Source organism: Cyprinus carpio, chromosome B19 (assembly GCF_018340385.1).
Source record: "Cyprinus carpio isolate SPL01 chromosome B19, ASM1834038v1, whole genome shotgun sequence".
NCBI lineage: Eukaryota > Metazoa > Chordata > Actinopteri > Cypriniformes > Cyprinidae > Cyprinus > Cyprinus carpio.
In genome coordinates, this window is record NC_056615.1 from 12,455,804 (window position 1) to 12,527,892 (window position 72,089).

The following is a 72,089-nucleotide window of genomic DNA, read 5'->3' on the forward strand; positions in this document are numbered from 1 at the left end:
CAATAGCAAAGCCCCTACAGTAAAGCTGAAGGATAAATGAGGTTTCATTTCAGTTTAATACTTGCATATGGTTTCGTTTGACGTAGGTGAGTCTAGTCATAGAAGTGATCTGGCACAACCTTCCAGCAAAATCAAGTCAGTCTAGATTCTCAAACGAAGGGAGGGCTTTTCCTTGTGGTTCCAGTGAAGTACAAACAGCACACATTGTACCTCTGAAACATAAAAAGGTAAGGACATATATGATTTATACCTGTTCAAACTAAAAAGGATGTTTTTAAATAATTGTTACTATGATAGGGATCGAGACTTAGTACAGTAAATATATGTAATTTATTGTTTAAAAAAAAAACTGATGTTGATTTTTTTTGATCTGTACACTTTAACTGTAAGATACATTTTGTGCATTATATGCACATATCTACTAAATGTAAATTGTGAGATTCCTGGCTACGGGATTTCCTGTAAAAGTTCATCCGTCAAGAGAACAAGAAGAAATTGAAACAATGAGAACTATTTTAATGTCTATAACAACCTTGATAATGTTTTGAACACATTGCTGTTGCAAGCAAACAAGGACACATTCAATGGTAAATCTATTCATTCACTATTGTGAATACTGCATGCAGACCTATAATTAAAAATAATGACATTTAACTAAAGTACACACAATGGCTCAGCATCATTCAATATACCAATATATCCTCAGACCAGATGGATTCATAGATTGAAGCTAAAAATCAAAGTTTGTGAGCATAACACACTATGAGATTTTCTAAATCGGTCAACACAAATCTGCAGACTGGCTCTGACATTCGGCAACTAGTGTCAACTTCTCCAGACTGTAAATCGGGGGGAAAATCATGTAGCATATTCCAGACTTAAGTAGCAAATTTATTTTATGGGCCACTGTAAAAGAATCTGAACAGACAATGAAAGTCCCCTAAAATAGATAAGCACTTACTGCTAGACTTACAATTTATTTAGCAATTTCTTGACACGACAATCAACATATGCCATAAAAATCTGTTTTAAAAGGAAAAAGAAAGTCTCTCTAAGAAGAAGAAGACACCCACTCACACTCACAATAGCTTTAACTATTGTTATTTGAAGCAGCCTAATTTATACTGTAGCTCCTTGATCCTCAAAAAGCTGAACAACAGTGTTGCCAAGAAGCCATTCTGATTCTGCACAAAAGAGGCCTCATAGTGAAACCAGTAGAACAAGAAACCAAACATACATGGCAAGGGAGTTCTGGAATTTTAAGTTAGAGCTCATATTTATATACACACACAGTGGTGTGAAAGGTTTTGCCTCCTTGCTGTTTTTTTTTTTTTTTTTTTTTTTTTTTTGTGCATGTCACACTTGAATGATTCAGATCAAACACATTTTATTATTACACAAAGGTAACCCAAGTAAATTAAAAAAAAAAAATGCAGTTTTGAAATATTGATTAAATTTATTAAGAAAAAAAGCAGTCCAAACCTGCCTGGCCCTACATGAAAAAAGTAATTTCCCCCTAAATCTAATAACTGGTTGTGTCACCCTTTGCAGCAACAACTGCAATCAAACGTTTGCAATAACTCGCAATGAGTCTTTCACAGCGCTGGAGGAATTTTGGTCTACTATTATTTGCAGAATTGTTTTAATTCAGCCACATTGGAAGGTTTTCAAGCATGAAAGTACTGTTAAAGGTCATGCCACAGCATCTTAACCGGATTTAAGTCCGGACTTTGACTTGCACACTCCAGAACCTTAATTTTGTTTTTCTTGAGCCATTCAGAGGTGGACTTGCTGGTGTGTTTGGGATCATTGTCCTGCTGCATAACCCAAGTGCACTTGAGCTTGAGGTCACTAACTGATGGCCGGACATTCTCCTTCAGGATTTTCTGATAGAGTACAGAATTCATGGTTCCATCAATTATGGCAAGTCAACCAGGTCCTGAAGCTGCAAAGCAGCCCCAGACCATCACACTACCACCACCATGTTTGACTGTTGGTATGATGCTCTTTTTATGAAATACTGTGTTGGTTTTATTTCAGTTGTAATGGGATACACACACCTTCTGTCTCATCAGTCCACAGACTATTTGCCCAAAAGTCTAATAATATTCAAAAAAATTTTGGCAAATGTGAGACAAGCCTTTGTGTTCTTTTTGGTCAGCAATGGCTTTCGTCTTGGAAATCTCCCATGGATGCTGTTTTTGCCCAGTCTCTTTCTTATTGTTGAATCGTGAACACTGACCTTAATTTAGGCAAGTGAGGCATGCAGTTCTTTAGATGTTGTTCTTTTATGACCTCCTGGATGAGTCGTCAGTGCTAATTTTGGTAGGTCAGCCACTCCTGGGAAGGTTCAACACTGTTCCAAGTTTTCTCCATTTGTGGATAATGGCTCAGACTGTGGTTCGCTGGAGTCCCAAAGCCTTAGAAATGGCTTTATAACCCTTTGCCGACTGATACATGCCAACTATTTTGTTTCTCATCTGTTCTTGAATTACTTTAGATTGTGGCATGATGTGTTGCTCTTTAAACAGGCTTCACTTTGTCAGACAGGTTCTTTTTAAGTGATTTCTGATTCAGCAGGTCTGGCAGTAATCAGGCCTGGGTGTGGCTAGTGAAATTTAACTCAGCTTTCTAAAATAATGTGGTTAATCACAGTTCTTTCATGATTTAACAGGAGGGGGCAATTAATTTTTTTACATAGGGCCAGGTAGGTTTGGACAGCTTTTTTTCCCTTAATAAATGAAATCATCATTTAAAAACTGCATTTTGTATTTACTCGCATTATCTTTGTGTAGTATTACAATTTATTTGATGATCTGAATCTTTTAAGTGAGACAAATATGCAAAAAAAGAAAATAAAAAAAACAGGAGGGGGCAAAAACTTTGCTTTCATTAAATTATAAATCTGCATTAAATCAGTCAAACCTGGTTTGAGATTAGGGATGCAACGATATTAAAATATATTAATATGAAAGATTGCATAACTTATTATTTGTAAAACACTATTAAAATATAAATATAAAATTATTATTGTTTATAAAGATTACCTTTGAGATTACATACCCTTACCTTTACCTTTTGATTTTGTTAGATGATGGCAAAGCTAATCTACAGGTAAATGTTATGAGGAATTCAATGTCAAAGGAATAAACACATCTAAATCTGTTAACCGATATGATTATTGCACATTTTCAGATACTGCCACTGAACTAATGTTTTTTTTTTTTTTTTTTTTTTTTTTTTGTAGGATTAACATCCTGGTATGAGTAAGACGTCTGTTTGTGGTGGCAGACATGAACTGGTTGTCCCTACAGGTCTTGCTTGGCGGCTACTATCAAATTCTCCACACTAATCCTACTTTTCTTGCTATCTGTTCAGTATGTCTTCAGTAACCAACTGTTAATGGATTCTTGTACTAATGTCTGCAACGATAAAAACAGAAAGACTTCATCTGCAACACCGCCCAGCCGGGTTGTACTAATGTCTGCTATGACAATTTTTTCCCCATCTCCCACATCCGTCTATGGGCTCTCCAGATCATTTTTGTCACTTGCCCGTCTCTCATGGTGGTCGCTCACGTCAAGTATCGTGAAATGAAGGATCAAAAGTACACCAATGTCCACAAGGGTGAACACATGTACGCCAACCCAGGGAAGAAGCGTGGAGGGCTGTGGTACACCTACATACTCAGCCTGGTTTTCAAAGCCGGCTTTGATGCAGGCTTCCTCTATATTTTATACATAATTTATCAATTCGACATGCCAAATGTCACAAAATGTTCTGTGGAACCTTGTCCAAATACAGTTGACTGCTACATCTCCCGTCCTACAGAAAAGAAAATATTTACCCTCTTTATGGTGGTCACCTCTTCGGTGTGCATCTTCATGTGTATCTGTGAGATTTTCTATCTGATTACAAAAAAAGTTCGCAAGTGCCTGCTGAGAAAGCAAGAGCAGAATACCGTCACAAAGCCCAATTACATAAGGGTGGATCCTACAGCCTCATCAAACCAGAATCTCAGCAATTTTGAAAAGGCAAAGGTTGCAGCTGGGCAGAGGGATTCAGCATAAATATGTTCTGAACTGACTGTGACACAATCAAGCACAATAAACACCAATAAGACACACTTGAACTTGGTTATAATGTAGATAATCATGTCATGTTTTTTCCTTGTAGATAACCATTTAAATGGAAAATGAGAAGGTGATTAGGGGATTCTTGAGTCTCATTCACTAAAGGAGCACACTGCCCCCTAGTGTACAGTAAAAAAAAAAAAAACCCTTTCAGAGAACAACATGGTGAGGAGACCAGGGTTGCCAGGTTTTCACAACAAAACCCGCCCAATTGCTACCAAAACTAGCCCAAAACTAGCCCAATCACATTTCAAGGGGGTCCCTTGGTAAAAATTGCATTCCGGGGGTAAAATACAAGTTTTTTGGCTGAGTTCCCCTTGTAAAATTCGAACTAAATATCATTTTATTGGGGCTGCTTCAACCCACAGCAACAGTGGTAAAGTAGCCCAATTCCGTGGGAAAACTATGGACTCGGCAACACTGGATGACACCGTAGTTAGCATCCTACCCCAACCCCTGGCCTAATATAATAAATTAATGTGTATCCCACTGCAAGAGTTTCATATATTTGTCCTGTATAGTGTATTTGTCCTTGTTTAATTTGCACATATGTACTTCTAAGTAAAGCAGTACTATGTAATACTAAATAAAGCATTAATAACTACTCCATATCTGAATATAAAAATATGTTTCTATTTCAAAATGATCTATTACAATTCATAAGAAAATGGCAAAATGTAAATTTCTTAAACATATGTAATTAAGTTAATTGGCCAATTTTGCGTAAATAAAGAGCTGTAATCTATACCCTTAATTAAATTTAAATTACATTAGTATGTCCTCCATAACAAAGGTTTATTGTTCTGACCTTTTATAGTTTTAAATGCACAAATTCCTAACAAATTGTCACTTCTTTCACTTTAAGTGATGACCTCCTTGAGTACCCTGATCTTTAATGTTGCTCAACTTGTCTTTTGCCAAAATCCCCCACATGCGCTTGAAAGCGTCACATGAAATACTTGTCCAGTGCAGGATTTTCACTTTGAGAGAATGTATACCCTCAAGTTTACAGTTATTATACTTCAAGTTTATTTTATTAAGTATACTTAAGTAAAGTTCAAGTATATTTTTAAAGTATACTTTATGTAGCAAGTAAACAAATATCAGTGTTCTAGTAGTATACTTGTGTGTACCTTTTCAATACTCCTTGGGACTAAATTGGCCCACTTTCTAGTATATAAAAGTATACTTTTAAGTATACTTTAAGTATAACAGTAGCAAACTTTGGGTACACAACTAGTTTACTTCTATGTTTGTAGTTTGTACTGCAATTTTACTAAAAGTGAACTTATAGGTATACTGATAGCTTAATAATTAAATACTTTATTCACTTTGAAGTATACTCTCCGTAAACTACTAGTTTAGTTGCTTTATAGTTGCTTTATTAAGTTTCTCTTTAAGTGAACATTACATTATACGTTAAGTATATTACTATGTCCCTATTTAGGTTTTAATTTGTATATATTTTGCTATACGAATATCTGAACATACAAAACATCCAAAGAAAGAACAGGGTATCTGCTTGTAAACAAAAAAAGTGAAAAAAAGTGAAAAAAGTGAAAGTGAAAGTGTACTTTAAAAACCTTTTATTATAGCTTCATGCATTATCTTTTAAACACTTTAATGTGGTTAAGTTTGTAAAAAAAAAAAAAAGAAAGAAAGAAAGAAAGAAATAACATTTTGAACAAAAAAGCTGAAAAAGGACTATGGATTGGATTCAGAATGATAATCAAAACGTAGATGGAGTTGATCAACACCCCAAAGCTCGACAGTCATTATTACCTCTTCATCTTGTCGACATTTTATTCCATAACGTTACAGTTTTGATGCTGTTTCATGTCAGATGATTGTGTTAGATTACATGTGTTAGAATCTATTGTTTCTTTTCCTTCACTTGTATTTTCTTGGAAATTCTGTACAGAAGATGTGTACTAGCGGCCTCTACCATATAACAATGAAAACACAGATTCTAGGAAAACAAGTATAGCTCAAATATATTTAGACTTTTTGTAAGTATAAGTAAAGTATACTTAAATGTCATTTTAAGTATATTTCTGAGGGGTACATAAAGGCCATTTCTGATAAGTACATTAAAAATAAACTAAAAGCATACTTTCCTGTTTTTATTTAAAAGAAGTATACTAATAGCACACTTGAATAAACTTCTTTTTCGTAAGGGTAGTCATTGCAATGTTGAAAGAAAAAAAATGTCCAACAACGCAAGGAACGAGGAAAGGATACATCTGCTGTTTCAAAATATACATGTGTGAATTCATGACAGCATAAAAACTCCCTCACGCCTTCAGAATTAATGCATTCATATTTAATCTAAGAATTTTACTGCGGGACCAGGTACTTCTCAATGTACCCCTTGGGGCACTATTTTAAAAATTTACTTGGTCTCATCAGACCAGAGTGTGGATTTCATTTGCAAAGGCTAAATTAATATCTTGTGTTTGGCTACAGTAGGAACTTCTTATTGACAAAAACCATGCATTTCAGGGCTGCAAGTTGCATCTTACCAAAAATCACTCATCACAAAATGAAAGTGAAGGCTCGATTATTTATTTATTTTTATGTTGTTTGTTTATTTTTGGTAAGGTGTACTCATTTTTGCACTTTTCAATGTATTACATTGTTATGAATCTTATTTTCCTGATTAATATTGACGTGCTTTTCTGGTAATTAATCAACCAAACTTGCTTTAAGGTAGACTAACTTGTCTTCTGTATAAGCTTTCACTTTCAGTTTGACTCCTTTAGATTTGAACTTTTTAGTTTTGATTTTGATCCCTCTTTCCAATTCTGATTATCTTTTTTTTTTTTTTTTTTACATTATAGTGCAACAGATGACAACATTCATGGTTCAGATCACATTCCAGATTTTGTCACAGATCAGATATTTATTAATTTATGTATGTATGTAAGTAGGTAGGCAGGTAGTTAGATACGTAAAATTGTTGTTGATATTGGACACTGCAGAAAGAATCATAACAGAAAATGAAAGCCTCCAAAAATGGCTTAGCATCTTAAAGCTGCTTTTATATAGTAATAGTATTCATGTGATGCCATAAAAAAAAAAAAGACAACAGCTTTAGCCATTGTTATTTTTAGGTGCCTTATAAAGAAAAGCTTAACAACAGCGTTGCCTTAAAGCCATTGCTTCTGAACAAATATTCATTCAAAAACAAACATCACAGTGAAACTGTGAAGAAACCAAAAGTGGATTTGCAGCTGGGGAATTCTTTGGATTAAATCTCATATAATCTTATTACACATAATCGAAATGAAAGTATTAAATTCATGTAATAATGTTTAAACAATATGCAAAAAACGTCACACATTTTAACATTGATTTTACTTATTGTTTTATGTACACATCGGTGTGTATGAATGCATGACAAGTCATCCTGGTCTCAAATTAGAGATGCACCAATATTAAAATTCTGCCAAATAACAATAAATCAATAATTATTACTTGTACCTGTGATACCACATCTGCTACGATCAATTCTTCTCAGTTGTTGTAAATCCACATACTGTTCAGAGTTTATATTTTGTCCACAAATATGTGGTTTTGTTTCATAATTATAAGTTTTTCTTTATTTACCCCAAAAGAATGGAAGTGAATTGTGATAACATGGCCCATAGGTGGCACATTGTGGGGGGTACGTTGTAACATGACCATACAACAGATTAAAATAATATCTAATCTAATATACAAAAGCAAACTAAAATATTTTGTCAATAAAATAAAATTATTAACTTTTTCAAATGAAATAATAGTCTTTGTAAGAATTTTAAATAAACTAGTTTTGGAGTTTAACAGTGAAGACCAAGGGTCCTTGCTTGGGACGGCCCTATCACAACACACAGCTATTATACAGCATAGTTCAAAACAATGTGGGCAAACAGATGAAGAAGCATATACAGAAAAACAGAGCATACCCTCACACTGGGTCTATATTATTAAATGTAAGGTCTGAGCAAATCTTAAAATTTTATTAGAGTATTTTTTTTACATATGTTTTAAATGGAGACAAATAAGTATATATACATAATTAATTGCAATGTTTGTTGGCAAACAGCGGTTTCATGTTTTGTATGATGCCTTTTTAGTATTGCTGCTACATCAGTTGTTTTGTGTTATAGTCTATGGTTTAAAATAATGGAGGGAAGCATCAACAGGGTAATTAATGTCTGTGACAATAATAGCCATTGGTATATTGTCACAAAAGCTCAGTTTTTCTCTCTCTCTTTCCTTTCCAGTAACGATGGAAATGTTCAATTTGTGTAGCCTTTTCAGTATGTATCTGTTCAGAAACTGACAACAATAAAGTAAAAAAACAAAATGTGACTACTAGCCCCGGTCTCCCATTTATATGAGGAGAGATATCTTTTTAGGAGATATATTTTTACATCTCCCTCCTCCTCCAAATATGGTTTCTAACTTCCCACATCAACAGAGTGACTCACAGTTTCTGCGATTTTCCATGTTTTAACCAATCAGATGAAAAAAACAAGGCTGCCTTTTGACAAACGTAAAAACGCACCAATCAGCTTTAGGAGGCGGGCCTTAATAAAAACAGCCAAATCACTCCATTTGCTAAAGATCCACCGCGGAATGAGTTATCAATACGGACAGGTAAACTCTGTCTTCCGGGTTTAGATATTTTACATTTAAATGTATTTTGTATGTCTGTATGATTCTTGCATGTTTGTATTGCGGTCTAAACTTTTAGTGTTGGTGTACAGGGAAATTGTGCATATTTATGCTGATTCCGATCGCGTAAACTGTGTAGAAATCCTTTTAAGGCTAGTCGGTTAGCTCTGTAGCTAAAATGAAACGTTTAATGGTATTTGTGTGTGTGATGAGAGAGTGCTGTTCAGTCAAGTATCATAATGTATAAAATGATCATATGCTTTACATCTTTATCTTACATAATGGCATACAACAAAGACACAAAATAGAGGCTTTTCTCTTAGATGTAAGTTACCCTATCCTTTACCAAATATATATCGATATCGTTGTTTTAACCGGTTTCTACTGGTGTAACAGTACAACAATAATAATAAAAGTATGAGTTTGCAAGTAAGTATCATGTTATTGTATAAACCTCCGTAAAACAAAAGAGAAGACGTTACACAGTCTCCAATCACTTCATTGAATGAAAAAAAAAATGCAGTCAAAGTGAATGTTGATTAAATATTTCATTCTTTCTATATGAAAGTCATTAAATAGTAAAAGTAATACTATATAAATGTTTATTCCACTGAAGAGTTATTGTTTTGGTGATATATTTGCCTTTGCTAATGCCATTTAACCACATCTGCTTCTCTGTTGGTGTTTCACTGCAGTTCAGCATTTCAGGTTACTCATGTTTATTGCAATCCAAACTTTTCATTATTTGTTTTTAAAGGGTTATCCGGGACCAGGTGGTAACGCTCCCCAACACCACCTGCCTCCAGGGGCACCATACGGAGGTGGTCCCGTTGGTGGACAGTATGGTTCACCTTATGGCGGTGCCCCTCCAGGGCAACAGTATGGTGGAGGGGCTCCATACGGGTCTTATGGTCAGCCTGGTCCAAGAGCACCGTACGGTGGGGGCCAAGCTCCAGGAGGTCCTTACGGAGGCTATGGACAACCCCAGGGAGGACCATATAGTCAGCAGGCACCTGCAGGTTAGAGACGTGTAACTCTGTTTTGTTTTAATTTGGCTGAGTATCATATTGAGTATATATAACTAAATTATTTATAAGAGTGTGTGTGTTTACAGTGGTACCAAAAAGTATTATTTTTAGACACTTATGCCAGACTTGTATGGATGTCATTACATTTAATCACTAAATGGGATTTGTTTTAAAGAAAGTTAGCATAAGCTGCATTACATCAGGTGTTTGAAAAAATTGTAGAAATTTCTAGATATGATTTTACGTATCAAAATACATTTTAGGGCCACTATGTACACTACTGTTAACATGTTTGGGGTCAGTAAGAATTTTTTTTTTTTTTTTATTAAATACTTATTCATCAAGGACACTTTTACATTTGGCCACAGGTTCTTGAAATCCTTGAAAGTTTGTGAATCTAAAAAAAAATTCAAGGCCCTGGAATTGGCTTGATTGGTTTATGTTAGTTACACGCATTTCCGTGTTACGTTACGTGTTTCCCGCGTGAGGTACTTTGTGTTGTACGTTGCCATGACGTTAGAGTGACCATATATCCTCTTTTTCCAGGACATGTCCTCTCTTTGGACCTAAAAAAATGTATTTTGGACCTAAAAAAATTGGTTTTGCTTTCTACAGTGGCCAATCATTGTGTGTGTTTTTGCATTAGAGCCCTGTGAGGGACTGTTTTCTTAATTCCGCTCCCACTAAATTTCTGACCATTGCACCCTGCTCCCATGATTTTTGTGTCCAGTGCTCCCGCAAACATTCTAATATTGCATAATTTTTGTGCATCAGTGAGCTGCTATCAATTTGCAGAGTATTTAATCTCTTTTAAATGAGCGCTCGCTGTTCACTTTCACTTTTGATTTCACAATCACGCGCACTCTGTGTAAAGGAAGATCATATATTTGTCTATGAGCTCAGGATCTGTTGAGCAGCAAATCCTCCAGCATAGTCTATGCTCCTCTCAACCCATGATCAGTTAAATCTGACTCCTGCTGCTCGTGTTGAATGCAGGGTTGTCAAGTCTGCATTTTTTTCCTATGGAATTTGTCTACTTTTAAACTGTAAATGGGTTGATTTTCCCCTGTGGGTTAAAGGTTTGAAATGTTGCTTTAATTACATTTGACTGAAATGCATGTATTGAAACATGATGCATTCTACCTATGATGAAACAGATGTTAAGTTTTGTGAAGGACGGCCACTGGTAGGAAGCTTTTTAGTTGTGTTTATGATCAATATGCATAACAGTGACTGTAAAATATGTATTTTAGGTATGGAAATTACACATCTTCAGTTTTGATATTTAGGATATGGTCATTTCGCTACTTTGGCCACTAATTTAACCACCAACCAACCACACCCCAGCCTCCCGACCTCTTTTTGTAAAACTAAAATATGGTCACAATACATGACGTTCACTCGCACACGAAACTACTAGGATTGTACCTCAAAGTTTCACAGACACACCGTGAAATTAATGTTGAATCGCTTTGCTTAAGATAATTGTAAACCCATGAGGCAAGAAAAACTTAGTATATTCATATATCTTAAAACTTCCAGTTACATGAGCCTAAGCTATTTTCAATAAAATCCATGCAAAAGATAATATCAGATCATTTTAGAATACAGAATAGGATGTACTGAATATTCTTCAGTTTCATGCAAAACAGCAATACGACAAATAGAATATCAGATCTCTGTCATATGGCCAAAAATAAATGCACAAAAAAAGTTTTTTTGCATAGTTGTGTTTGATACATGAAAACTGAAACAATGTATCTTACAAGATAACACGATGTAACTTTGCTCTCACTTGAAATGTGCCCCCACATTAAGTCCTTGAATTTGAGGGTATTGGACCTGGAAAGTCCTTGAATTTGAAGTTAACCAAGGTGTGGGAACCCTGATTTTCTATTTGAAATAAATGTAGTTCTTTTGAACTTTCTGTTCATGAAAGAATCCTGAAAAAATAACCATGATTTCCACAAAAAATAAGCAGCACAGCTGTTTTCAGCATTAATAATAATAATAATAATAAGAAGAAGAACTGTTTCTTGAGCAGCAAATCAGCATATTAGAATGATTTCTGAAGGATCATGTGACACTGAAGACTGGAGTAATGATGCTGAAAATTCAGCTTTGTCATCACAGGAATAAATGACATTTAAAAATATTAATAATAATAATAATCCTAAATTTTTAATTCTAAATAATAATAATAATAATATTCACAATCTTACCGACCCCAAACAATAATTATCACGTTACAGTATATCATGTTAGTTTCTCACCTTTTGGTTAATAGACGGCACACTTAAGTGGTTTTCAATTATGACTGAATTATATGTAATAATGATTGCAAATAGCATTTATGTAATTTCATGAGAATGTGATTATGGATTTGGAATGTAGAGGAACAGGAATGTGGTTTGATATATATAACTTTTTTTTTTTTTTTAATCAGAATGCATAGCTTCATACATCTGCAAATGCACAGTAATAGATGTTTGTCCAGCAGGTGAATTTTTCCACATGGTCTCAGGAGTGGTAGTCAGCAGCTTCAGGCTGGTTTGACTGATGATGTCTGAGTGTCAGGGTTGGCAGCTAAGACAGCCGGAGCCACTGCCGTTCCATCAGGCGTGCAGTGGCCGAGGGCTATGAATAAAATACGAAAGATAGAAATTTATGAAGGTACTGCAGACAAGGTCCTTGATCCTCCTGCACTGCAGCTGTGTCACATGCCCCTCACTGAATGACTGATGCTGATACACTGCAGGATGGCAGAAGCAGCTTGTACTGATCTGGCACAGAATGTGCCCACGGGAGAATTAGAGTGATGAGTCTGGTAATTCTGAGCGAAGGGGTTCGTGTGTATGTGTCCTTCCACATTTATGTCGGTAAGTATTCTGTAATGTCCTGTGGGAAAGGCTGTCAGATTCAAAGACTGTCCTCTGAACAGTACTTATCCCTCCCGAGGGATACAGTGACCGTCTGCGCTTCACCAAATTGCACAACTTATTCTTGTCCCTCTTGGGATCGAGACGACACATCACTGACAACCCATGCTTGTTCACACTGAACCCATTTCCAATATGTTCTTTAAATCTGACCTGTAGGACTGCTTGTCCTCATCATCTCGCTGTCATTTGGCACGTAATGAACTACTTTTTGCAGACTTATGCATACGCTGCATCAGAAACTGATCCATTCAGTACATAGAGGAAGCCACATGTGAATATAAATTAGCTAATTTAATCCCAGCTGTATATACCAGGGATATTATCGTTAACCAGATATTTTAAATAAACATTAATTGAAATTGCTTTTCTTTAAGAATTTTTTTTTTAGCTTGTTGCAATGCAAACACAATCATAAAACTAAAAGCTAAAACATAAAAAAACTATATAGACCAAAAAAAAAAAAAACTAATAAAAATGACATAAACAGCAAAGTTGCCAAAGCTTTAACTGTGTATTAAAAATTTTAATGAATAAAAAACTTAAAGTATTAATAAAAACACAGTAATATTATATTAGTGATCAGTGTTGGGTGTAATACTATTTTTTAGTAAAGTAATTTATTAAAATAATTTAATTGCTTTTTCTTTGAAAAAGTAAAGTAAGGGATTACTAATTTATATCTATAATTTAATTACAGTTACTTCTGATGTTATTGCATTAAATACTGTATAGATTGTAGAACAATTCTTTATAAAACAATAGTGAATTTAACTTTATTTACTTTTTTCATGTTTTAATATAACCATCTCCCTTTAAATACTTTGGTCTGTTCAAGAATAATTTAGTTTAGTTAGTTTGGTTTTATATTATTTCTTTGAAAGAATTATAAGTGAGGTTTCATGTCTATCCTTGTATTGTTGAGGTTGATATGGGAATAAGTAAATAGTAATATTTTTTGACATGGTTTCTACTATTTTAGTCCTGTGCATAACAATGCTTTAATGATTTCATTTGAGCTGAATGAATTATCTCATATCAACAGACCATGAAGAAATTCATTTGATTAGCATCTAACTCACTAATGTAGTCTGTTTTCATGTTGTAGGTAACATTCCTCCTGGTGTGAACCCTGAGGCGTACCAGTGGTTTTGTTCTGTGGATACAGATCGTAGTGGCTACATTAACGCAAAAGAACTGAAGCAAGCACTCATGAATTCCAACAACTCCTCTTTCAATGACGAAACCTGCATGATGATGCTCAGTGAGTGTTACCATTGTTAACATATAACCCTCCTGACATCAGCTAAATTAATGAATAGATGCTTATATCACCATATAACTAAATAACAGAATGCTGCAGTGTCACATAAACAATACAAACATAGAAGTCATCTGATGACACCTCCAGTGCCAAAGGAAACTGAAGTAAAAATCAGTGCTTTGTCTTCATTTCCAGATATGTTTGACAAGACCAAAACCGGACGTGTAGATGTATTTGGTTTCTCTGCACTGTGGACGTTTCTGCAGCAGTGGAGGGCATTATTCCAACAGTTCGACCGCGACCGATCCGGATCAATTAACAGCACTGAGATGCACCAGGGTGAGTAAATTACAGGTCAGGAGAGAGACCCCAGATAACACGTTTGCAGGAAAGGCCACATGTTCACACTGTTATAACAGCAGTCACAGTCACTAAGGACAGATTCCAGCATTCCCTTGATGTATTCGGGTTCCAAAATGTACTTGTTTGACATACCTGCCAGTGATGGGTCAAATTCGCTGGCCATAAATATCTCTTACCAGTCCATAAACTGTATTTTGCATTTCTTGTAATATACAATGTGTATATAAATATAAATTGCATATTTCTGACAAACAAAAAACTACAACATAAGACAGTCACAAAAATAATAAGAAATTTTGAACTGTGAATATTTTCATTTTTGTGGTTTAATTTGAGGAATATTCCACATATGTCCACTATACAATTCAAAAGTCTGAATGGTAGTGTAGATTTTTGACTGTTGTTGAAAAGTCTCTTATGCTCATCAAAGCTGTGTTCATCAAAACAGTAAAAACAGTAATAGTGTAAAGTATTATTTATATTTTACAGTGTATTTTTTCTGTGGTGGGTGGCAAAGCTGAATTTTCAGCAGTCATTACTCTAGTTCTCAGTGTTGCATGATTCTTCAGAAATCATTTCTGAAATATGCTGATTTTGTGCTCAAGAAATATTTCTGTTGGAAACAGTTGTGCTGCTTTATATTTTTGTGGAGGCTGTGATGATTTTTTGAGGATTCTTTGATGAATAGAAAATTCAGGAGAACAGCATTCATTTGGAATTATTATTATTATTATTTTATTTATATATTTATTTATCTATTTTTTGTGACAGTGTAAAACTCCAAACTTTTGAACAGTAGTGTATCTCCACATAAATTCTGGATTACAAAAAAAAAAAAAACCTGCATAATTTGAATCTGCTTTTGTAACATATACTGTACAAGTGAGGGTCAGATTGTCATTCTTATAATTTGATAGATACGACACATATTGTTGTAGTTCCTGAAAAAAATAAAAGTTTTATTTGCCTGCGAAAGTTTATTGTTTTCACATTTGTCGCTTAGTACCAGTGTTACTTTTGTGCTCTTGCTGTGCTATAGCAAAGCTTGGTCGGTGTGTTAATCACAACCTAAATCTAACCACAGGAAGTTTTCACTGTTTTCATCAGCTAACATGCGTTTATGTGCATTTCCTCAAATCATGTTTAAGTGATTCACGTAGCATATCACATATCTTTGGAATTTGCAAAGAGATATGTTTAGTGCTCATGGTTCCAGAAATTTGCAAAATAGACAAAACATAATTACAAATAACACGAATGAGTCAGATTTTCTGGAGAAAAAAAGAAAGAAAAGTGTTCGCTGGCACAGAAGCAAGGAAAAGACAGTTGCTGGACTTCTGAATCCCTTTTCCCATCTAATCCTGTGCTGTTAAATATATCATTATTTGTAGGGCTGATTTCATTGTTGAGACGTCATGAAAAATTGCTCTAAAATAACCTCAAAAATTGTAGCTGTTATCCTGCAGAGTCTTTTTAATACTCATTGATTTTGTATGAAAAATCTGTTCATGACTGCCAGAGCAATATTTCATCTGCAGCATCTCAACAAATTAGAATACTTCATAATTTTTATACCAATAAAATTTTGTTAGTGAATTGTTGGCCTTCTGGAAAGTATGTTCATTTACTGTACATGTACTCAATACTTGGTAGGGGCTCCTTTTGCTTTAACTGCTGCCTCAATTCGGCGTGGCATGGAGGTGATCAGTTTGTGGCACTGCTGAGGTGGTATGGAAGCCAAGGTTTCTCTGACAGTGGCCTTCAGCTCATCTGCATTTTTTGGTCTCTTGTTTCTCATTTTCCTCTTGACAATACCCCATAGATTCTCTCTGGGGTTCAGGTCTGGTGAGTTTGCTGGCCAGTCAAGCACACCAATACCATGGTCATTTAACCAACTTTTGGTGCTTTTGGCAGTGTGGGCAGGTGCCAAATCCTACTGGAAAACGAAATCAGCATCTTCAAAAATCTGGTCAGCAGAAGGAAGCATGAAGTGCTCCAAAATTTCTTGGTAAACACAATGGACCAACACCAGCAGATGACATTGCACCCCAAATCATCACAGACTGTAGAAACTTAACACTGGAAACTTAACTTGGGCTATGAGCTTCTCCACCCTTCCTCCAGACTCTAGGACCTTGGTTTCCAAATGAAATAAAAAACTTGCTCTCATCTGAAAAGAGGACTTTGGACCACTGGGCAACAGTCCAGTTCTTCTTCTCCTTAGCCCAGGTAAGATACTAGGGCTGGGCGAAATATCTAACGATATGATCATGCGCATCTAGTCAGTAAAGCCGGTTCCGTGATTACCGTTAAATCACCATCACCTGCTTTTAAATGGAGCGGCATTTAATAGACAGCGCCGTAGATCACTGACAAGCTACACAATATCGCGTTCATTATCGAAGGCGATTCATCTGGGATAATGAACGCGATATTGCATAGCTTGTCAGTGATCTACGGCTCTGTCTATTAAATGCCGCTCCATTTAAAAGCAGGTGATGGTGATTTAGCGGTAATCAAGGAAACCAGATTTACTGACTAGATGCGCATGATCATATCGTTAAATATATCGCCCAGCCCTATAAGATACCTCAGGAGTGACTGAACAAGAGGAATACGACAACTGTAGCCAAATTCCTTGACACGTCTGTGTGTAGTGGCTCTTGATGCCTTGACCCCAGCCTCAGTCCATTCCTTGTGAAGTTCACTCAAATTCTTGAATCGATTTTGCTTGACAATCCTCATAAGGCTGAGGTTCTCTCGGTTGGTTGTGCATCTTTTTCTTCCACACTTTTTCCTTCCACTCAACTTTCTGTTAACATGCTTGGATACAGCACTCTGTGAACAGCCAGCTTCTTTAGCAATGAATGTTTGTGGCTTACCCTCCTTGTGAAGGGTGTCAATGATTGTCTTCTGGACAACTGTCAGATCAGCAGTCTTACCCATGATTGTGTATCCTAGTGAACCAAACTGAGAGACCATTTTGAAGGCTCAGGAAACCTTTGCAGGTGTTTTGAGTTGATTAGCTGATTGGCATGTCACAATATTCTAATTTGTTGAGATAGTGAATTGGTGCGTTTTTGTTAAATGTGAATCAAAATCATTACAATTAAAAGAAACAAAGATTTAAACTACTTCAGTCTGTGTGCATTGAATTTATTTAATACACGAGTTTCACAATTTGAGTTGAATTACTGAAATAAATGAACTTTTCCACAACATTCTAATTTATTGAGATGCACCTGTAGATGTGAATAGGTCTTAAAGTGTATGTCGGATTACTGGTGAGCGACAAATTGTTGAAAACATGGTGGATACAAAAACAACAGTAGAACGGTTTAATGGGGTCTGTGGAGAAAAAAATGAGGGATTTAGGGACCCTTGGAGGCTTTGCTGGGGAAAATTCCTTCTAACATGGTTCATTTCCAAAACTCCTACATTTTTTGTTGCTGACTCTTTATGTAAAACCAGAGGTTAGCAATGGAAGCATTCACTTATTTTTATTAAGTTATTCATTTAAAGAAATTCATACTTTTATTCAGCAAGGATTTATTAATTAATCAAAAGTGACAGTGACTTTCTATTCATCAAAGAATCCTGACTGAAAATGGATCATGATTTCTTTCACAAAAAATATTTAGTGGCAACTGTTTCCATCGCTGAAAATAATAAGAAATGTTACTTGAGCAAATCAACATATTAGAAAGATTTCTGATCTATCATGTGACACTGAAAATTGGAGTAATGCTGCTAAAAATTATGCTTTTTTAACTTATACAAAAAATGTTAAGTGAATAATGTTTTACAGTATTACCGTTTTTATTGTATTTTTTATCAGATAAATTCAGCCTTGGAGAGCATAAGAGAAAAAAAAACAGTATATGGTAAATTTAATGTTTTGATTACCACTGTGTTTCTTATTTTCCAGCATTATCTCAGATGGGCTACAATCTGAGTCCTCAGTTCATTCAGGAACTGGTGAATCGTTACTCTGCGCGTGGTGTGAATGGGGTTCTCCAGCTGGACCGCTTCATCCAGGTGTGCACACAGCTTCAAATCATGACCCAAGCATTCCGCGAGAAAGACACAGCCATGACAGGCAATGTGAAGATGAGTTACGAAGACTTCCTTTCTGGTGCCGTTACCAGACTGGTGTAAAGGACTGCATCAGCACTTCAGAAGATGATCTGACTCTGTGTACAGCATGCCACCTCACCCTCTCAACAGTGCCTTTCACTGCAGCATACCCTGATTTTACATATATCCAAAAACTATGTTCATTAAGTATTGCCAGCTAGCCAATTAAAGCACTCTCCACAAGAGACTACCATTGTGATATGGTTGTCTGTAATGCAGCCAGTTATTCAAGACTAAACTAATGCCAAAAAATATTAGTGGTACATGTAAATAAAATAACATTAGATATGCAACAAGCACTATTTACTAACTAATGGGAGTATGTCATAGAATTTGATTTTCTTTGTCAGAATGAATATTTATGTACTTTCTGATAATGAATGCTTGAAAATAAAATGTTTGTTTTCCCTCCCAAAAAAATTGCTTTTTTTTTTTTTTTTTTTTTATGCTCTCCTAACACCCTTTTATAGCCTTTTCTTATATATTGATATTTGTTTTCTGCTGCTTTTTTTGCTTGCAATTAAACAATGTCAAGTAATTCAAAAAAATTCTTATTTTTTTGTCATATTACCTTTTTTATTTTAAAATAAATGTTTTCATTTTAAAAAATATTGTTTCTGAATTGAGTATAACATATGTGTACTTCATTTATACATGTGTACAATATATGCAATTGAACTGTGTTGTACTATTATTATTATTACATTTACATTTAGTCATTTGGCAGATGCTTTTATCCAGAGTCACTTACAAATGAGGACAATAATATTAATACATTAATATTATATTATTGATGAATTATTAAAATATAAGTATTATTAGTATTATTATTATTCCAAAATGAGCTTTAAGTTCAGGACAAACGCTCACAGTATGTTTCAACATTGGTCACTAGTTGAAAACATCACTCTAACATAAAAAAATATACAAAACTATTCCCCACTGAACGAATGAGACTTGAGGACGTCTTTCTGACGTACAAAAAAAAAAGCCAATCAGATTGTTGCTTACAGTGACGCAGGAAGTTGATTAGCCTGGAAGTAGAGGTACGTATAGTCATGAGATTTTATAAACGCACGAGCGAATCATTTAATGAATTTATGAAATATTACGCAATAAGTCGTCAGCGAGTCTCTCGTTATGCTCTCAGGAACATATATAAATAAAAATGTATTAATGTTATTGCGCCATTTAATAGCTCCTGCTTTGACACCGGTACCCTTGTAACAGTTAACGTTACGTGATTCTGTAATGCTCAGGTTATAAAACACATAACGTTAATTGGACACGTTAACATAATGCCACTCTCATTTAATCTGCCGTATATATAAATATATGTACATATTTTAACACCTAGCTTATTGTACCTTAGCTTCTTGAAAGCATGTGTCTATATGTAATCCTTGACTTTGTCTCTGGTGATAACGAAAATAAGGCTACACTGTCAGCTTGCCAAAGGTAAATAACCTAGAACTTGGACTGTTTTTCCAGGTTTATGCAGCCATGTGGCCAGTTATCTGGACTGCCATGCGCACTTATGCGCCCTATGTGACCTTCCCAGTTGCCTTTGTGGTGGGAGCTGTAGGATACCACCTTGAGTGGTTTATCCGGGGAACTCCTAACGCCCCTGGAGAAGAGAGGGGCATTGCAGAGCTACGGGAGGATAGGAAATTAGAGGAACTGACCGGTCAGGACAGCACACAGGTCCTCAGCCTCAAGGACAAACTGGAATTCACACCAAGAGCAGTGCTGGAAAGAAACCGACCGGAGAAGAGCTAAGTTTTATTAAATGGAATGAATTCCTGCAAGATTACCACATAATGATGTGCAACTTCTCAAACTTTGGATTCATTTGTCACACTCAACGGCCCCAGCGACGGGAACTTTATCAGAATTCTCTTTTTTTTTTTTTTTCTTTTTTTTTTTTTCAAATGTCCATTCCTATGAAACCACACTAATCAAACCTAATCATTCTTTAATAAATACCAGGCCATACCATGCAGGCTGGAGGAACTTGACTGCTGAGAGAATTTTTTACAACTTTCATTCTTTGAGACTTCTTAATATTCATCTTCTGCCCTTAGGCATGCAGACACATGACTATATCGCACAAGTCCTAACTTGGAAAGCTTAAATAAGTTTTCCATTTGTGCTCCCTGTCATATGCTTATGAGACTGAAGCTCAAAGAAAGACCACCTTTGTTAATTTTTTTTTCTGTGTGAATAAAAGTACATCTATGCAAAGCAACACTTGAGTGGGACTAGAAAATGTTTGAGATGTTTGAACTTTGAGTGGAAGGCCAGATTTAGTTTTAGAATTTTTATCTAAGATCAAATTTAAAAACGTAATTTAACTTAACTAACCTCGTTAGTTGTAACCCAAAGGTCGCGGGTTCGAGTCTCAGGTCCGGCAGGAATTGTCGGTGGGGGGAGTGAATAACCAGCGCTCTCTCCACCTTCAATAACACGACTGAGGTGAGACCCTTAAGCAAGGCACCGAACCCCCAACTGCTCCCCGGGCGTCGCTGCATTAGCTGGCCACTGCTCTGGGTGTGTGTTCACTACTGTGTGTGTGTGTGTACTTGGATGGGTTAAATGCAGAGCACAAATTCTGAGTATCATACACAATAATTGGCCACACGTCACTTCACTTTCACTTTCGTTCTCGCCATGAATATAGCTGAGGTAGCTCGCATGGTGTTTAATCATAAACAAACAAACAAACAAACAAATTTTGAGGGGCTGAAGCGATTCAGAACACTGAGAAATTCATACAAGCTCTGTCACTGTTGTCCTTTGCTAATTAGTAATAATGAACACAGTGAATAGTGAGGAATGAAATCCAAGTTTTTCCTCTGTGTCCTTTTCGGTTCATGTACTGTAAGAACTCTTGAATATCTGGACCGGAAGGTTTAGCTGGTATTTCAAACCAGTTATCTGTGGTTTTAAGTCCTTTTACGTGTACAGTAGTACAGTGAACTCGTACTGTTGCAAAGATTATTACCCATGTACAGTAGTGCTTTCCTAAGCAATGTTATGGCTAAAATATCAGTGATAATTGCACAGCTGAATTTTGTGCTGAATTGTGTGGGAGGCTGCCTTGTGGTCATACTGTATAATAAATGTAAAGACGCACTTTAATTTTAGCTGTGTTTGTCAGATGTTTTTTCCAACTTGTGTGAAATTTGCACGTTGCACACAAATCATAAAGAAAACATGAATAGGGCTGGGTCTCAATAGGTTTAGAACCCTATATCTCCTCTTTTTAAACTAACTTTTAGAATTATTATTTCATCAATTGGGCCACACTGGTCATGCTGTTCAGTCTATATATATACCAGTCAAAAGTTTTTGAACTTTTTTTTTTATTATTATTATTTGATCCAAAATAAAGCAAAAGCAGTAATATTGTGAAATATTTTTTTTTTACTATTTAAAATAACTGCTTTATATTTGAATAGATTTTAAAATGTAATATATTCCTGTGATTTCAAAGCTGAGTTTTTAGAATCATTACTCCAGTAACATGATCCTTCAGAAATCATTCTAATATTCTGATATCTGAATAATAAAAACATTTATTATCATTATATTGAAAACAGCTGAGTTTTTTTTTTTTCAGGTTTCTTTGATGAATAGAAAGTTCAGATGAACAGCATATATCTGAAATAGAAATTATTTGTAACATTGTATAAATGTCTTTATCATAACTTTTGATCAAATTAATGCATTCTTGCTAAATAAAAGTAGTGTATTAATTTATTATTATACTGACTCCAAGCTTTTGAATGGTTTGGAGTATATGAGCTTTTTATTTCAGATAAATGCTGATCTTTTGATCTTTCTATTCATCAAAGAATCCTGAAAAAATAAATGTACTCCAATGATAATAATACAAAATGTTTCTTGAACAGCAAATCAGCATATTAGAATGATTTCTGAAGGATCAAGAGACGCTGAAGACGAGTAATAATGATGAAATTTTAGCCTTGATCACAGGAATAAATTACATTTTAAAATATATTCAAATAGAAAGCAATTATTTTAAATAGTAAAAATGAAAAGTAAATATTACAATTTATTTCACAATTTTGTCTTTTTGCTGTATTTTGGGTCAAACAAATGCAGGTTTGGTAAGCAGAAGTGAATTCTTAAAAAAAAAAAAAAACGCATTAAAAATCCTACTGTTCAAAAACTTTTGACTGACATTGAATTTCATAATTAAATAAATTTTAGGAGCTGGATATATGTAAATAAATTACTTTTATGAGCTGGTTATACACTAGTGGCCAACATTATTAGAACACAGTATTTTCACCAGCAGAAAAAAATATGGTTTTAAGTAAAATTTCAGTTATTTCTATATTTTGCTGTAGTGTGTCAGTAGGAATTATCAGTTTACATTTCCAAACATTAATTTTGCCATTAATTGTAATAATCTAGTGAGATTTTTGTTTGTGCAAGGAGTCTGACAACAGCCAGTGCTCCACACAGAGATCTGATCTCACCATCAACCAGTCTGTCTGGAACGACATGAAGAAACAGAACAAACTGAGACTAAATCCAGAAGAACTGTGGCAATATCTCCATGCTTCAAGAGACCCACCTGCAAAGCTACCTGAGAAACTTTAATTATTTCCTACTGACACACTACAGCAAAAGACAGAAATAATTGACTTAAAACCATTTTTAGTTGGTGAAAATGCTAGTGTTCTAATAATTTTGGCCACCGCTGTATATATAACTCATAAAAGTTATTTATTTAAAAAAAAAAAAAAAATATTTGCACAATATTTTTTAATAATACTAACAAAATAATACACAACCCTGTAAGAAATCTTTTTTTTTTTTTACTGAAAACAGTTTAATTTTAGAGTTTTTAGTAAAAATGTATTTTAAAATATGATGTATTTAAGTTTCTCTCAGTATGGAAATAGCCACAGAAACTGGCATGGTGTCAATATTTTAAGTTAATTGTGTAATTGTTGCGTTATAGATTTATAGATTGTTTCAAACAGTTCTCCCTGTTATTAATATATATATATATATATATATATATATATATATATATATATATATATATATATATTTTTTTTAGCACACAACTTGAAGGACAGCTGTATGGTCTGTTTTCTATACTGCACATTCTTTTTCTTTCAGCACACAACTTGATTAATAGAAACCAGAGAGCGAGACTTTACAAATCCCCAGAGTGAACTTAATACAAGTAACCCTAACATTTTCCAGCACAAGTTGTGCTTCATTGAAGCCAACAAAACATTAAAACTTCATAATTACATAACCAAATTTAAAAAATCAAAATACAAAAATACTGATAACAGGCACCGGCGGCTAGTCTGCCTAAAACAGTTTTCTATAAAAGGTTATATTAGAAGCAATATTTCAGTTGAACTCAGCCCTAAAACATTTACATCACTGTAAATGCAATGCAAGATTTGCTTTACATTTAAAAGTTTCTGCCTGTGTTGTTTTCTTTGCTGATTTTAGTCAAAATAAACCAAATATCACCAACCAATTCCACACCTATTAACCACAACAATATTCAAAACAAAAATAATCAAAGGCTCCATGATATTTTTCTGTTGTTTTGTGAGCAAGATTTTTATAAATATTTGTATTCACGTTTTTCCCCCAATATTTTAGAGCCTGACAACTAAATGCATGTTCACTTTTCTTTCTTTCTTTCTTTCTTTCTTTCTTTCTTTCTTTCTTTCTTTCTTTCTTTCTTTCTTTCTTTCTTTCTTTCTATTTATCCAAGTGAATGCACCATTTGTGACCACACCACACTTCCTTATGACATTTTATTAGTAAAGTTATAGGATTTTATTATTCCAGTTCTAGTAATCACACTTTAAAATTAGGCTTCATCATACAGGTTTTTACAGTTTAAGAAGTTAGTTGTTTTGTCTTATTTGAAATAATTGTAACCCTTAATCAGTCCTTGGGGTCCAGCTGACCCCAATGAGAGATTCCTTCTTTTTTAAAAAGTGTTCCCTTCATCTCAGGGGCATGACTCTTAAGGTCAGATTGACCCCACATGTAATTTTTTTTTTTTTCATTTGTCAAAAAAGAGAAGTAAACCCAGTATAAATCTGAAATGTTTTACATTTTTATAAAGGCCTGTATCTAGAGCACAAATGCAAATTGGAATGAACATTCTATCTCATGCACACACACACACACACACACACACACACACAATCACACACGTGTGACTGCAATAGAGTGCATTTTTATAGAAATCGGCATATAAAATCAACAAATTTGGCATCAGACAACAACAACAAATTCTAACCTTTGACAAAAATATAGATTTTTAATATATTTCAGAATGTTTATATTCACAAAATATATATCATAAAGTTGCAAGGAGAAGTTGAAATGAAGAAAATTTGAATTGAAACTGAATTGAAAATGAATGAGTCCCTATGGACCTCTGCTGGATATATGGGGTCATTGCACTTTCTTTCTTTAACTGTAATTCCTAAAGTTTTTCCTCTAACCTGCAGATGGAAGTATTCTATCCCTAACACATTGGCCAATATCTAGAAACAATTTATATTTTATTTAGGTTATCATTTAATTAATTTTTTCCATAAAAAATAATATTTTTTCATAAGCCAATTTATGGTGTAGTTGAGTAATTGTGCAGTTAATAGGTAAAAAACTATCAAATATCCACAAAACACAGCATAAATGTATAGTTAATAAGTAAACAAAGATAGTTTGTCATATAAAAAAAATATATATATATTTCTTTACGCAATTGCTCTGTAAAAGTCTGGGGTCTATCTGACCCCGCCTACATGTGGGTCATATGACTAGCTGTATTTGTTCGGTGAACGTGATTTCACCATGTACAACATGTTCCTAGATCGACATCCTTGTTGATCCTGGAACAACATTCCAATCAACCAATCAGAACTGAGGGATACGTTTTCAAGAAATGTCAGTTTTAGGCTTACAATCAGGGTTAGATGCTTCTACACTCTTGTTATCCACCCATAATTTCCCTCTGATTTTAGGAATAAATTATGGGTAGGGTTAGGTTTAGGGCTAGGGACTGGGTTAGATCTATATTTTTGGACAGTAATGTTGATCCAGGATCAACAAAAGATGTTGATCCAGGAACATGTCTTACTTGGCTAAATCACTGCCCATATTTGTATGGGTACTCCTATTCCTGTACGTCCAGTAGTTGTGTGAGAGAGGATGTGCTGTCTGGATTGTTTGTGCCTAACCAGGTAGGGGACTGTGGGTTTGGTGCTGGAAAGGTGCTAGTATGTCCCAGAGGACAAACAGCCCTATTGTTCCTGAGTGATAGGAAGAAGGAACGACGCCTGCCGGCCTCTCTCAGCCCTTCAGTCAGGATGTGTACAGCCTCTCTGCACAATTATAGCATAATTATTCACTGTAGATTCCCATCAGCGACAGAAACAATGGAGAGACGCTCAAACTCCTCCACTTCCCATGGGCTCAACTGTTCAGTTCCCACAACCAGTTACTTCTGTCCCCCTTTGAACCTTTTTAGATAGTTAGAAACTAACTTCCATTTCCCCCAATATGGCCCCCTAGGGTCTTATCAATACCCCATTCCAGATAATTTGCTGTATGGTTATACTGTGAGAAATTAAAATTGTGTGTCCTAGCACTTAGAAAAAAATAACACAAGACGTTCCTGATTATTTTTAAGGACAAGGCATTATTTTCATTAGAATTATTGTTTTTGTAATACAAAATCTCATCCAGGAGATATTATAATTCCTGTTTATTATTGGCAAGAAATAATCATGAAGTTCAAATGTTGATTGTTAATACTCATATTTACATTTATGGTGGAATTTGTCATTATGGAAAGAAAAAAGTATATTAAACATTGACAGACCTGCCACAAATCCCTGATATTTTTGAGCATTAGAGTTTGTTTTTCATCAGTTTCATCATTGCTTAAACTTGAAACCTGAGTCATTGTTCATAGTCAGGATGCGATTTTAACAATGACTCAATTCTGTCTTGTATGACTGTATACTATCTGATCAGCTCCTTATCTAGATTAAAAAGAAATGTGCTCTGACTCATCTGTTTCTCTATGAGATGAGCTGTTCATATGATGATGTAACAGGTAAAAAATTTAAATATCATAGACTAGCACTTAATGACCCAAGCCATACTGTATAGGATATCGTAAAGACTGGTGGTGGGCTGCTTAAAATATCCTAGCCGCTATATAGCAATGCACTAAAACCCATCAAAAACACTCACACTGCTGTATTGGCAATTATGCAGGTAAGCACAATTCCTATTGTATAGAAATATCTTTCATTGTTATATACTTTCATTTAGTATTGTACTTGCACATAATTCATTCACAGTTTAAAGAGCCAGTGACATCCTGGAACTGCTGCAGGTGGGATTTTACCAAAAACAATGTAACAATGTCCACCGCTGGTCCATTGTAAGGCTGAACAAGACTGAACAGCCAATGCCTGGAGTGACCAATAGAAAAATCAGGAAGCAGATACAAGCCTATTTCCTCCAGGTTGTCTAATTTAAGGATTGAGTTAACTGTGAGCTCTTTAGACAACCTGACAGCTAGACGTTTGTTTTATGAACCAACACACTTCAGTTGTAATGGTTGTGACTAAACGTAAATGCTGTAACACAAGAGACATTTTCAAAATATCTTCCACAAAGAAACAATGTCATACAGGTTTGGAATGACATAAAGGTGAAGGAATAGTGACAGAATTTCCTTTTAACTAATGTCGAATCTAACCATGTTAACCATGTCTACCCTTACGAAAAAGAAGTTTATTCAAGTGTGCTATTAGTATACTTATTTTAAACTAAAAAATTGGAAAGTATACTTTTAGTTTACTTTTTATGTACTTCTCAGAAATGGGCTTTATGTACTTCTAAGATATATACTTACAATGACAATTAAGTATACTTGACTTATACTTACAAAGACTCAAAATATACTTGAACTTTACTTAAGTATACTTAATAAAATAAACTTGAAGTATACTACTTTTTGGTAAGGGTAATCTTACCATGTTTTTAAAGACTCTACCATTCAAAAGACTGGGGTTAGTAAAATTTTTAGAACTTCATTTTGCCTATCAAACTGATCGAGAGAGACAGTGGAGACATTTTAAATCGTATTAATATGTAAAACAGTTTTAAATCAGTTTAAACTTAGTATTACTGTATTTTTTATCAGATAAATATGTTTTCATAAGAGACTTCTTGGAGAAAAAAAAAAAAAAACATTTAAAAAAATCTTACAGACGTCAAACTTTTGAATGGTAGTGTAATTTCTTAACATTCCACAGAAGTGCAAGCACACTGATTTTCAATGACAATCTTGTTTTTTTTTTTTTTTTTTTTTTGGTCTCTGTTTTCCCTTTGTGGATTGTCTTTGACTTCTTGTTATGGCTATCACTGAGTAGACATGGTTTTTAATCAGTTCAGCTGGCAGGAAGTACATGTGACCATTTTGCACTGCATACATTGGCATATTTGCCTGACACTGCGGCCTTCAGACCCCCTACAGAAAGAAGTTTGGCACTAAAGCTTAAGTCCCCATGGGAAGCAGGTCGACTGGCCACTCGAAGCCACCTCTCATCCAGAAAACACCCACACACCTCCAAGCCAAACACAAACTGCAGCTTCAAAGGTACGTACCGTTCACAGAATGCTTTAAAACCTGTTTGTTTTTCCTGTCTGAGGTTGGTACGCAGGGAAAGGGAAATGCATCAGCGTTTGGAACAACAATATCAGGATGCAGGAAGCGACCCGCAAGTGAGTGGCAGCTCATTTTCATTGGTGCTACTCTGTGTAAATTACCTAAGGGCATGCGGGCAGGCAGTATCCCTGCTGGGTTTCACATATAGAATGACCTTTGTGACTGTATTCAGCAAAGTAACCTCATAATAGCCTGAAGAGAGCAGGCATCCATGACTTTTTTTTTCTTTTTTTTATCGTATCTAAAATGACAGACATCTGTTTGCCTGGTTAAATCAACTTTGCTGGTCTATTTGATGCATGTGTGGGCATATTAAAGCACAGCTGGCACGGTTCAGCTTTTGTAGGTGGTAGGCTGAAGAAAAACAAAAGGAAACACTACAGAACAAGGGCTTTTTTATCAAACTAAGTTGCTCTATCAGATGGAGAGAGTTTGACAGTCTACCAATCAGTCTCTCGTTCACTGTCTTTCTTTTTGTTTGGCAGCTGAGGGGAACTAAAGAGGTCAGTCCTCACCAGCTGTTTGCTGACCCACACATCTTGTGTAGCACCTATAAAGCCTTGTATTGGCAAGAGATGACAGGCTAACCGTTCGTGCTGGCCAGCTGTGATATAGAGAACTACTCATTGAGCAAAGACTACAGGTTATGGTTGGCAACCCCACAAGCACAAGACTCATTAATCTTTCATAGACTGGAGCCCAACAGCGCAGATAACACCCTCTAATAAAATACCATTTCCATTAGCCAGCAAAGCATACCTTTTGAAAGAAAAAAAAAACACTTTTTTATTATTATTATTCTCATTGTATTGTTTTGATTTGACCCTTTCCGAAATAAAAAATCACAAATCCTAAATTACCCATCATACAAATAATTCCTTATAAATATAAGTACACATCATAAAATGGACGGCTCAAATTTGCTAAAATTGGCTGCTGTGGAATGTGCTGTATTTATGGCCAGACAGGAAAGTACATGCCTTGATGATATCAGAAGGCTATCTACTCTGAAAAATGTTGAAATATTTTAAAACAACCAACAAATAACACCAGTGTGAGGCAATTAATTGTTGTTCCTATTTTTCCATATAAATATTTAGCATATTAGTGTGTTTTAAGTGTTTAATAGAGAACAACTTCTCACATTGTATATCGCTTTAGTAGTTGCACAGTGTGTATAATGCAGTTTTATATAACCCAGTCTCACTGGGAAAATGTAAACATGCTTGTGTCGAAATTTCTGCGAAATAATATATTGAATGTGATATGTCCTGGGATTGTTGCTAAAACCATATTTAGCTTTATCATATTTAGCTTCAACATTTTATTCTTAGGTTACGTTGGTTATTGTACGTACACACACAGTTATGTATTTGGAGTTTTGCGAAAATGTAGATGCAAGTTTTTCCAATAAACGTGTCCTTGTAGTACTTGCAATTACAACTTGCAAAGATTTTCTAAGAGTGCCGACTTGTGCCATCTAAACGCTGCAACATCATACAAACACTTAAAATGGCAGCTAAAATACAGTTATTTTGTCATACTCCTCTTTAATAATTATTATAATTGGCTTATAATCTTAATAATTAAGGATAATATGAAAATAAACAAAAAACCAACAAAGTTTAAGGCTTTTGAATTACTTGTTGTATTGCGGTTTTGTCTGTCCACCTTATTTTTAATGTAAGAGCGGTGTAACTGTTTTTAGTTTGAGTGGTAATAACGACATGGCATGAATGCAGAATACTGTATATATCGACCTGTCTAACAAAGACCTAATCATGTCAGAAGTCCAAAAATGCAAGAAATACCAGAAATCTTTCAACAAAAATTAAATAAATATTAAAATCAAACTTCATAAATACATTTTAAATATTGTATATACATTTGGTTGGTATAGTTTAACTTTGATTTTGGTCTCAAATACTGTACATTATGAACTACCTTATCTGTACCATAACAATCATTAAGTTTTTAGACATTGTGCTTGTTTCTCTTAGGCTCAGTGGTTTAAGTAGCCTATTTCCTGACCTTCCTGACCGCTTCTCAAAACGAATCACTACTTGAGAGGCTCCCATATCTGGCCACAGATCACAAAAGACAGTTCATCCCAAGGCACAGCCCATTTCCCTGTCTATCTAAACAAAGGAAATGGCTCTTGAGTGTACAGTAAACCACTAACAGTCATTTATGCATGTAGTTCCCCAAAATGGAGCCCTTGGTTCTCATTTAGTGGTCCTCACACATAATGTCTTGGTTTGTCTTTGGTCTTGTGGTGTTTTTTCTGAAGATTGTTTTTGGTCATGGCAGGTTTCACATTGCTCATGCAGTTTGAGTAGCTAGGAAGCATGTCCTCCGCTAAAGGAGGATCTCTTTTATCCCAGTCCAACCCTGATGCAGGGAAGCCATCATGTGCTACAGGAAGAAATTGATGGTTTCTTTCCTCAAATGATGGTATTTGAGCTTTAGCTGGTGCTGTTCTAGAAGAAGTCGCTCTAATAAGTTTATTAATCTCCTCCTCGCATTGATATCTCTTCTCTAGTCGATGTGTTACTGCTAGCTGAAGCAAATGGAGAAGCTCCACAACGTTAAGGAGAACAGAGACTGCGGCAATGACCTGTGTGTATATGGTGAAGATCGTTTTTTCTGTGGGTCGTGAGACAAAACAATCCACCTTGTGAGGACAGGGAAACCTCTCACACTCGTACTTGGCCTTGATTACAAACCCATAAAGGATCCATAGACCCACAATGAAGCCAATCTCAATGAGAACCTTTAGCACTATGCTAGTCGCATAAGCACACAGCAGTTTCCCTTTGAGCTTTGAAGGTACTGGAGCTTTGTGGTTCTTCTCCATTTCCTTCTCCCTCGCTCTCACTTCATCTTCCTCCTTTATTACCTCCAGCTTAAACTCGTTGGTTTTTCTATGTCTCTGTGTTCTGGCCTCCTCCTCTGGCTTACCTTCTGACCTCTTATCATTTCTAGCCCTCAGGGAAACATAAAATGGTTAGAAAATAGACGAAGATGACACGAAGATAACAAGAAAAACGAAGAAACGGAAGTGGGAGATGGGAAAGGCCTTGTCATAACAGACGGACTCACAGCCAGGTTGTTTGGTGTTGCAGACAAAGTCAGACTGTTCGTCGTCCCATGCAGATTCCACCGCCGTGCCAAGCACAAGCATGCGTAAGAGGAAGAGCACGGTTAGCCACACGCGCCCCACGCCAGTCGAGTACTCCTGACCTTCCTCTAGCAGGTGCTCCAGAAAACCCCAGTCAGCTCTGGACATCCTCTACACAAGCAGAAATACAGGCTTGAGAATGTGAACCATATATATAGAAACAGTAATTTTCCTCTAAATTATCCAGGTAGACAGCATGAGTCATTCTTAAGACCACCTCAAAGAATAATGCCTCTGATCATTCAGGTTGTCCGGATTTAATAGGGAACAGACTGATTCTGTTTTTCATTTCTCCTGCAATTACTGAAGCAGGTTGCATCTGGAAACATACTTTTTCTGTTTAGTCATTTATAATTTTGCATGGGCAATTTGTACATTTGTTGAGGTGAGACCATTTTATCAACAGCTGTAAAATTTACTGAAGTGATTCCAAAAGCTGTGGTGGAGTGTGGCTTATCTTAAAATTTGCTCATTAATTATTTAGTATAACCTAGTTGCATTTTAAGTCAATCTGTAATCAATCATCAAATACATATGTATCTGGGCTTGGTAAAATGGAAAAACACAGTTTATTCCTGTGATGGCAAAGCTGGATATTCCAGTCTTCAGTGTCACATGATCCTTCAGAAATCATTCTAATGTGCTGATTTGCAGCTCAAGAAACATTTCTTATTATTACCAGTGTTGAAAACAGTTGTTTTGCATAATAGTTTTATAAAAACTGTAGTTTGTTTACAAAATATTTTTATTAGAAATACACTTTATTTATTAGAAATACAATATTTTGTAACATTATAAATGTCTTACAGTCAGGTATGATCAAATTAATGTGATAAAAAATAATAATAATAATCTTTTGTATTATACTATATTGGAATGTACAAAATAATTATAAATCAATCTAATATTTAAAAACACTAAACATTTAATACCTTTTAGGTGTAATCTTTAGTAAATCTCAAAATTTATATCCACTGTACATTATAAAGTTGTAACCATGAAATGTAATCATTAGTATAAATCTCAAAATTAATATCCACTGTTCATTATAATGTTGTGATGCCTACTGACTTGGAGTGCACATATCTGGTTTTAGTTTTTTATTTGTAATGTATAAATAATAATAATGATAATAATAATTATAATTATATAAATCAAGAGAAAAAATCTCAATTAACACCCAAACACACACCTGTACAATGATACCAAGTTATCAAGCTAAATGACCATTTAAACAACGCTAGAGAGAAAAGAGCATGGATGACCGACCCTGGCCCCTGCGCAATGAGAGTTAGTCATCACGGACAGAGAGTTTAATAATGCGTAATCAAGCATGTACTTCTAACGAGAAAGCCCATCTCTCTTTTCACAGAAAGCCCATGGGACTCATGGCCGCAGCATTCCCTCTTAAAACAATTCACATTTATGTAAACATCCCATCAACACTGCTAGATGGCAAACTTTTTAAATCTGTTTGCTTATTTATTTTCTGGAGGCTTGGTTTGTTTGCATTTGTTTACACAAACAGGCAGATGTGTTCTAAACTTCTAAAATTGTTCTAAGAAGTACTTCTGTGTCATGGCCAAAGGGGTTATCTTAAATAGACATAAACATAAGAACACTCACAATTAACTATGTCTTGTATAATAAAGAAATATGAATTTAGGAACTAGTTCACAGACATTTAGTTTTCAGAAATGTCTCTAATTTTTAAAAGACAATTTCAAGCTGCAGTCTCTTTTCTTTTTTTAGCTGCAGTCTCTTTTCAATATTCCTTCTTGAATATTGTGAACATATATAGTGTGTGTGTATATATATATATATATATATATATATATATATATATATATATATATATATATATATATATACACACACACACATATACACACACACACTTACAAAATTTAACAGTCAGAACAAAACCCATAACAAAATGTGGTAGTGTTTTCAATCATATTAAATAAAAAGTCAACAAATATTATGTACAGCAGTTCAGAAGTTCACGTATATTCAAATAAAGAACATTTCAAACTGTAATTTTTTTGAATTGACAATGATATATGTCAAAGATTAAATAACCTAATTTGGTTGTTGGGTAAATATATTTTATCATGGCAGCAGAAATAAATATTACGTAGCTTCACTCTCATCAGCTGACTGAACTCTAAAACACAGTTTATCATATATGAACGCTCTTACCTGTCAACCCTGTTTTATGTTTATCTTCTGTTATCTGTGTAAGGAGATTCTGCCGTTGAGGGTTTTATAAGGACTTGTGGTTAAAGCACAGCTGCTTAATCAGAAAAAAGAAACAACTGAGGGAAAGGAAACTTTCTCATGCCTTATAGTGGTCCTCCCACAGGAACTCAGTGCAGGAAAGGGAATGGATGGATTCAAAAATAGATTTTCAGTGCTGAGCCTTTCAAAGGCCAATTTCGTCATGGAGAATTACAGTGTTTGAACATGCATATTGAAGTCTGACCTATTTTGAACTTCAGTTACATGTATTTCTTGTATTTCAGAGTTTACCCTTATGAAAAGACATGATTATTTTTAATTTGCACCTAAATAATATTTTTTGGCAAAACACTAATCATGGTTTAAAACAATTATAAATGCATTTTGTAATTGATTTGTGATTCTATATACTTCATTAACCTTAAGTTAATTTTGAGGAGATAAAAATAATAATAATAATAATAATAATAATAATAATAATAATAATAATAATAATAATAATAATAATGCATGGAGAACCAGATCTGTGTATTCTCTGTCTTCACCACAGGGAGGCCCTATAGACTAACAATGTAGAGGCAGATGGCTGCATAGAGGAACGCTCATGCTAAAATGACTAATTATTGTATTTTCATTGTTAATTTCAGCATGAATTGATCTTTTGTCTTCTCTGCGCAGTTTAAAGACATAAAATGAAATGCTGCCTAAAAAAGGCACAATAAATTGATGGCCAAAATATTTCAGATGGTTGACAAGTTGATATGAGGCAGTAAGCTGGATCCAGGTCACCCCTCCTAATACCTCAGTGCATTTGGGTATATGAGAAGTTTATCCTTTGATTGAGGTAACTATCATGCCCCCATGGATTTTAATTTTTTTCCTTTTATTTTTATTATTTATTTTATGTATTTATTTATTTATTTTTTTGTCTCTGCTAAACCTTAAGTTTATAGCTCTGGGGAAAAAACAATCTGTTTAAAGTGATTATTTCATTTAAAGCGAAGAGCTTGTTGTGCACTCGCTTATTAAATTTTTGGAGGAATAATATTAATAATTCATGTACATATAAAATATTCATTCTCATAATGCTTTACATCCTCTTCCTTTGTTTGCTGCATTTTGAAAACATTTTATTAGGCTACAGTTAGCACAGGCCGTAGCAGAGAAATCTACTCCTAAAGCCTGATGAACTAATTCCTAGATAACCCTCTGAAATATTAGTGCGTTATTTCTTATTCTTGAGTCCTTCCTTTTTTCTTTTTTTTTTCTCATATCAACTAACAACCTCAGTGTTTATTCCCCATGGTCGTCTTTTCCTTGTACTCAGCATCACAGAAAGCAGAAACAGTTTTCCAGTGAACCATTCCAATCAGTGCTGCACCATAAAATCTGTCAATATGCTGATAAGTTACTAACATAAAGACTTCTGTTTAATCTGCCGGCAGGTTACAGGCAAGAAAGCATTTCTAAAAGCTGGTTAAATTGACAGTAAATCACCTTGAAAAGCCGAGCTTTCGGTGTAGGATTGTTATTATGCTCATAAATGTTTGCTTTGAGCAGTAAAACATTTATAATACCCAACAATTATCCTGGAACACATTAGTTTTTACATAATTTAATAATTCTGCATAGTCTACTATTAGGTGTTAACAGTGTCATAAAGAATACTCTGCTTGTGCTTAAGACATTTTATTGCTAACATAAATATAATTTGATTATATAATAATTTAATTTAATTATTTAATTTAAATAAAAAATATATATATTTTATTTTCCTCATATAAAGTTGACTTAAGATGACTTATGTAGTGCACAAGTCATTCTTTTTGAAGCTTGAAAGCTCCAGTCCTCTATTTATTTTAATTATGTGGAAAAGAATGGCCAGTGCATTATTAAAATTTTCTCCATATAAAATAAATATTCACACAGGTTTGGAACAACATAAGGGTGAGTAAATAGTGAATTGGGTGAACTAATACATTAACTACTAATATTGTAAGAGTATCATGGATGACATGGAGTATCATTCAGGCAAGGGAGGCAGAGGACAGCTGTGTGGGGGCACATTTCTGGGATTCAGTCGCTATCACATTTTTCATGTCCTCTGATTCAGTCTACACATGGGAGGTAGAGGCTGTGACCACACACTAAATTCAGAGGTGACCTTTAGCTGTGATTTGACACAAGCCTCAGTGGAAATTTGATTTTGGTTTTGTTATGTCCTGCAATTGCCAGGACACACTGTGTGATTGAGACATGTTGTGATGTGCCTTGTGTATCACAAGGCCATGTGATAGCTTGTGTAAATATCAATGTCTCTACTGCCTGTCCCAGAGTGTGCAATCCATGAATGCATGAAACAAACATGTGGGCATGATATGAAAATATAACCGAGTTTATGAATCATGAAATAGCTTTGAGATTACCAGTGCCATATGAGCCTGACTGTGATTTAGAAACAATCTGTGAGATGTTCACGCTCTAAATTGTGCTGATTGATGAAACATGCATTATGAAAGTGTGGAGCCTTGTGTAAGGTTGAAGGCTCTTTATGTTATTACAGCATCAGACACTAAGCAGCCATTACTCAACCATGTAATAGTAAATGTGGCTTCTCCTGTAATTATGGGCCTGCTCTCTCCCCTCTCTATCATACTTAACTAAGAACCCATGTCTAAAGGAGAAATTAAAGTCAATATCGCACAATACGTTTCTAAATGATCATTTACTTCAATGTACTAAAATTACCCTCCACCAGATGTGTTCCACCCATCACAAATCACCACTTTCATCAATAGCTTATATCACTGTCATCTACAATTATACTGCATAGTGGCGGGGTACTGTCTCTCAGGTGCTTAATTAAATCTGTATGAAAAGAATGATGCAAAAATGTTACCATAATATTGGGGCTGCACTGCTTCAAGCACTGTTGCTGAAACTTACATCAGAGATTCATAAGGGAAGTGTGCTTAATGAAGTTTTTTTTTTATAAATGGGATATTTTTTTTTTTTTTTGCAAGATTTTTGTAAATGCAAAAATGTAAGTATTTATCAGAGTAGATTTTAACTAGTACAGTGACATTACATCTTTGAGATGTACAAAGTATAATGCTAAGGTTTCATTTAGTGGATATATATATATATATATATATATATATATATATATATATATATATATATATATATATATATATATATATATATATATATATATATGGGTACTTAAAAATGTAATATAATAATAATTTTATATTATTTTTATCATGATGTAATATCAATATTCATAAAACCAGGGTCTATATTAAATACTGTAGATCAAAAGTGACACCAAATACTTATTTTTCCCTTATTTGTTAAAAACATTTTTGTTCATTTAAGTATCCTTTTAATAATTGTCACGTTTCTACAAAATAAACAAATAAATAAATAAATAAGTGGCTGTTTTGTCAATGTCAATGTCACTTTTATTTATATAGCACCATTCAAACAACACATGTTGACCAATGTGCTTTACACCATCTCAATAAAATAATACAACAATATTAGGACAAAGTAATTAAAATATATAAATAATAATAATCATTATCATCAAAAAGATGAATAAGCCATTTCAAACAAGTGTGTCTTAAGTTGTACTTCAAAAACATGTACAGAATCAGCGTCCCTAACATGTGGTGGTAAGCTATTCCAAAGTTTTGGAGCAACTACCCCAAAGGCACGATCCCCTTTCTGGCTTAGCTTAGTCCTCTGAACTTTTAACAGGTTTTGAGTTGGTGATCTCAAGGTTCTACCTGTCTTGTACCCTATTAACAAATCTGATAAATAAGTCGGTGCAAGGCCGTGAAAAGATTTATACACTAATAAAAGGAGTTTAAAATCAATTCTATATTGTACTGGGAGCCAATGGTAAAACTCCCAAGTACAATGGGAGTCCTTGGGAGTTTTCAATATTTATGATAATAATAAAAGATTCTAGAGCAGCAAATCAGCATATTAGAATGATTTCTGAAGGACCATGTGACACGGAAGTAATGGCTGCTGAAAATTCAGCTTTGCGATTACAGGAAAATATTACATAATAAAATAGAAAACATTTTAAATTGTAGTATTATTTCACATTCTTAATGTTTTACTGTATCAAATAAATAAAGCTTACTGTTTCAATACCATGCCACCGACCAATCACTATTCTGTATCTATCTGTATCTACATCACTATTGGTTGTTAGATTTGCAATGTTTTATCAGTGTATGTCAATGTGACTTGCTCTTTAATTAAAGCGCTTCAGCTGGTCTGATATCTGCTGCAACACAGTTGCATAGTAAATCGTTCTTGCAGTCGCTGGCCAAGGTGCTGAACATAATTAAATCATCCCATGCAGCAGAAACAGGACTTCACACCTATAGTATCCTCCTTTGAGCCTTTGTGTAATTATTCCCATGGAAATGTAGCAGTTTATTACTCTAGACTTTGACTTGGAGAGCCATGCAAGTTTTTATGCAGTTTTTGAAAAAGTCATATTCCCACAGGCCGGATTACTAATGTTTGTGCAAAGTCTGCAAAGTTACACTGCATTCATTTGCACAGAGTCTGATCTGACACCAGAGGCTGTGAAAATAACACTCATGGCTGCCAAAACGTTGCCTGAGCCAGATAAAAAAGAAACCCCAAAAGCGTGATATTCATTTTTTGGAATATTAAATGGATGGTGACAATGTGTTAGTGACACTACAGAACCGCAAGGCTGAAAGCATAAAATTAAGTCCAGTTATTATTTTTCTGTTTTAATGAATGACTAGCATGTGAAAAATAAATAAATAAATAGAAATAAACCAATCATTTTGCATGCTTTTAAAAAAAGTGTTAACCTAAAGGAACAGTTCACCCATAAATGAAAATTTGCTGAAAAATCTGCATGAGTTTGTTTCTTCATCTGAGCAGATCTGGAGAAATTAAGCATTACATTATTTGCTCACCAATGGATCCTCTGCAGTGAATGGGTGCCATCAGTATCGAAGTTCAAACAGCTGACAAAAGCAAAACAAGTAGGAGTAAGCATTATTATGGATTATGGAATGATATTTTGGACAGAACTGACAGCAAAACACCCTGATTTGTTTCTCACAAACATGCAGCTTTTCACTTCACAAGTCATTGAATTGTTAGACTGAAGTCATGTGGATTACTTGTGGATTATTGTTATGTTTTTATCAGCTGCTTTGACTCTCTTTCTGATGGCACCCATTCACTGCAGAGGAAATAGTGACTACTGACCACTAGTGAGCAAATAATGTAATGCTAAATAAAGAAACAAACTCTATCTACATCTTGGATGGCCTGAGGATAAGTAAATTTTAAGCAAATTCTTATTTTTGAGTGAACTCCATAATTTTACCACAATAAATAAATAAATAAATAAATAAATGAATGAATGAATAAAAATAAATTTACAAAAAGCAAAATATGCTAATTCTATTCTTGTAACATCCACTGCAAAACATTCCCAATGATTATGTCAGAATTACAGTAAATATATTTAAAAATAAATAAATATACCAACGTGATTTCCACAGTAGCCTAGATGGACGCTTATGTTCCCAACATGCACTTCGGCATGAATAAAGGTTTTTTTTTATTTTTATTTTTTTATTTGCTGTAGCCTTTGTTAGGCCTATCACTTTTAGTTCCTTTTGTAATATTAATAGTCAGGTTTTGTATGCTGAGTGTTGACGTGTATCTGCCTCGTTAACAACCAGAAATAACAAGCTCGCCATAATAGCGCTAAAATTATCTACTTATTTATTAGTAATTTGTTTTGACAGAAAAATTACCTAACCTTATTGATTCCACAGAAAATTGCGTAATGGTGCATTGTATTGTATGAAACGGCTGTTAAATCTTTCAAAAACCCTGTCAGTTTTTAAACTGCTGATGCGTCACCACATGTGAATATCATTTTAGTCCACTTACTACCTACTGCTTTCTTAACCCTCATATTCTGTCGACAATTACTTTATTAATCATTTACTTTTCCTGTCGATCATTTTAATTAGTCTCGCTGACGTACTGTAATCAACACATTATGTAGCCTATATATTACAGAAGCTTTCCATCTAGTATACTTTTCAGTAATAGGCCTATAACTAGCATCCATTTTAATTAAGTAATTTTTGCTTAATATCATTTTGATCCCGAAATGTACTGTAGGGGGAAAAAAACAACTAGCAGCAGTGCTCCTTTGTTTCAAAGCACTGGAGATACGCTGCTCCATGGATCCCGCATCAGTCCTGACATCGATACCGCACGCGTTGATTTTATTCCTTCACTTTTATCCCTTCCTATAACACAGTAACTGCAGCATATTCTATCATTCGTTAAGAAGCAGATTCGTTCTTCGGATGTATTTGCATGCTGTCTCGTGTGCGAGCGCATCTCTCTGCCCCTCCTCCCAGTGAGGTGCTGCGGGGAGATCCGCGGACCAATGGAAACGCGAGGCTGGGACAGAGGGAATCCTGAGCGCTGCTGTCAGGATCTCAACCGGACCGTCCGCACGCGCACTGAACCCTCGGCCCGGAGGAATATTGAATATTATCAGTACGGGAATGCGAGTCTGACCTGCTAACTTAAACGCAAGGTAAGCAGAAAGCGGATGCGTCTTTAATGTAAAGCGTGAATTGCGTGGTTAATTTTTTTTTTTTACATTTTTTTTTTTAGTCCTATAAGTTAAAAGCTGGATATAATATGCAAATATCAATCGGAAGCTGTCACAGTGCACATGGACTTTCCTTTCAAGATTATCTACTCACATCGTAAGCATGCTTTTGATGTTAGGGGTATGGGTTATGCCTCAAAGGATATGTTAGAAGCACATACTGGTGGGTCCTTCCTGCATGACAAGATATCATGCCCCTATTATTATTATTTTTTTTTTAAGATGACTAGTGGGTCATCTTGAGCACCTGTACTAAATGAACCCGTCAGCCTGGCTTCATTTCACAAGACCTTTGCGGCTGTGACAACTTGACAGCACTTGGAAGTTTTGTCACGGAGCACTGGAGCCTTACGAATCTAAGCACTTTGGGGAATGATCAGGGACCTCTGAACGTTGGAGCAACTTAAGTTAATGAATGTCCTGGACAGGGATGCGCTAAACGACATCACACTCTCTGGTTATAGTTTGAGGTGGATGCTAAAGGTCCACAGATTGAGCTAGACTGTCAAAGCACATCATATGTGAAGGCTTTTGAACTGTAGGTTAGTTGTTTTGTCATAAAAAATGCCGTATGCATATGTGAATCAAAGCATGTGATTCTGTGAGAAAGTATTGATTAAATTTAGTCTCCTCGCCCAGTTTGTTGCATGAAAGCCGTGGGCCGTGTAAGTGGAGAGTTAATGAATTCATTTGATATAGGATCTGAAAAAAGGCTTAGGATGAAAAGGGTGTGTTTTTCAGGGTCTTCAAGGCAAATACTCACTAAGCATTTAATATTGATTCTTCTCAATGTGACTCACTCTGTTTTCCATATTTTACAGGTACATCTAGTTTAAATACAAGAGAAGTGGGTCATAAACGTGTCAAGAGATCATTAGATCATCTGTTGTTTGATGTCTTGATGTTACTGCCAGTGTGCTGTGTAGTTTCTGCAGCTCAAGCAGAGGTGAATTGAATAAGTAGGTTAAGTAACTGCTCATTGACTCAATTATATTTCGGCCTTATTTAGAAAAATGACACGTGAACTGCTGTGTTTGATTCATTTCGCTCCGCTGGCATAGAGGCTTTTGCTTGGGGGGGAAAGAGAAGATACACCTAATTGTTGGGAAGGAAAAAAGGGATCAGAGCTAATTATGCCAAGATAAACGCTTTGGTTATTTTTATCCTCCAAATCCGTTTAATTCTTCTCATTGTCAAAAAAAGCCTAAGATAATGAAAGTGTATTTATGAATACACGATTATGTATTTTATCTAATGGTAAAGTCTGGCGGGTGGGATTTTTTCAGCGTAACTGAGGTTATGTTGGAATCCTTCTATTTTTCCAAGTTACTTGCTAATTAAAGTTCATTCAGTTATAGCCAAATGAGAGCAAAAAGTTTTAATTTAGGTTTGAGACTGGTGCGGAGCAAGCAAATGTCTTTGCTGTTGACTTTTCCTCCCTCAGCAATAGACCATTGCCTTAACACTACTGCCCTGCCTACTTATAAAATAAGCCTTTGGGGACTTACACTGCAGGCTATCTGCCTGTCCATTTTTATTTTGACCACCACTTTGAAGTTTGTAGTAGCTAAACAGACAGTACCTCATGCTCTCAAGCCACAGAACAGTTCCTTCAGCATTTTCACACATATTCATGTAAGACCTCATCTTTACTCAGATTCAGAGAGTAGTTATCCCCTCTGAGATTCCTCCTCTAGCTCCTGATTCCTCTTGATTTAACTCGAAGCACAACGCCGTAGCCGTATCCAAACACACTGATTATGAAGATTTTCTGCAATGAGGCTCTAGGTTTAAACATTGGGCCTCAGAATGAACTATTCAGAGGTGGCTCTGATTTAAAGTGATAGTTCACTCAGAAATGAAAAATTCTGTCATTAATTACTCACCCTCATGTTATTGTAAACTTGCAAGACCTTCATTCATCTTCAGAACACAAATTAGGATATTATTGATGAATTCTGAGAGGTCTCTGACCCTCCATAGACAGAAGGGTCCTACCACATTCAAGGTCTAGAAATTTACCAAAGAACATCAACATAATAGTCCATGTGATGTCAGTGGTTCAATCGTAACTCTATGAAGTGACGACTTTTTGTGTGAGAAAAAACAACAAAAACAAAACTAAAATAACTTTATTCAACAATTCTTCTCCTCCACGTCAAACCTGGCACCATTTTGGAGAATACCACGATGCATGTGTGTGCTTTAATCTGCACTTAAACAGTGGATGCATCGTGATACTCTCCAAAATGGTGCTAATGGTGACGCAGAGGAGAAGAATTGTTGAATAAAGTCATTATTTTTATTTTTTGCACACAAAAAGTATTCTTGTAGCTTCATCAAATTATGGTTGAACCACTGATGTCACATGGGCTATTTTGTCGATGTTCTGGCCTGGGTACGTTTCTGGACCTTGACCGTGGTAGTACCCTTGCTGTCTATGGAGGCTCAGAAAGCTCTCGGATTTCTTCAAAAATATCTTAATTTGTGTTCCAAAGACGAACAAAGGTCTTAGGGGTTTGGAACAACATGAGGGTGAGTAATTAATGACAGAATGAATTTTTTTTTGGGTAAACTATCCCTTTAATTTTTTTTTTTATTTGTGAAAGTGACTATATTGTGAGTAATAATGTTAGCTGAAATGAAAAAAAAAAAAGCACACCTGCTGTCAGCCATGTGTAAATGGGACATAAAACATCTGGGGAGGGCGCAAGGTCCATTTTACATGCCAATTACATAAATTTGTTTGAAAATTTATGTTCAGTGGAGTGATCTGCACTCTTGTGCTATATAAAACCATTTTCAGTTTGCCACACAATGAAACATATTGAGCAACCCACAATAAAAAGGCCATTTTGCATTTTGATTATCAATAAAGGAGTTTACTGGTATCTGAGTGCTTTATGAGCCAATCCTGAATATAGAAAGGAACTTATATGTTCAGAGCATTTTCGTTGGCTTTTATAATTAGGTTCAGTAAAGAATGCTCTACTTCTCAGGAACTATTTTTAGCTGTATGGGTTTTTTTTAGTCACTATATGGTTCTTTGGAGATAAAGTTGTAAGTTCTTGAGATCAGTATATTGGTTTATGAGTTATTTAAAGCATCAGATATTTCTAGCAGGGGTTTTAAAACTTTTTACTTGCTAAGTATTTTGAAGAGACCCACTGACTAAAATACACAGACTTATTAATACAGTATGTGGAATGTGCACACAAAATCATACTATATAACACAAAATAAAAAAACACTATATCATAAACAAAAAGATTAGTTACAGTCCTCGGTTCTGATTGGCCAGCAGCCGTGTTTTATTCATGATAAAGCACAGCTTTGACTGCTTCACCCAACAGGCTGTTATTGTGGTGACATTTCCACGCCTCGAAACGTGACGATGAACGATACAAACTGTGATTGGTTGTTTGACATGTCAGTCAAACAACCTTGGCCAGTGAAAGCTGCCATGAATTCCAGATCTTCAGTCTGAAGGTCTGGCTACGTGAGACTACACCCTTAGCAACATTAAAATCAGTAATATAGGGTCAAAACTGTTCCATGTATTATGTATTTCAGCGAAATTAACTCTTTTTTTTATTTTTTATTTAATGAAGTAAAAGAGTGATGAAGTTAATGAGTGACCCCTGCTGGTCTTGTGTTGCATCATTCATCTTTTGAGACCATACCCCCCCCCCCACCTCCCTCAAAGAAACTCTTCTCCTGCAGGATAAACATTGACGGGTGTCTGTGTGAAAGCCGACAGTTTCTGAAATGAGGAGGGAATATTACTACATGTATTATTTTTCTGTTTCAGGTATGATTCTGTATTTGCATACGTCCATAAATATACACTGTAATGACACTTACAAACTCGCTCTGTGCTGTTAATCAATCTGTTTTAAACTAAAAGATGGAAAATAGACGTTTTCTCATGCTGAGAGATCAGATGTATGTGTCTGAGTATATAAATATCATATATGGTGTTAAAAAATAGATGACACAGTGGATGAGAAGAGTTCTTATTCTCTGTTTGTATTTGAGCTCCCTGAAATGAGGCGTTACAGAACATTCTCTTGCAATTTACTGTTTAAATGATTAAATTTGTTTTAATTTAATAGCTTTTATATGGCTTTACATTGAAGCCAAAACCAAATATTGAATATTATCTGGAAAGTGTTTGGTTAGTTTAACACATTTTCAAAAGTGTTAATACTAAGGAATATGGAAATGACCTATTATAGATAGATAGATAGATAGATAGATAGATAGTGTGTGTGTGTGATTATACATAATTTATATATTATATTATAATATATTATACTGTATATCTTCCAGATGTTATTTATTTATTCCCAACATTTTTTTTACGTATATTATATTCATCAAGTTTGAGAAATGGAGCATAAAAGTTCTTTATAGAACTGTGATGTCAGGCTGTAGAACAGTTTTGGATCTGTCATTAAGAGTGTATGTGAGAAAGTGTTAACAGGAAAGGTGCTGCCATTTTGCCTGATGATGTGGTTGCTTTTCCGTATGATTAAGACTTGCTATTCTGGGTGGTGGGAATGGCTCTGATCAGCTTTGCCAATGACTAAGTGCCATTCATAGACGCATGAGGAGTTGGCAGGCATTGTTTGAGTGGTAAGTAATTATTATAATCATGCTGGTGGTCTGTTGTAAGGGTCTGTCTAGAAATGACAGAAGAAAATAAATAAAATACCTATGACTACAATGAAAAAAATAATGTAATAAAATTACCAAGACTGTAAACGGAGCTCCCTGGTAAGTTAAAAAGAAAAGAGAAGAGTAGATGAATGGATAATCCATAATGGAAATGATCACGTACAACAGTCAGAATATTATCTAACATTTTGATGGTCTTCAAAACTTATTTGTCTATACCCAAAAAATGAAACTGAAACACACGAGTAGCTAGAGGAAAAAATGATGTAATATGTGGAAAGATCTGATTTAAAGTAAGCATCAAATGAGTCCAATGTATTAGGGCACATCGATACATGGCTGGAAGCTTAAAGATGCACTGGATAATGTATCTGCATGGAGAAAACAAATTACACTTTTGTCCATTCGTTTTGATATTCTCTTTGATCTTGTTCTTCATTGGCCCTTTTCGCCCCACCAATCCGTCCCTGCCAAGAAGTGGACGCTTGTGAGCAAACCTAGCAGGCTGTAGCTAGGCTAACTGAGTACTGCAGTGCTCCTGAAGCACAACGCAGAGAAAAGGGTACATCAGAGAAAGACTGAAGAGCAAAGTGAATGGAGAACGAGTGCAGAGAGCATAGAAGGGTGGGGAATATAGAACAAGAGTGAAACATGGCTGTGCGTGATTGTTGTTGCTGTTGCACAAGCTTTGCATACTCTAAACATATTACCATATTTGCATTCACTGAATTATGGAGATTGAGAGTGATTATGTGCGTTTGTGTGCATGCATGTGTGAGGTTTTATACACCTTCTCTCTTTTCGCTCTGCAAACGGTCTGGATTTTATAAATGGTTTTAATCATGGATCAATAGACTTATGAGATGATATGCTCATCGCTCTAATTATGTTGTTATTATGAGATCTGCCCTGCACTTGTGGTCTGAACCCTTTTTCACCTGCATATGAGACTGCAGCTCAGAAATATGATTATAACTGTCCCAAAGGGCTCTCTTGGCGTCTGTTTAATACACAGTAGTGTTCAGACGTCTGAAACCATAGTGAAGATACTTGTGTTTTTGATTAATTTCTAATTTAATACATTACAAATGATTTACATGAATGTCCTAACCAGACGCAACATAATAAAGCAACAAAACTAAAAGCTATATATTTCATGTTTTTGTCCTAACCAACCATGACAAGTGACAGGATATTCTGTTGATTTCCAGTTTTATATTTGAAGTACTATGCTGCTCTCATTGTTTATGTTATTATTTGCAGTTACAAAAAAATGCATAATACAGATGTACTGATAGCATCTAAACCGTGAGAAGTTGAATGTATATACAGCTATAGAAAGTTTTTTTTTTTTCATGAATTCTTTAAATAATTAAACATTTATACATTAAATAAGCATTTGTTTACAAAATATTACATTAAAAAGTGTATGAATCACTTGTTTTTCTAAAGAAACATTGTCCAACAGCAACACTAGCAGGTAAAGTTACAGCGAGAGGCCACATCTCTCTCGCCCTCTAGTGATGTGTCGTTTGTGAACGAATCGTTCTTTTTGAACGAATCTTTTAGGTGAACGAATCGTTCTCGTTCATGTAAACCATTGACTCATATTTCTCGTTCACTGAAATTCCTCCCTCCACAGCAGCGCGGCGCTATTAGCAGCGCATGCGCAGCTCGGTGAACCGTAGCTCTGTGAACTTTTTCATCCTGTCAAAGAGTTACTCAACCTCGAGCCAATAGCCTTCGAGTATGAGATGTGACTAAGCATGTGATTTGTTGAATGTAGTGAACGAATACGCCCTTCACTGAACGAGTTTCATATGAGTCTGAACCAAATCGAGAGATCTTGTCGTTCGTGAACGAGTTGAATCATTTGGTACATCTCGTTCATGAATGAAATGACTGAACTGGTACATCTCGTTCCTGAATGAAATGACTGAACTGGTACATGTCGTTCGTGAACGAGTTTAATGAATTGATACATCTCGTTCCTGAATGAAATGAATGAGAGTAAACCGGGTCAGTCGGCCATCTGTCAATTTCGCAAAAAGCAAAGTGCAGTTATAGGTACTGTGCACATACGCTTGTTTTCATATTTAGCATACAGAACATAACTCCACGTTTAATCCCCGATTTATGAATGTGAATATATAATATATGAACTGTCTAACCAAACAATTAAAATGTTAATTATGCAAGAAAACCTCGTGCTTTGTTCATCTGAACAACTTTAGACTTTTTTTTTATTTATTGAATGCGATTATGCACCCATTTTAATAAAGCCAAATCAGTTTTTGTAACAAGTGAATACGTTCGTTGCCTTAAGACAACACATAAGACACTCTTTTTCGCCACCTGCTGGCGTATTTTGTGTAATATGAAGAAATGGTCACTGAACGAACCAGTGAACGAATCTAAACGAATCATTTTGGTGAACGAACTGAAAATGAAGGAATCTCTTGAAAGAATCATAATTTCCACCACTACTCGCCTCCCCTGAGCCCACTGAGTTTTAACAGACTCCTAAAGCATGAGGTTGGTTTAGTGGGGGGTGATTGAAAATAAATGGGGGAAAGTCATGTGAGAGTAGGAAATGCCTCCATCTCGATATGATTGGTTATGTTTGGCTGTGGTTCATGCGATAAACCCCGCCTCCTGCTTTTGCAAATCAGTCTGAATGAACAATATGATGCTGTTAGTGGGAAGACTAATAAAAGTAAGTAAACAACTCACTTAGATATAACCACTTTGTTATGTCAAAATAAGCCTTGAAATGGTTTTAATGAGTAAGCAGCTTGGTGTAATTTAAAGTAAATGTCTATTTCTGAGACCAATATTTACGAGCTTTGGTGACTGATGATCCGAAAAATTAAAAAATAGTTAAAAGTTAACTATTGAAAAGAAGAGCTGAACATAAGTTCACAAATAAAATATATTGTTTAAATTTTACTGCTTTAAGTTATTTTTTCGGAATAAATCTAAAATGCTTAAAAAAACTAAATTATATTTATAATTGGCTTTAATAAACAGAATATTGATTACATTGTTAATGTAAAATAATGTTTATTTAACCAAGAAAATGTGACTGGAACATGAATTTACATTTGATAAAAATAAAATTAAAAACCTTTGAGGACTTTGTCTCTTCATTTCAGAATACCACCACACACCACTGACCCCCATCACCCCACCCCCCCACACACACACACATTCATATTAAATAAGGATTTTTAAGAATTTGTATGTCTGTAAATATGTTTATACCTAAATGATTTATGTCTTAGGTGCTGTCAATTACATTTTTGTCATTTGTCATTATTGTACATTTTAGTTTCTGCACATGTAAGTAAATATACATGAGGTAGAACTATGCTTTTTATAAAATACACAAAATAATAATGAATACATCAAAATGTCAAGATCCAACCACAACAAAACAAAACACAAAACACCAAAATTCTCTTCACAACCAAATATAAAACACAAAATCAACTGTGATTTCAGTATGAAACGATGTAGCTTCTCATTTTAATGTAATGTCAGATTTTTCAACCCCACTGCAGCTTATAGTGAATCGTTTTCTCAAGCTTGTGGAATATTGCTTTTATCGAGGTTCTTCCTCAGCTGTTTACAAGGATGATTGGAAAGATCAGAGAAAGAAGGGGAAGCGGAAACAAAGGGAAGTAAGCAGGAGATGAAACATAAGAACGAGTTGGAAAAAGATGGATTGAGAAGGAGAAAGATTGCCTCAATGACTCGGAATGAAGGGATGACATGTTGAAGTAGATGAATGAATGATTGAGGAGAGCAGGGAGAGAGGGCACAATGAAAGATGGAGCAAAATCATCGAAAGGAGCAGACCCAAGATGGTCCTGCTGCAGTCTCGCTCAACATTTAATTTCCTGTCTTTTCCCTTGGCCTCCCTCCCTGTTTTCTAACCAGGCCATGACAACACCACATGCAGGCTTTGGGATGAGTTTGCACTGGGATTTAAATAGATAATGGTGGCCTAACGGTTGTTGGCTGATGAATTATTCACTGGAACCTCAAGACATTGCTGTGCGGCATCACTGGTTACATCACATCACTCTTAGGTTTGCAATATTGATGTTATGGAAGATTCCTCCATTTTGGTTTATGCAACAGCTCAGCTATGAAAATGGTGCTGTTTGGTTATTATGTCTTTGTCTTCACAGTTGGTCCTTCAGGTGAAGAGATGTGTTGTCAATAAAGGAGTTGATCACTCTGTAGTTGCCATAAGCACACTGTGCCTCATACACATATGAGAGCTCCTTGGTAATTAATACTGCCAGTTACTGACAGCCGCATGGAGATAGGGAGACAAGGTTTTAAACAGCCACTAGGCTATTTAGTAAGTAGGAATGCAGTATACAGGCTTGTGGACTGCGGCAGTGGAATATTTGATCTCCTTTTTTTCAATATATAAATATTCCTTGAGGTCTCGCCTTCTTTTTCCTTCTTTCAAGCACACTGAGACTAGCTGTCACTTTGTTTTACATCACTGATTGTTTCTAAGTGTAGGCTTATTGTTTGAAAGTCAGCTCCTGTAAAGGCACATGTTAAAGTCTAGCTGCAAAATGTATTTATCAATATTTTGAATTAACTTTTTATACAGAATGAGTTTAGATGAGTTAAAGTGCCACTATTATAGGTAATAAAAGGTTCATATTTTGGTTTTGGGAGTCCCCAACGACAGGTTGACATGCATGCAAGGTCAAAAAACTCTTTCATTGTCTTATAATATGCATTAATTTTTACCTTACTTGCTCAACGACTCTCAAACAATTAGCTCAATGATTCATTTTTCCAAACCCCTCCTTTGTGTGACGCTAATCTGCGGTGATTGGTCCGATTGGTCTCATTTTCATATACATAGATATGTATATGTTACATATCTATGTTTTTACTGCTCCAAAAGTGGCACCTAGTGGCAAAGAATGGATTTGTATTTTCATTCAGACCAACACAAAAATAACAACATTGGCATTATGCAAATGTTTCATGTTGATGTCAACATGAAACGGCTTGAGATTCATTTAAAAAATGACTCGTTTCAATGATTCAGAGTTGACTCTTACTTTTGAGAGACAATAACTTTATACACGGTGCCCTATAAGATTTAAAACGTTGCATGTCTTCATTCACTTGGAGAGTGTGTGTGTGTTGCACACTGCATGAAAGGTATTTTTCAAAAATCCATAATGGGGCACTTTAAAGTAATGGGAAATAACAATTAAACAAAATGTATAGTGCACCAACAATACATATTTAATATACAATATATTGCACAGTTTGTTTGTACATTTCATTTGCTGGTAGACCCAAACAACATTCTGTTGTTCTCCATGTTGCACTGCTGTTGGATCAGCTTACTGTTCCTTCCGACAGGCTTGTCATGGAGAGGGTGCAAGATGTTGTCCATGATGTTCAAATTAATTCAGACATCATTCTTCACTCGCCCACCACCTCCAGTGGGTCTAGGACCATTCTAATGACAGAGACTGCCTGCCTGGTTGGTTCAGCGTGTTGTCTTCTCAGGCTCTGATCTCTGCACACACAGAACAAAACTAGTGGAGAACATTTATTATTATTATTTATTATTTAATGGTGTTAAATCAATATTTTTGTATTCGTTTTAGTCTTACTAATACCCTGTGCAATGTGTGGAGCATTTTTTGTGAGTGAGTTAATATTTAGCATAAAAAAAAAAACAGTAAATAAAAAATAACATCTTCTGATGCTATTTTCACAATGTGTTGCAGTATTTTCTATTGCTTTCATAAAAACAATGTTTTTAAATTTGTTCCAATTGTTTGTAAATTCCATTGCTTTGCTAATGCTAATTGGCCCTTTTTAAGGACTGCGATGATGCGTTTCCACATTTATTAAAGTGTCACGTGTGGTTAGACAAGCATTTGTGATTAAAAAGTACATAATTTTTCTTTTTTTTTTTTTTGAAAATGATCAATCATTTCTCTAGATTAGCCACTTATTCCTCGGCTGGGATCGTGTAGATCCCTTTGAAACTGCACTGAAACTTAAACCCACTGGCTCCCATTGAAGTCCACTATATGGAGAAATCCTGGAATGTTTTCCTCAAAAACCTTAATTTCATTTTGACTGAAGAGAGAAAGGCATGAACATATTGGATGACATGGGGGTAAGTAAATTATCATGAAACATTTATGCTGGAAGTGAACTAATCCTTTAACAGCGTAAATCTAGCAAAGTTTTCTGACCAACATACCATCAATTTTGTAAAGTCATAAAAATGCTATCATGCATGTTTTCAATTTAGTTTGGGGACCAATTCTCACTATCAACTAACTATTAACTATGACTTTTGCCTCACCAAACTCCTAATTTGCTGTTTATTAATACTTAGTAGGGTAGTTATTAAGTTAAGCTATGGGGTAGGGTTAAGTGATGGAAAATATGGCCATGCAAAATAACGCATTAAGACTTTATAAGTACTAATAAACACCCATAATGCTAATAATATGCATGCTAATAAGCAACTATAGTTAATAGTGAAAAAAATGAAATATTATATTATATTATATTATATTATATTATATTATATTATATTATATTATATTATATTATATATTATTATTATATTATATTATATTATATTATAAAATATAGTTAATATACCTTATAGTGAGAATTTTTCCCTAAACTAATCCATTCCATTTCATTCAATACTACAGACGTTTACCCAACTAGTACTGTACAAACTTTTAGAGCACTTTGGGTGGCTTACAGCACTGTTTCATTGTTCCTGAAATATTTAAGAAAACATTATTATTTTTATTTTTATTTTATTTTATTAAAAGCAAACTTTTGTTTGCTTATTTGTTTGAATTGAATCATTCGAAGTCTCCACCCTAAATTAAGCATCAGATATCTTTTTATTATTATTATTATTATATATTTTTTTAATAGACTCTGAGACTAAGGCTACAGGACTATGAAGCTCTGAAGGCAGAAATAAAATGTCACCATATTTATCCAGAACAGCCAACAAGACTTTCCTTTTCAGCAACCTGTCAGGGATGAGATTTTTCACCATTTACTCCTGCTTCCGACACTTTAGCTGCCAGGCGACTTAACGGACAAAGCTGGGCATAGTTTTCACTTTTTTTCCCTTCAATATGGCAGTTTTCAAGATGCTGAACCTACCATTAAACCAGAGAGATAAATGGAGTCAGATAGTAAAGTAAAGTTTAGTATAGGGCTCAAGTCTACCAGTGTGACTTGTCTCTGGCTTGATTTGCTTGGTTGAACAACACTTGCACAACCCTCTCATTTACAAGAAAGTATGCAGCAATACCACCTGCAGTACAACCCCAAATAAACACAAAAATACCAAAACCAAAAATAAAAAAAATACGTCCAGCCTCGATGCTGCCAAGATTGCTGAGGTCATATATAAAAAAAAGATGCCCCTATTAGTAACAGGCACCCATAGGTGTGTGGTCTGAAAACACAATAACCTGAAAACCAGCATGACCTTCTCCCTGGGGCGAGGGGCCTGTCAATCCCAGTATGGGTTCCAGCAGCCCTGTTTACCAGCCAGCTGATTGAAGCTGAGGTCCTACATGAATAGCCAATGATGGAACTAATGGGACCTCACCTTCAGGAAGGTTGCACACAGAAGCTAATTCAACCTGTCAAGAAGGCAAACAAGGAAGATAAGGTGTGTGCTCTGGGAATAGAACAAGAAGGAAAAGTTTGAATTGGTAAAAAGCAAGATTCACGGAGCCTGTCCAACCACTCAAAGCTGTTTTCCTAGTTCAGACGGAGAAGCAAAAACAGATAGAAGGTTTGCTTTGCTTTTCTATCTGTGCCTGCCAGACTTTTTAAGAAAAGGCCCCTGGGGCTACTTTCTTGTTGTTTTGTGAGTTGTTGGGCTTTTCTGTCAGACAGTTGAGAGTGAGAGTGATGAGAGGGGTATTAGGAGTGTGTGTGTTTGATTGCTGTTTGATTAGGATAGATGCTGAGTCACAGTGGGACAGCTTTCACAGGGGTGGCCGTTCTGCGACTGAACACTAGTAAGTAGCGCAGTCTATGATTTCAAGTGATATAACTGGAACAGTTATAATGAGCACTCAAATGTGATGATCTCCCCATCTTACAATCACACACATTTTTCCTCACAGTCAAACACTCAACATGATTGCAAGGGACCCGTGTCCTTCACATTTGTGACATTCTCTGGAGGATATTTCTCAAAGTCGAAACATTTGTTGCTGTTGTTGTTCCATATAAATGCTTTAGACACTGAAGAACACTGTTACTGTCACTTGCAGGTTTATTCATTTTCCCCATTAACTCACACATACTTACGGTTGTCTGTTTCTGCCTCAGGTAATTGAGATAAAGTTTAAGAGAAAATCACAGATATGAAGCCACAATTGTGAGAAACAGATGCAGCTGGGAGAAACAAAGTCACACTAATGAGGAACAAAATTGCATTTAGTCACATTGTGAGATATAGTCACAATTTAATTTTTTTTTCTTTTTTTTTTTTTCAACTAAAAAATATAAAAAGAAACAAACACACACTCTTTATCTTGGAAATATCCTACTGCCTACTTGCTCTCTATATCGTTTTAAAAGAAACACTGCTTTTGTTAGGGACAAACTGTACTTCAACTGAGGTCCTCAGTTTGAAGTACTTCAACTGTACTTCAAACTGAGTTCAAAGATATATAACAGCAGCTATGCATAAGATTTTGGTTTTAGGAAACCCTTCAAAGGTTGAGGTTTAAAATGCAGGTTTAAACTTTACCTATCTGACTTCAAGTAGTCCTTACATCACATTCACTTCATGAGAGCAGCCACTTTATTTTTCATTTCTATTTTCAAATAGGCTAAGGCAGGTTAAGTGATGTATTTAAGGGAGCAGCAGTTACACCTGCATATCTAGGTCAGAAGTCTGCTGCCATGACCTCCCTGTATTTCTCAGAGCAAAGCTTTTACTGTTCTTTTAAGAGCAAAGACAATGTTTTACAGAGAGTTTGTTTCTACAGAAACTGCAGGGGTGAGTACCAAATGAAAACCCTGGAGCTGATAATGCATTTTGTCTGAGGAGACGAGAACAAAAATACAAACAAATCAGCATATTAGAAGTTTTTCTGAAGGATCATGTGACACTGAAGACTGGAGTAATGATGCTGAAAATACAGATTTGCATCTCAGGAATAAATTTCATTTTAAAATACAATAAAATAGAATATTATTTCACAAGAAATAGTAATATCTGTCGAAAGACAGTATAATAATGTATTTTTGAACAAATTATTTCAGCTTTCTTTCAGAAATCTTCAAACTTTTAAATGATGTTGTGAATATATACAGTAGTATGTTAATACATATATTTTTTAAATATTTTGTTAAGTAGATTATAATAATTTTAATATAAATGCAAATATTATTTATTTGACATTATTCATTATAAAAAAAATAAATATCATTATATTATTATCAGAAATATCATATTTGTAATTAAAACATAAGAAATATAAGAACGGGAAAGGGATAGTTCACCCAAAAATGAAAAGGCTGACATGGAAGGGAAGAAATTGTTGAATAAAGTTGTTTCTTTGTGCACAAAAAGGCTCATAGCTTTATAAAATTACGGTTGAACCACTGATGTCACATGGACTATTTTAACGATGTCCTACCTACCTTTCTTGGTCTTGATCATGGTAGTACCCTTGCTGTCTATGGAGGGTCAGAAAGATCTTATGGGTTTGGAATGACATGAGGGTGAATAAATAATGACAGTATTTTCATTTTTGGGTGAACGATCCCTTTAATATATGATGCTTATCTTTAACTAGGACCCCATGTAAATCATATGGAACTGAAACATTAATTTACATTGGCACAAGTCCACAGAATGCCACTGTCCTTCAGTATTACAGCACATTAAGGAAGCAATGCCGCAAGAGTCAGAAACAATTATGACTTCTGCCATGGCTTCCTCCCAGCGGTGGTGCTCTGTAGGTACACACTGCTTCTGGGGGAGTGACTCCATGCGACACGGCAAGACGCTGGGCCAGTGGAGCAGAGTTGTTTAGAGAAGGCAGAGTTAGCTTTGGAGCAGATCAAAGCAGGCAAGCTGGCAGGCACCAGGCAGCAAACAACCCCTCCTTTTCCCATGCTCCTCTGTGACTGTGAATTACATTGACTAGCTGTATCACCCCGGGCATCAGGGCTCAGTGCATTAGCTGCAGCGCACAAGCAGGATCCCTGCCCCCATGACTCGGCCTAATGGAATATTTTTCCATGCATGCACACGTAAACCCATGCCAGCTTCGAGTCACTAAAACTCTTATTAACAAAGAAAACAAAAAGCATCCCCTCAATTCATCACTTGATTTTTTCTAGGGGTGTAAAATGCATTGCTACAATTGATCTGACAGTGAAACAGTGAAATAAATCAATTGATTATGCAATTTTAACGATCAGTCACATTTATTACAGCTATAGCACGTACTAATGAAATGATGCATTCATGTATTATGAAAAATACATTACAATATTACTTAAAAAGGATCTTGTTGAATTATATATATATATATATATATATATATATATATATATATATATATATATATATATATATATATATATATATATAATTATCAGAAAATCTGATTAAAAAATGTCAAAAAAAAAAAGACTGTTGCTCCTATATTTCTGGGTTTGTTTCATGCTGTAAAAATAAGAATGTAAATCCACTCCCAAAATAATCTAATCATCAGCACATTTCAGACTTCATTGTGCATCAGGTAAAAAAAAAAAAAAAGAGCAGAGCAGATTTATGTTGCCATTCCTCACATACAAGTTTCCATGGAAACGACATCCACCCACACAGCCTACATATTAACATAATAATAATTTTGAACATTAACTTAATTAATAGTCATTAAGTAGTCTCAACTCACAGATCACTAGCCTATATATAATTATATGCTCATTATATGCTTCTGTTTAATGAATCTCAACATAACTCACCCGATCCACTTCACTCTTGTGCATGTAACCCAGATCCGCTTCGCTCTTGTGCACATGCATCATGTCTGTGATATCATAAATTATGCTTGTGTTTTGACATTAGCATCTATATTTTGTAAAATGGCTAATGGAAGGCACTATTTAAATAAAATTATTTATTTATTTTACACAATATGATATGCAGGTATTTGTTGCATCAGCACATGCATAGCACATCGGATCACTGCATTGATCATTCATTAAAAAGAAGGATTTAAAACCCATCAGCCATCCTCCTGATCTCTGTGCTTGCATACTGATGGCAGCAGCAGGAGTGAGGGGCTTATGGGTGTCAGTCTGTAATACTGAAGCCTAACTTCTGAAGTGTGACGGGATATGTGAACAGCACAGGTAAAGAGAGGCTGGTATCCAGCCATGCCTTTAGCTGTCCTTCCCTACTGCCCCTTCCTACACATATCTGTGGCTGACAGGTGCTGCCATGGCTCACATCCATCAGTGGTTGGTTTACCTCAAAGCCCTCTTTCAGGTATGCTGTAAACTGTAAATTAATTAGTATAAATGTATATTCCTGGCTGCTGGAACAAAAATGTTTTCTTGTTTTCTGCATTTTTACTTCTGCTCTATCTTCTGTACTTACTCTTGTAACCCAGTATTGTGGTGCTGAAAATATTGTTGACTCTTGTATGATAAATTGCTTGTAAAGTTCCTCATTTGTAAGTCGCTTTGGATAAAATCTCTTGTATTTTTTACAGATTAACTGTAATAGTGTCTGCTGCTTTGGCTCCCAGCATGCATTGTCATATTAAAAATAAAGGTTTCAAAAGGGTGTTTTCACAGCGATGCCAAAAAAAAAAAAAAAAAAAAATCCTTTTAGTGAACAGTTCTCCACTTTTTTTTTTTTTTTTTTTTTTTTTACATTTTAATACAAAATAAAAACCTTTTTCCACTATAAAGAACCATTTGTGGAATGAAAAGTCTCTATGGAAGCTCTTCATGGAACAATTTATGCCAATAAAGGACCTTTCTTTTTAATATTTTGGTGTATATAAATTATGCTTTTGAATTTTGTGCTGCTTGTTGGTTGATTTGGCTGCTCTGCTTTTGTTCTAAATTTCATTTTATTGTTTTATACAATTAAGTAGAATTGTTTTTATAAACTTAATTGTCATTGTTGAGTTTTGATTATACAGTTTGGCAAAAAATATATATAGTATATAGTATAGATAATAAACATTAATTTAGACTAATTTATTCATAACTGTTAATAATACAAAATCATTTTTAAGATAAGTATTATTATATATTTTTTAATCCAGTTGCATGGTTGCATTCTGTGCAGTCAGACGTGTAAATGATAATATGTCAATGCAAATCCCACATTTTGCGATTAGAAATGAATTACCTCCTGTTTGATCATTTGTTAAAAGCAGTGAAAAAGCGAATTAAGATGGTTGAACAACTGGGCTCTCCTGCATTCGGAAAATTCTACATTGAGTTCACAGTCAAATTCTGAATATAGATAGTATGATGTTAGAAATTATTGTTAATTTTATCTTGGCTAGTTTTACGATGTAGGTTTCTAAGCATACTGTACTTGATAAGAGTATGATTTTGGTATTTCAGGAACATGCGTTTCTTGATCTGCAGAGTACCAGAAAATGTGTTTGGTTTGAAAATTTGTCTTACATACTGTAAAGTGTTTGTCTAGGAATAAAAATAATGGGCATCTATATTGCATTTTGCTCTGAGAGATTGTTTGCAGCAAGTGCAGAAAGCTTACTGTATGATCAAACACTTCAATCTTGAAAACAATGGAAAAACACTACATATTGATTTGGCTCTGAGACACTGTAAAAAATCAAAACATGAAACGAAAATGCACACAGAAATGTCCATAATAAAAGCCAATACTACTGTATTTGCATGCACTGTTACTAAGTTATGGAAATTCTGAATACGGGACTAAAGCATTTTGTATTTCAGTTATGTTGTCTGTGTTTCACAGATGTAGGTGGTAAGCGTTTGGCCTTCTTGCTAATAAGGGCATGAAACGATTCTTTGCACCCCCTTGCTTTTTCCTTGCTGCCATGTTAATGTTTTTTCCTAATCCATCATAACCCCATACCAGTGAGACACAGAGGAGCATTCAGCCAGGACTCTCTTTCTCTCTGTCTGTCTCTCTCTCTCTCTCTCACACACACACACATACACACAGAGAGACACGCTGGGAGCATGACACTAGCAACCCTGAGGGAGACAGGTGTTGACAAACCATTTTTCTCTGAGGATTGAATAATTGCCAAAGGGAATTTGTACTGATATTGTATTGGAAAGTTAAAGGTCATTGTACAAAACATTCATGATTTATACATATTATATCTATTTATAACTTATTTATTATGTTAAGATGCATTAAACTGATCAATAGTGCAGAGCAGCACAACTGTTTTCAATATTGATAATAATAAGAAATGTTTCTTGAAGAGCAAATTAGCATATTAGAAGGATCGTGTGACACTGAAGACTGAAGTTATGGCTGGTGAAAATTCAGCTTTGCCATCGTAGGAATAAATTATATATTAAAACTGAGAGCAGTTCTTTCAAATTGTAGTATAATTTCACAATGTTTTACTGTTCTTACTGGCATTTTGATTAAATAAATGCAGCCTTGGTGGGCATAAGAGACACACAACTATTTATTATTTATTTTTGTACTTTTTTATTTCATCCTCACTAGGGGTGTCGCGATATACCGGCGATATTGACGATAACCATGATATTCAAAGCAACAGTTATCAATACCGTGTTAATTTAGTGTATGACAATATACCGCAATATTTAAAATGAACAGTTCTTTTATGATAACACCACATATAAATACTCCATCGCCAGTACCTGGTTGAGCACCCAGGTGGCAGTATTGTGTGTTAACGCTGACACCTGTCACACAAGAAGACGCAGCACTACAGCTACTCCGAGGAGAGCCGTGTTTATCAGAGTAAGTTGTCATTATTTTATTAGTCATAGAATGGGAAATGTGATATTAACCTGTTAACAACGGTTTTCTGTGTTCATATATTTAAGTAAAGGGTGATTATTTCAATAAGTACTGCATTTTCTTTACTCGTCTTATTTTTGTATTTGCAATCAGTACGGCCTGTGCATAGTAACACTTTATTTCTTTGTTCAAATCTATTAACAGTTACACGATTAAAACTGATCTTGAAAAACTGAGCGACCACATTGCTACATTAAACTCTGTAAAATGTTAAGTTGGTTGCAGGGCCATGCACTTAATGCCTCATCTGCGGTCATTCTTCAATAAGGTGCATTAGTTAACATTAGTTAATTACATTAGTTAACATATATAAATAACATAAATAACAATGAACAATATTTCCACAGCATTTATAAATCTTAGTTCATGTTAATTTCAGCATTTACTTATGCATTATTAAAATCACAAGTTGTGTTTGTAAACATTAATGCACTGTGAACTAACATGAACAATGAATGACTCTATTTTTATTCATCTTAACAAAGATTAATAAATTGTGTAATGCATTTATCATTGTTCATTCATGTTAGTTAATACATTAATGTTAGCAAATGACATCTTTTTGTAAGGGGTTACCAGTAATATTTCTTCATCACACTGTTGAACCCCCCCCAACTATGGCCACAATAACCATGATATGAAAAATCTAATATCGTGACAGCCCTAATCCTCACCACCTTTGTTTCCACACTTTACTTTTTGAATATGCACATTTTGATAAAATAAATTGAAAACTAAATATGTGCTACTAACAGACATCTTTGCTTTTGCTTTATTCTTCTATTATGTTTTCATTTTAGACTTTCACAGACATGCCATATTAATATATTAAAGTTGAGTGTTTAACCTATTTACCATTGTCTATTTTATCATTCTATTAAAATACGTCATCCATTTAAAAGCAAACTGTTTAAGGAAACGTTGAAGTTACCTATTTTTTTATATTTTTGACTTATGTTTTGATTGTCAGGGGACTGTATTAAAATGTCATTTCTGTTACTATAATTTTGTATAGTAGACAGCTGATAAGTGAAATGTGGATATTCTAAAAAATTTAACAAAAAACAACAAATAATATAAAATAAAATCAAACTGCGAGACTGCTACCTTTCTAAAATGTTAATATATAATTAATTAGATTAAATATAGTTGTTTGATAAAAATAATTTAATCATATGAAAGTAAGACTACTTAAATAGTTTAATGTGCCTCTAAGTGTTTTCTTTTCATGTGATGACAGTCAGAAAATACCTCTATTACCTGACAGAAATCACTGGATATGGAGACCTGAAATATCACACCTGTCTCTGTGACAGCTCCAGGCTCTGTAAACAGGCAAAAAAAGTGCAGGTCAAAATATCAGACTCTAAGACACTTTCTACCTGTCAGTCATGTTCTCTTTTCCCATATTAGAAGCAGGATTGTGAGAGTATGGTAGCTAAGGCAGATCATTCAAGTTTAACGCCGCATGCAGTTTCATAAGCACTTGCATTATAGTTTGTCAAGCGAGAACACTGGATTTTGACAACACAGAAGCGACGTACAGCTTCTTTCTCTCCATCTGTCAACAGAAATTCAAAACTTCACAATGAGAAGTTAAAAGCACAACATTTTTAAATAACATTAAAATAAATAAAAATAAACATAACAACCTGAAAAAGCACAACATACACAAAAAAACAACCCTTATATTACAATTATTATCTTTCCCATAATGACTGTCTTCAGGCTGAGTTCAAATCACTTGTTTTCTATCATTGCCCTTCAAGTTCAACCCGGCATGTTTTTAATGCACTTGCGGGTTTAAATTCAGTTTGGCGAAACAGGTCAGTTATAATTACGACATCAAAATTTTAATTTACAATTCAATAAATAAGCATCATCCATTAACTAACCCTAGACCTTATGAGGGCAGGCTGCTCTCTCTGTGGAGGTTATAAGGGGTGATGTGTTTACCTTGCTGGACCAAAAGCTAGTAAAATAAGGCCTCTATAAGAGCTGGTTGAATATGATTGTGCTGCTGTAAGCAAAAAAATGCAGAATATCCTTTTGAAGTTTTAGAAATATAGTTATTGTGGTGTCATTTTCATAGTGCTGTAGTGTATTAATAATTTCAGTGCCTTTCATTTGAACTACCTTTTGTGTAATGCTGTTCAAGAGGTTTGATGTTATTTAACATGGATAGGGGGAAAAAATCTCATTTTCCTCTGTACGAGGGCTTTGAGGGGGGAATGAAAGTAAACTCAATTAACTCTCCACTCGTGGTTTATTTTCTCGCCTCTGTTGCAGGGGATTTAACATGGAGGTCCATGATTATGTGTCAACTGCAGCACAATGTCAAAGCTCAAGAAACTGCAAATAGAAATGTTTGAGCTGATAAATACGGACAGTAATCAGTGTGTGTCGCTGCCTCTATTGGGCACACACACTTAAGTGTACTCATACTTCAAACTACAGCTTTGCCTTAATAGATATTGCATTCTAATTGAGAGATTGATGCAGCAATGTCAGGCAGTAGTTGTGAAGATTATTAGGAAGTTGAATGTCAAAAGCATCAGATTAGTTTAGCATGTCAAGAAGTAGAGGCTATGCTTTCGTACTATAGTAGTAGTGAATTTGGATAGTTGGCATGACATTTCAAGTAGTGTAGTCATTTTTATCTACAGATCTCATTCAAGGTGAAATGGATATAAACTGCTCTATATTCTGTATGCTAATAAAATTGAGCAGTCAGGTAGCTGTTCAGTGTTGGCACTGCATTATGCATTCGATACCAAGACCTCTTTGATACGGTGTCTTTGCTTGACCTTGGATCAGTTACAATCACAGGAGTTAAAGATTATCCTCCTCTTTCTCTCTCTGGTGTTAACCCAGATATACTGAACCTCATCCCCATTGCTCATTGCCAATGTACCAAGGATTTATTCATTCCAGCAGAGATTGTCAGATGCCCCTTCTTGATCTTTGTATTGACCCCTCCATTGGGCGGTGTCTTTCCCATACTGATCGGCCAGCACCGTTGGTTCAAGCAAAGACACAACTTCAACAGACTTCTGATTGTGAATAAACTGCAAAAACAAATGGTGCTCTGTGTCCTCTGTTATCTTCTGCCTGCGGTACCCTGCAGGCCTTCTCAATCACGGCCAAAGCATTAATCTTTTCAACTGAGCAGAATCCCCATATCCAATGATTCTGCCCAAATTACTATATCCTGAAACGCCACACGCTGCCCAACCTTCAAGTGGGTGTCAGAGACGATTACAGTATCAGATGTGCATCATCGTGCATGAATAATAACACCTGTAATCCATGAGATGGCCTTTCACTTTCATAACCACAGTAAACAAACAAGAAGTAAGCTGCTAAGTACTCCCTACCATACAGCATGACCTGATTGTAAATGCAGTGAGAACATGCTGAGCGAAAAGAAAACAGAGAGAAAGAAAAACATTTTTAAAAAATGATGAAGACGTTGAACAGAGTACTCTAGTGTGACGTCAACCCAGTTAAGAGTTGTGAATTATTTACTTATGATAAATAAAGAGTACAGCCTCAAAGTTATCCGTGGTATTACTTAATCAATTCTGCTAAAAATTGCATTAATCTCTGTTTTCGAACATATGCTGTACAAATGAGGAAAGCAGGGTGCTGCATTAGTGATTAAGAAAGAAGAAAGACGAAAAAGCAGAGAGATTACAATCAAAGCTACATATCAGGTTGAATAAGGGAATTTATGTATGTTTAAGTTTGGTCATATGTTTTTGTACAACTCAATTTGTATGATTTCTTGCTATTTCACCATCTCATATGAATTATTACCACTTCTCATGACCCAGAGTTGAATTTAAATGTGTTGTTGTCTTGTACATTATAGGCTGCAGTATTTTCAGTATTTCTGTGCAAAAACCTGGACATGATACAATGTTAAAAAATTATACTGTAATGACCTTGTTTATGTAGAAGAGGTTTTTACCTTATGAACACAATAAAAAACACCTATTAAAAACCCAAAAACACACCAACCATCAACTATGTAGAAAGCAAGTATAGTTTTTTTTGTTTGCAGAAGTATTGTATAGTGTGGTTGAATTTCAAAAAAAAAACAGTACCTGCACCATATTTATCACACTGCTGCAGCATTAAATATAATACATAACAGAAATACCAATATCGTATTATCTCCATTTATTACATTTTTTACATGCAGTACTTAAAATGAAAAAAAAAAAAAAAATAGCACATGAACATAATCATATTTTTCCACAAACACTAAATTGTAACTGTTAAATTCTGTTCAGAAAATGTAGTCACATTAAATTCACTTCCATACCCGAATAGCACATGAACATAATCATATTTTGCTGCTGTGTGAACATAGAGTGAACAACACATTAACCAACCACAGAGAGATTATGTAAAGAACTATAAACCACAAAAACAAACCTAAGAATGAAAATACAATCAGACAAATCTAGAGAGACATTCAGGCAGGCAGAGGTTAGCAGATGAATCTCCCAAAGCCAGAGCAGAGCAACGGATGACTCAGTTGGTCACCATGGCAACCCCATAAAGACCAGTCCCCAATGCAATTTCAACCGCTTAAGGTTTGGGGTTTAAAGGCTGAGGTACAGTAAACTGTGGGTGTAAACAACAATCAAATCCAAACTCCTAAGAAAGCAAAATGAGCCTAAACAATGAGTACAATACATGCACCTTATTATAGTTGAAATGAAGCATTGCATGGCCAGGAGGTGACGACGAGGCTGAACGTTAGGAGCAGAGGTATCTAATTAAAACATGCAAATGGCCCACACATGCAAAACTCTGTGTACCACCACAGTGTTGCACTGCAACAGAGATCAAAATTAGCAAGAAGGCTACACTGTAGACCAATTAGAATTTAAATTAAAATGGAGAGGAGAAAAGCAGGTTAACACAGAAGCTTGACTCACTTCACGGCTATTACGGGGTGGAAACCTTGAATGGTGGGAGAGGGTCCAAAAGGAACAGATGAACAGCAGTGTTAAGAAACAATTAAGTGGATAAAGAACATTAGCTAACCAAGAGCTACTCTTACTTTTCATCTACATGGAATAGTCTGTAGACAGATGTCGTTGAACCACTGAATTCTGTTTTCTGTGGAGTTGTGTTAAGTGTCTTTGTCTGTGGTCGTATCATCATGTTATCAGTGCTGTTACACGCTGATGCACTTTGTGAAGACCATTTTTCCTAACACAATTCAAAAGTATTAATTAAGATATAATACTCAACTTCTACCACACTTTTCAAAACAATTTACCATAACACAAGATGACAACTGAATTTAAAAATACTTTGAAGGGTCAATTCTTCTGCTTGATTAGTCTTCAATCACTCGTTCACTGTGACTGTGTCTGGTTGCCTCATGTTGCTTTGAATCCAATAGATTTCTTCAAGTTCAGGGGTTATCTTATGTATGTTATGTATTTACTTACTCTTATGCCATTCCAAACCTGTTTGAATTTTTATTGCATGCAACACAAAGGAAGATATTTTGAAAAATGTCTCTAGTTTTAGTGGCAGTACTTTTAAAGAAAATATAGTCTAGTGAGTTGTTTTGGACCCCATTGGATTTCATCATATGGTCGTTTTTAAATCTGTTGTAGTTTACTGTTCTTTCTGCCCCTTATTAGAAGAATGAAAAAGAACACTGTAAGCATATCAGGGTCTTCAGGGATAGTTCAACCAAAAATGAAAATTCTACCATTAATTAATTGCCCTTGTGGCATTTCAAACCCATAAGACCTTCATTCATCTTCAGAACACAAATTAAGATATTTTTTTGTGAAATCCAAGAGCTTTCTGAACCTGCATAGACAGCAATGTAACTGAAATGTTTTACGAAGTAATTTTACAAAACTATGAGAATACTATTTGTGCGCAAAGAAAACAATAATAACAAATTTATTCCAAATTTATTCAACAATTCTTCTCTTCCACATTACCATCTGCCACCATTCACAAAAGTACCATGAAGCAAAAATTGCGGTTGAACCACTGATGTCACATGGACTATTTTAACGATGTCCTTACTACCTTTTTGGGCTTGGGGACATTTCAGTTACATACTGTAGCTGTCAGAAGTCAAACAATGTCTTACAGGTTTGAAATGACATGAGGGTGAGTAATTAATGACTGAATTTTCATTCCCTTTAACTCTGCAAGCACCTTTTCTGATGTAGCCAAGGCACATTGTGAGTAATTCTCATACACTGTATGAATCTAGTTGTTAAAGCATCTGAATTACCTTACTTAGCTTAGTTACCTTAGTTATCCTTTTATAGTACAGTATCTTTTATGAAATATATTGCATCACATTCAGTTATTAAATATTGTTTGAGCTATGTCCTTTGCCTCCAGGATGGAATGCAAATGGAGTGGCATCAGTCGTTGGGTAATAACACCATTACCGCTAATTGTGTTGTTTCCAGCAATACACATATTGCAGAAACATCAGCTGAAACAACACGTCAGTCGCCAGTCAGGAGCTCAGAGGAATTGATACCTCTGTAATGCCTATGCCATTCTCCAGCACTGAGACCCGTGTTAACCCCTCAGCCTTCTGCACTAGAATCCATTACCAGATGAATGAGACCAGATATTGAACTGTCAATCAAATGGTTTTCTGTCATTCAGGACAGAAACTGTCAAGTTTCATCATTACGGATATCATTGTGTCTCTTCTACCCTTTGGCTAAAGACCCAAAAGATATGTTTGAGGTAAAGAAATGGTGAATTTTAGGTGAACTGTGTAATTTCTGCATCACCAAAAAACTCATTCCAGTCCAAACTGACTGAATTGGTCAATGTTGCTGTATCACATTACACTTTTCAGGAAAATCAAATAGCAAATGGTGTGTACTACCATTCAAAAGGCTGAGTTCAGTAAGCTGTTTATTTATTTATTTTTTATTTTTGGTGAAATATTATTAAAATTATAAATATTTTTTTCTATTGTAATATATTTTAAAATGTTTTTCATTCCTGTGATGGCAAAATTAAATTTTCAGCAGCCATTATTATTCTGTTTATTCTGTAGTGCGTTGAGTGTGAATTCACAAACCAGTTATTTGTATTAATTAGTATTTTAGCACAAAAATCTACAATTTATTAAGTTCCCACAATCAATAAAAGTAAAATTGTGCTTATATATGTAAAGTATAAGCACTTAATTATTTAAATTAAGTCATTCTTTTTAGTATGAACTATTTTATGTAAATTAGGATTATTTTCAATTACACCTTATTCCCATAACTCAGCAGCATTTGCCTGATGCAATTAAAGCCACATTATTACCAGTGTTGGGAAGGTTACTCTGGAAATGTAATAGGGTACAGATTACAAATTACCCTATTTAAAATGTAATTGTAATGTAACTTTTTCAATTACTTTATTAATGTAACTGATTACTTTTGATTACTTTTTTGATTACTTTTCAAAATTTCTAATGAATGTTTATTTTCAACTGTTAATCATTTTCAAACATTTACACCATGCAGGGTTAACCTTACAGTAGTGCTAAACACTGTCAGACTTTCAAAATCCTTCATCACTTGAGTTAAGATTATCAAATTTGAACGCATCCACCACAAAATCAGACTTTAGTACTGCCTTTTACTTTGAGATTGATCTGAAGTTCAATGCAGATTTAAAATCACAAGAAATAGTTTACTGATACTGTTTTTGAAACCAAATCTTTGCATAACTACAGGAAACACTGCATCTAAAATTGGTTTGGAAAAAAATAAAATAGTTCAACAATAATAAATAAAAGCATATACATCAGCTCAAATACGGTTACCTAATAAGCATGTGTCCTATTCTGTGTACTAAACTCCTGAACATTTGGTGACTTTTTGAAACATTGCTGTCTCTTTGTATATGATATGACTGTAGTTTTCTCAAAAAAAGTGAAATGCTCATGAAGTGACTCAGAGCAGTTCTAGAGATTATGTTTATGTGTTTATGGACTCATATATTGAGGCGGCAGAGGCTGAAAACACTACTAGCTTCAGTAGGCCTATGTGTAGTAAATTAAACAGTATGTCTGCGCCATTCATTTCTACGAGGGGTGGACTGGAAAAAAAAAATTCAGGCTGGAAAATCTCACACTCATACACCCACAACACATGGACAACCCTATTTTTTGTATGGACCTGACATAAATAGGTTTAATCTTTAGGTCGGGGACATGCAAAATAATTAAAAGTTCTCTCCTGAAATGCGCCTTCACTTCCATTTTTCTTTTTCAGTCTCTTTATTTTGCCCTGATATCTATTTCTCTCATGACTTTAATACTAAAGACTTAACAAAACTATACTTTCTAAATTACCTACATGTCAAAATTATTACATCACTACAATATCTTAATAGATAAATCCTAATACTGAACATGAGTCGTGTTTTTACCTTACAAAAATTAACCATGATTTTATTAAAGTACAAGTACAGAAACCATGTTTTTTTTTTTTTTTTTTGGCAATACCATTTGTATTTACTTTTAAATAAATTATTTTGTAAATTAATTTTTCATTTGTGATTACCATGGTTCAACAATAGTGACCATTGTCTTTGGATTTATAGTAAAATCATTGTTAATTTTCGTAAGGGTTGTGTTGTCTGCCCTAGCTCCACCTAAACCTATTATAAAATATGATTATTTGTCTGCTGAATTACTACTGTAACATTACAATAGATAATGATGTCCTTTATACAGTATTTTGAGTGATGACTGTATGAGCAATGGGCTGCTGCTGCTTAACTAAGTAAACAAAGACAAAACTACAATAGCATATTTACAGATGAAACTGACCTGCACTTGAAACCCTGAACAGTAGTTTTGCTTTGCTCAACATGTGCGCTTCCACAGTCCACTCCATTCTCTCTCTTGCACTGATTACTCTGATCCAAACCATTGACAGTCACGACTAACCGATTCATGACTTGTTAGAGTTTCAATTATAGAATGGAGGATTCGGAAATAATTGCTTTAGTACATTCGACATGCAATTATATAATAATAATAATATTAAAACAGCGGGCCAAATCGGCTGCCAGGCCACCGGGAATTGTCCCGGTTCTCTTGATGGCCATTCTGCGCCTGATTTCCACAGACACGCAGAATGTGCAGGATTCATATATTGTCTTTTTGCGGCATAATATTCAAAGACACTAGTCCATATCGCATTTTGATTAAAGTGTACTGACCTACTTTTGATTTATTCGTCCAAAATGTGGCATATTCCATCCACGTTAGGCTATAGGAGTTCCGTTTTTATGACTGGATTCTACGAACCAGTCTGTGTTTTCCGCATCGCGGAAATCATAGGGCCGTATGTCTCAGAGTAGTCAGTGCAACTTAGGAAAGAAATCAATCAAATCTGTATGTGGATGTGTGTAAATATTCAAATGTAATCCCCTTTGTAATTGTTACCATTTTAATAAGTTACTGTAATTTAATTACTCATTTTTTCTTAGTAACTGTAACTGATTACAGTTACATTTATTTTGTAATTAAATTACGTAACGCCGTTACATGTAACTTGTTACTCCCCAACATTGATTATTACTGTCTGTGGAAAGCAATGGAATTTCATGTAAAATAGATGTTTATGTACATTTTCCATCAATCATGAAGAAGATCATTATAGCTGGGCATATATGCAGATACGTGGTGTTGACAAGCCGTTAGACGTTTTAATGTACTTGGATTACAGTGGTCACAGATTTGAGTGGATTTTTCCTATAGTGAATTATGCAGTAAAATGGAACAGATAGTTCATGCCATCATAATTTAAAGGATGTAAAATTTACTAAACCACCAAAAAGCAGAAGTATAGATTAACTTTTCTGTATGTAAAACGGCCCTTTAAGTGGAATGGCATAATAAATGATCAATAACAGTAGTTGTTATTGTTTCCGAAGTTCGAACAGCAGGTTGTTTGCATTTTTCACTGCAGGGCAATAAATCAGCATTCATCAACACAGGGGTCTAAAATCAAACACAATCTGTATCAAAAATAAAATAATTATACCCCATCATCTATGTTATACATTAGTGATCTGGAGCCACAACTTGTGTGTTTTGTTTTTGCTACCATCTTTTGCCATATAAAACCAATGAAGATGATAGATGAGTTGAAGTAAGATGGCACCACACACGGCCGCCTCAGTGCATGGCTCTCCAGGGTTTGTACTGTTTTTGTTTGTTTTTCCTGTTTTTTGTTTTTCAAATCAGTTTTACCAGGGATGAACTGCTGAACATTCGGCAGAAAACACAACAAAATCTTCTACCGGATTTTGATTATTCTGACATTTTGCTGAACGTTGTAGTTGATGGAGCAGCGGCGCTGATCAAACGCTTCAGGACGCGCAGACAGGGGAAGAGAGCCGGCGTGCTCATGAAGCTCAGACAGCATGGATCCATCTGGCAAATCTCTGCTCTCTACCCAACAAAACGGACAAACTTCTTCTGCTCTCCAGGAATAACAAGGATTTTTCAAACTCTGCTGCTCTGTGTTTCACAGAAACCTGTCTGTCTCCATTCCGGACAGCGCACTACATCTGCCCAGCTTTCAGCTGTTAAGAGTGGATTGCGACACAGAATCAATGGGGAAATCGTGCAGCGGCAGGACATGTTTTTACATTAACGAAAGGTGGTGTACAGATGTAACAGCGTTAAAGAAGATGTGCTGTCCCGATCTAGAAGCTATCTTCATTAACTGCAAGCCATTCTATTCGCCGCGGAAGTTTTGCTCGTTCATTCTCGTGAGTGTTTACATTCCTCTGCAAGCGCACATGAGCTCAGCTTTACAAAAACTCGCTGATCAGATCACAGACACAGAACAACACACCCAGACTCTGTTATAATCATTCTTGGGGACTTTAATAAAGCCAATCTTTCCCGTGAACTGCCAAGATACAGATAGGATGTTACATGTCCCACCAGAGACAGTAATATATTGGATCACTGTTACATCACAATAAAGGATGCATATCACTCCATCCCACGGGACGCTTTGGGGCTCTTTGATCACTGTTTTATTCATCTTATACCGACCTACAGGCAGAAACTGAAATCAGCTAAACCTGTATTAAGGACTATAAAAAGATGGACTAATGAAGCTGAGCAGGATTTACAAGCTTGTTTTGACCTCACTGATTGGAGTGTTTTTGAAGCTGCTGCCACCGATCTGGATGAGCTCAGAGTCTGTAACATCTTATATCAGTTTCTGTGATGATATGTGCATTCCTACCAGGACTCATTTAACCTACAACAATGACAAACCATGGTTCACTGCAAAACTCAGACAGCTCCATCAGGCCAAAGAAGATGCTCGCAGGAATGTGGACAGATTCTTGTATAAACAGACCAAATACACACTGGAAAAGGAGATCAGAGTGGCAAAGAGGAATTATACTGGAAAGCTAAGGAACCAAATATTTTCCAGTGATCCTACTTCAGTGTGGAAAGGTCTGAAATACATCACCAATTACAAGACACCATCCCCCAGCACTGTGGAGAATCAACAACTGGCAGAATATCTAAACAAGTTTTATTGCAGGTTTGAAAAAACATCATTCACACCTCCTGCAACCCCCCTCTCCCCCCTTCTTCACTTCAGATCAGTGAAGAGGATGTGCACCCGGTCTTCAGAAAGAGCAAGAGAAGAAAGGCACCAGGCCCAGATGATGTCCAGCCTGTCAGAAAATCTGTGCTGACCAGCTGACCCCCATCTTCACACAGATCTTTAACAGTGCACTGGAGCTGTCCAAAGTCCCCTCATGCTTCAAATGCTCCACCATCATCCCCATATCAAAGAAACCCTAAATTACTGGACTTAATGACTACAGACCTGTGGCTTTAAAGTCTGTGGCCATGAAATCATTTGAAAGACTGGTTTTGGCTTATCTGAAGGACATCACTGGACCCTTACTGGACCGCCTGCAGTTTGCCTACAGAGCAAACAGGTCTGTGGATGATACAGTCAACATGGGAATGCATTACATCCTGCAACATCTAAACAAACCAGGGACTTATGTGAGGATCCTGTTTGTGGACTTCAGCTTGGCTTTCAACACTATCATCCCAAACCTCCTCCTGCCCAAATTAACTCTCTCCTTGCCCACATCTGTCTGTCAGTGGATCACCAGCTTCCTTACAGACAGGCAGCAGCTAGTGAGGCTGGGAAAATATACATCCAGCACTCATACGATTAGCACTGGCACCCCCCAGGGTTGCGTCTCCCCAATGCTCTTCTTCCTCTACACCAATGACTGCACATCTAAAGACACCTCTATCTAGCTCCTGAAGTTTGCAGAAGACACCACACTCATTGGCCTCATTCAGAACAGTGACGAGTCTGCTTACAGACAGGAGGTTAAAGAGCTGGCTGTCTGGTGCAGTCTTAACAACCTGGAGCTTAACATGCTCAAAACTGTGGAGATGATTGTGGACTTCAGGAGGAACCCCCCGCTCTCCCTCCACTCACCATCATGAACAGCACTGTAAAGACAATGGAGACATTCAGGTTCCTGGGCACCACTATTTCTCAGGACCTGAAGTGGGACAATCACATTGAGTCCATTGTTAAAAAGGCCCAGGAGAGGTTGTAATTCCTTTGCCAGCTGAGGAAGTTCAACCTGCCATAGGGAGCTGCTGAATCAGTTCTACTCCGCCATCATTGAATCCGTCCTCTGCACTTCTATAACTGTCTGGTTCAGCTCAGCTACCAAATCTGACCTCAGAAGACTGTGTAGGATAGTCTGGACTGCTGAGCAAATTATTGGTACAACCCTCCCCACTCTCCAAGAACTGTACTCATCCAG

General features: G+C 35.4%; 4 protein-coding genes across 4 annotated transcripts; 3 read left to right on the plus strand and 1 right to left on the minus strand.

Moving 5' to 3' along the window:
* Window positions 1-3,251: 3,251 nt before the first annotated feature.
* On the plus strand, window positions 3,252-4,124 carry gjb9b (gap junction protein beta 9b). Its single transcript, XM_042745620.1, is given in 3 exon segments — window positions 3,252-3,329; window positions 3,331-3,432; window positions 3,435-4,124. Coding segments are annotated over 3 exon segments (774 nt in total). The 5' UTR covers window positions 3,252-3,293; the 3' UTR covers window positions 4,071-4,124.
* A 4,552-nt stretch (window positions 4,125-8,676) lies between these two features.
* Window positions 8,677-19,135, plus strand: pef1 (penta-EF-hand domain containing 1). The gene is made up of 5 exons (XM_042745125.1): window positions 8,677-8,777; window positions 9,553-9,814; window positions 13,871-14,026; window positions 14,222-14,365; window positions 18,318-19,135. The coding sequence occupies exons 1-5, from the start codon at window positions 8,757-8,759 to the stop codon at window positions 18,545-18,547; spliced, it is 813 nt and encodes a 270-aa protein (XP_042601059.1). The 5' UTR covers window positions 8,677-8,756; the 3' UTR covers window positions 18,548-19,135.
* Window positions 19,136-20,018: 883 nt separating this feature from the next.
* On the plus strand, window positions 20,019-20,466 carry smim12 (small integral membrane protein 12). The gene has a single exon (XM_019099204.2). The coding sequence runs from the start codon at window positions 20,030-20,032 to the stop codon at window positions 20,303-20,305; it is 276 nt and encodes a 91-aa protein (XP_018954749.1). The 5' UTR covers window positions 20,019-20,029; the 3' UTR covers window positions 20,306-20,466.
* An 8,742-nt stretch (window positions 20,467-29,208) lies between these two features.
* On the minus strand, window positions 29,209-33,831 carry gja4 (gap junction protein alpha 4). The gene is given in 2 exon segments (XM_042745568.1): window positions 29,209-31,587; window positions 33,679-33,831. A coding segment is annotated over 1 exon segment (1,050 nt). The 5' UTR covers window positions 31,585-31,587; window positions 33,679-33,831; the 3' UTR covers window positions 29,209-30,534.
* Between the last annotated feature and the right edge of the window lie 38,258 nt (window positions 33,832-72,089).

What these genes read in the sequence shown, in the direction of transcription:
- pef1 (XM_042745125.1), top strand. Translation starts at nt 8,757, where the DNA reads ATGAGTTATCAATACGGACAG. An exon ending in TAGTCAGCAGGCACCTGCAG is followed by an intron (nt 9,815 to 13,870) that starts GTTAGAGACGTG and finishes TTCATGTTGTAG; the next exon opens with GTAACATTCCTCCTGGTGTG. An exon ending in CAGCACTGAGATGCACCAGG is followed by an intron (nt 14,366 to 18,317) that starts GTGAGTAAATTA and finishes CTTATTTTCCAG; the next exon opens with CATTATCTCAGATGGGCTAC.
- smim12 (XM_019099204.2), top strand. Translation starts at nt 20,030, where the DNA reads ATGTGGCCAGTTATCTGGACTGCCATGCGCACTTATGCGCCCTATGTG.